Source organism: Sturnira hondurensis, unplaced genomic scaffold, assembly GCF_014824575.4.
Source record: "Sturnira hondurensis isolate 20B ecotype Veracruz unplaced genomic scaffold, ASM1482457v3 Scaffold0014854, whole genome shotgun sequence".
In the NCBI taxonomy this organism is placed as follows: domain Eukaryota; kingdom Metazoa; phylum Chordata; class Mammalia; order Chiroptera; family Phyllostomidae; genus Sturnira; species Sturnira hondurensis.
Genome location: NW_028087485.1, coordinates 38828 through 110916, shown reverse-complemented (window position 1 = coordinate 110916; position 72089 = coordinate 38828). Strand labels below are relative to the sequence as shown.

At 43.9% G+C, this 72089-nt stretch overlaps 1 protein-coding gene across 1 annotated transcript; it reads left to right on the top strand.

Moving 5' to 3' along the window:
• The first annotated feature begins 25701 nt into the window (after positions 1-25701).
• On the top strand, positions 25702-59740 carry PNLIPRP3 (pancreatic lipase related protein 3). The gene is made up of 12 exons (XM_037063818.1): positions 25702-25804; positions 37013-37167; positions 42803-42922; positions 43647-43778; positions 45305-45413; positions 48777-48896; positions 48985-49107; positions 52177-52295; positions 54248-54380; positions 56334-56445; positions 58529-58696; positions 58968-59740. Exons 1-12 carry the CDS (start codon positions 25702-25704, stop codon positions 59029-59031), a joined length of 1458 nt encoding a protein of 485 aa, XP_036919713.1. The 3' UTR covers positions 59032-59740.
• Positions 59741-72089: the final 12349 nt, after the last annotated feature.

Here is a 72089-nt window from a genome sequence, read left to right as displayed (position 1 = left end):
AGATGAAGAGCCCTGAAGGCCAGTTTATTCAGAGGGCTGGGTGTAATGAATGTGAGAGATGGTGAGGAGGCTAGTCGAAGGGTCATTTACCTGTGAGGATGAGGAATAAAGGCATGCTGTTCCTCTCAGTGTGGGAGAATTAAACCAAAGTCTGCCAACACTGGTAGCCGGCGGTGGCTCTGCAATCTTGGCCTGTACTTGGGCTCTGTAGCAACTGAAACAATGTTGTCTCTTAGTCAAGAAAGGTGAGTGAGTCAAAAAAATCCCTTGGAGGATGTCCTCAACGTAGTCTCATACCTGGAGAGAGGTGGATGTAGTGAGGGTCTTGTCAGCAAGGGTTGCGTGCAATGGCATAGCTGGGGGGGTGCCCTGTGTGTAGCCTGGAAAAGGCGTCGTATCCCTTTGGAAGTGAAGGCAAACCGCAGCTGAGAGGCTGCTGGAATGGGCACCATGCGGAACATGTGAGCCAGATCTCTAAGAACAAAATACTTACCGTCATTGATGGGGGAGTCAGTAGTTTCTGTACCACTGAATACCAGGTATGGGGTCGTGATGGATGGGACTAGAGCGTTTAGGTTGTAGTAGTCCGCATAGGGTGCCCTTTATTTTCTTTCCAGGCAGAATTTGAAAAGTAAGAAAAACTGGACTACTAAATGGAGAAGCAGTGGAGATGATCAACCCTTTATTAACTGGGCGTCATAGAGTATGTTTTTATCCTGGAAGGCTCTGCTTTGTTTTACATTGGGCCCATGTACTACTTAACTGGGAGTCCATGAGGTCTCATTTCTCAGCCTATAAGTCCCAAAAGTTTACTTCAATTTTAATTTATTATTCACTGAGTTAGTCCATCTGTACCAATATGGGACATTTTAGGGCAATGGTTGCTATGACTATGACAAATTTAGACAAGGATACAGTTAAGATGAGGCGTAGCTATTTCTTCTTTATATTTAGTTACTTTCTTAAGATAATAGGGGGCATGATATTTACATTTAGTGGGATCCCCAGGGGTAATTAAACTGCCCTGACCAGTGTGGTTTGGTTGGGCATTGTCCTGCAGAGTGGAAGGTCATGGGTTTGATTCCTGGTCAGGGAACATGCCTGGATTGCAGGATCAGTCCTCGGTAGGAGTGCATGCAAGAGGCAACTGATGGATATCTCTCTCTTACATTGATGTTTCTCTCCCTCTTTTTTTCCCTTCCCCTCTCTAAAAGTAAATAAATAAAACCTTAAAAAAATAAAAATAGCCCTAGCTAGTGTGGCTCAGTGGATTGAGTGCTGGCTTGTGAACCAAAGGGTTGCCAGTTTGATTCCCAGTCTCAGAGCACATGCCTGGGTTGTGGGCCAGGTCCCCAGTAGGGATTGCATGAGAAACCAAACACTGATGTTTCTCTCCCTCTCTCTCTCCCTTCCCCTCTCTCTAAAAATAAATAAAATCTTTAAAAATAAATAAATAAATAAAAACTTGAGCAAAACAATGTTAAGTCTATGAATCTTTGTCAATTATTGCATTTTAGCAAATGTTAAAGTTAATGTAGAACGTAGGTCAAAGAGGTACAAAAGCTGGTTGCTTCTCTCTTTATATTTCTGTTGTATAACTTCTTTAGGATTTTTAATTAAATAAAAAGAAAACTGTGCTGGAAATAAGCCTAAGACAGAACTACGCTTGAGTTAAGTAACAGAAATGAGATTTCGTGTGTAAAGTTGCAACATCAAAATTACCCAAGACAAGTTGAAAAGACCTGTTTGAATAGGTGTGTGATTTGATAACGCAGATAAGGCAGTGAAATCGGGTCACGGTGAGTAGGCGGTGCTCTTGTCACGCCTGCTGTTTGAACGGGCGCCGGTTACACAGATCGGTCGGTTATAAATGAAGAACAGGAATTGTTTCCTGGTGCTTATCAAGAACAGTGACATCATGATGGTTAGCTTATGGATTGATTCTAATAGCTTCATAGAGATATGATAAGTGAGTTCTGTAACGTTGCCTTGAATCTTTTCGTTCAGAACGTGAACAAAATATGTGCCTCTTTGAACCACACTGGACGAATCATCTTTTACAATGTAGCATGATTCCTTCCATGCGACAGTTTGAGAGCTGAAGGAGGAGCCTCCAGATGGGCGCCTTAGGAGACATCAGCGACCAGACAGCTGCCGGCTGCTGAGAGCAGGAACAGTTATCCTCTCCTTTGTTTTTAAGAAAGGTTAAGTTGTCTAAACTTAATTTTCTCCATTGCTTATGCTGTTTGTTCACTTGCATTGGAAACTTGTCTCATGTTTTCTGCCTGCTAACTTTGTATACATTTTAATAGATGTTCAGTAAGCACTGAATGAGTTGGGACACTTATTTGCAAAAGACCAGGTATCCAACTCAAATTAGCTTAAAACAAAAAAGGTCTGCGGCTTCTCACTTAACTAGAGAGTCCTAGAGTGTGTCTTGACCTTGGGCACAGCTGGATCCAAGGACTTCAACAAAGTCATTAGCCTTTCTCTCCATCTCATGTCCACGTGTCACTCTTCTAGCTTCATCTCCCAGCAAATGCCACACATGTGGTGTGGTGACAGAGATGGCTGCTGGTGGCTTCAGGCTTTTGGTGTGGGCTCGGCCATCCCCGAAAGGGGTCACCTCTCTCCAACTGTCCTAGCAAGTGTCTGAACCAGCTTTCAACAGCCTGACATGGAATTGCTGCCTCTGCATGAACCATTTCTGTTATTCTCAGTGGCCAGCCCAGGCCGAGGGGTGGGTCAGAAACAGGATCCTCTATGCAAACTTAGGCACCAAGAAAGGAAAAGCTTATTTCTCCAAAAGAAAATGGGAGGGATTTTACCAGAAGAAGGAAGAATGAATGGTATGCATCACCAGCAAAAGCACTTACTATATTCCAAGCACTGTGAGTGTGTACTTAACTCTTCAAGTTTGGGTTCATGTGTCACTTTTTTTCTATAAAGTCCTTCTGGGCCCTTCTCAATGTAGGCAAAACTAACCGGTCCCTTAATTCTCTTTTAACTTTTATATATACCTATGTCATAACATCATTTGGGCTCAATTATAATTCAATCTGCCTGCCTTTCTGTTTCCTCTAAGCTCGTTAAGGGCAGAGACTATTTTATTTTTGCTTGACTTCTGTTTATTTATTTAGTTAACAAATACCATCTTGACATTGTTAATATAATGGGAACAGTTTGAGTGACATGGATGTAACCTGGTGAACAAAACAAATGAGTGAAATAGAACCAGAGGCATGGAAACAAGGAACAGACTGACAGTGACCAGAGGGGAGGGGGCCAGGGTATAAGAGGGGAAAGAAGGAAGGGTCTGGTCAAGGAACTCACATAAAGGACCCATGGACATGGACAACAGGGTGGGGATTGACTGGGAGCGGGGGTGGGCAGGCAGGGGAGAGCAATGGGGGGAAATTGGGACAACTGTAATAGAACATTTACTTAAAAAATGCAGGCAGCAAAGAGAGTGGACAGGAATGCACTTGTGTGAACAGTGATGACATCACTGTATTAGTCAGTGGGGCGGTACATCTCACTGAGTGAGTGTGTGTACTGTGTGACCGCCACATTCAAAATGACTGAGTGAGTAGAGCAATGAATCCACATCACATTTTGCATTAAGCTTGAACACTCCTCCACGGAAACTATTCAGATGATTCAGAAGGATGCAGCTGTGGGCAACTGGTGATTGGAGCTTTATGACAATGCAACCACTCATGCACCACATCTCATGCAGAGTTTTTGGCAAAATGTCAAGTCACCCAGGTGACTCAGTCCCCCTATAGCCCAGATTTGGTGCCCTGCAACTTCTGGCCTTTCCCAAAACTAAAATCACTTTTGAAAGAGAAGAAATTCTAGACTGTCGATGAAATTCAGGAAAATATGACGGGACAGCTGATGGTGATTGGGAGAACCGTGCGCGGTCCCAAGGTGCCTACTTTGAAGGGAGCTGAGGCGTCATTGTCCTATGTACAGTGTTTCTTGTATCTTACATCTTCTTCAATACATGTCTCTATTTTTCATATTCCATAGCTGGATACTTTCTGGATAGATCTTGTATACCAGAAACAGTACTAATGCTTGAAAGGTGGTGGAATTCAGTGTACTTCATTGTCTAACAAAGTTTATTTTTAATGGGGAAGATAAATCAACAAAGAAGGAATTACAAAGTGTGTGTTGAATTTTATGGTACAGGTTTTCAGGATCCTGTGAGAACAGATACGAAGACAATGAGTTAGATGATGAAGACGGGAGTAGAGGTGAGAGGTGACAGTTCCGGGCGGCGGGAAGGGCCTGCTGGAAACCCCTGAGTACGAGGTGATACCATGAGTGTTCAAGGAACTGGGGGTCTCATGTGGTGTAGAGACGGCAGACATCGGCCAGATCTCGAATGCGCTAAAGTTGTTTCAGCTGTTTGGATTTTACCTGGAGGACAATGGACAAAGGGTTTCAATAAGGGGAAGACTATGACCGTGTTTACATTAAATCGCCCCTTCCTACTACAGGGTGGGAAGGGAATTGAAGAGGAGTAAGACTAGAGGCTAATGGAGGAGGAGGAGCCAAAAATTGGTAGTGGCTGATACCCAATTTTCTACTTCTCCCAGTGGCTGAACAACCTCAGTGACAGAAAATTGGTTTGGTTTAATTAATCTGGGCTGAAGGCCGGTGCCAGGGCACTTACCAGTAGAGCATACAGGGCTATGTAGAGTCTCACTTGATATGCCTGGTTTGCAAGTAGAGTTAGCTGTCAGATCTCACACTGTCTTTGGTTCCTCATGGGAACTCTACCACTTTTTTTAAAATCTACATTCACATGGAGCCTGTGATTCTTTTTTTAAAGTGTCCACCTTATCTAACAACACCTGCATAAACTCTTTGTACCATTGAGGCCTGCTGAATCAAGCCAAGCAAGATAGTCCGTGACAATATTTTCCTGTGGCATTATTTCTCATCCAGGGGACAGGAGACAGTGACTCAAAGGCTGACCGTCACCTGTTACACCTGTGTTCCAGTCTGGGGACTTCTTGTTCTCAAGGATGAGTCATAAGAATATAAATTGTTTTCTGATGCTTGTCATGAAAAATGGTGTCAGTGTTTTTGTGTGAGTTGGATTGGATTAATTACGACTCAATATCCTGTGGAAGATTTAAATTGAGCTGGTTTATTAGCAGAATGTGGGAGTAAGAAAGCAGGAGTTCGCTATGACTGGTATACAGGGGAGGGGTCTCACACAGTCTGAAATGTGTAGAAAATGAAGCATTTTATTTTCAAAATACCAGTTCTTTCCAAATAAGCCTATAGACTCAATGAAATCCCTATTAAAATACCAGGAGGATCTTGTGAGGATTCACAAACCCTATAAACAAGCTGATTCTAAAATTTACATTGAAATGCAAAGGATCCCAGCATAGGCAACTAATCTTGAGAAACAAATAGAGTTGGTAGAAGTACACTGCCTGATTTTAAGACTTAAGTCCTTAAAGCTTAAATCAGGACAGTGTGGTATCGGCACACAGACCAACATGTAGATCAATGGAACAGAATAAAAACACTCTTACATATATACGAGCGATTGATTTCTGACCAAGGTACCAAGGCACTCCAGCTGGGGAAAGAAAAGTCTTTTTAAACAAATATCCCTAGAGAATTGGTTGTCCATATAGAAAAAAAATACGCTTAAATCCCGATCTCACTGCATACAGAAAACTTAATCTAAGATGGATTATATACATAAATGTAAAACCTGGAGTCCAGAACCTTTTAGAAAGAAAACATAGGGGAATATCTTAGCAATTTTGGGACAGGGCAAAAAAGGTGCTAACGATTGAAGAAAAAGGCTGATAAGTTGGTTTTCATAAAAAGTTTCTGCTCATTGAAAGTTTCAGTGTTATTTTAGAAATGAAAGACTGGGAAAAATGTTCATTGCTCATAGTTCTGACATAGGACTTGAATCCAAAATATAGAAAGAATCCCTATAAATTAATATTTAAAAATGAAGCTAGACTTTATTGAAATGAAAAATTTCCTCTGTGTGAAAGACAATGTCAAATGAATGCAAAGATAAACCATAGACAGGGAGAGAATGTTTGCAAAAAAAATCTGTTAAAGGACTGTTGTATGAAATATACAGAGAACTCTTAAACAACCCAATTAGCAGACACCTCACCAAAGGAGAGAGTGCAGGTGGCAAACAAGCATATGGGAAGATGCTCGCATCATGGAGGAGTCGGTGTTTAATGGGCACAGAGTTTCGTTTGGGGGGTGTCAGCAGTTCTGGAGACGGGCGGTGCTGATGGCGGCACAGTCGCGGGAATGGACTCGGTGCCACTGCACTGTACACTTAAAATGATTAAAATGGTAAATTTCATGTTATCTTCGCTTTGCCACAATAAAAAAATACTCATTGAAATGAACACTGAAGATCTGTATGTTTTATTGGATGCGAAATATACCTCGATTTAAAACATTTTTAAAAAGAAGGAGAAAATGCTGACTAAACAAAACTAACAAGCAAACAAAAGTCGATGCCAAGGCTTTAAAGCTCCCTGGGTAATTCGGCTAAACTGAATATTCAGCTGAGGCTGAGAAATACTTTAATGGTTCTGGTATTGAGTTCCTTGGCGAAGATGTTTTCCACTTGGCCATTTCGGAGCCGTTGGCCCATCCGCACGCTCGACTGTGTGTGTCCAAGTTGGATTCCTCAGTCCCCAGAACAGAAAACAGCCCTAGTAACTTCACGGTTTTGTTTTGTTTTGTTTTTTTTCAAAGAATGAGTGACGGGGAGATACAAGCAGAGCAGCCTTTGGTGTTGTCTCGTGAATTCCTGGAGTTTGCTTGGAGACAGCTGAAGCCAGCCAGGTGGGGCGCTGTCCCCTTGTCTGAACTAGACAGACGTGGGTGTTTAGTATGGGACAGTTGAGCCTGGCACGACGGCAACCCCGTGGGTCTTTACGGCGGTCCTCTTGGACCTCACGGTCTTCGTTAGCTGCATCTGCCTTTCCTCCTCACCCTGTGCTGGAGGCAGCCGGGAGGGCCGTTCAGATCATCCCCTAGTGGATACACTGCCTGATACCAACCAAGACTAACTGGTGCATTCAAACCCAGACTCAGCTGCAGAAACTGTCCTGTGGAGCAGTCCCTCAGCTGCTAGTCAGTACAGTGCAACTATGATTATGTCATTAAGGTCTGGTTTGTTGGTGGTGGCTCAGAGCTAAAAATAATTATTTTTCACACCTTTGGACTGCACTCTTCCACAGGCTGTTGTGAAAATTGGAGAAGTATGTACTGATGTATCCCTATCAGCTGGTTGGGTTATTTTCATCTGGTAAATATTCAGTGGTTGGTTCTCTTGTCTCTTCCTAGTCTATTGGGAGAAAAAAATCACTATCCTGCCCACTAAGGGACATGTTCCTGAATCTGGACACTGTCTTCTAGACACCTCCTCTCTGTCAAGGCACTGGCACTGGCACTCGATGCCATGTGAAGAAGGCTGAGACTCTCCCTGTTCTTATCCGAAAGTTCAAGTCCTATTTATCCAAACACCCATTGTCTACTCCCCACAGGCTTCCCCATTCACACGGAGCCTGTTATTATGGCTTTTCTCTGTCCACGATTCCCAAACACATGCATCCTCCTTGTAGCCCAGAAAGCAGCTTGTAATCAATGTAAGTTACACAGCCATGACTGTAGACGTAATTCAAGACCTTCTGGACTTTAAGATAGGATCAAGGGCTCTCTTTGTTTCATTTTGGAGATGACATTGCCCTTTAAGAGGGAGCGTTTGCTCCCTCAGCACGATCTGACTCGTTCTGTGGTCTGTGTTTGTAATGCTTTGGCGCAAAGTCAAAACTCAGAACCTGCTTGATATTCCAGAAAGCATCTCTGTGCTGGTAAATTTAATATCATGCAACAACGTTATTCTAGTAGGCCAGGAAATAATTCAGCAGTAGTTCACATTTATTGAACAAAAATGTGGTAAAAACAGAGTAGCTCGTAAGCACTGAATGTGGGTGCTCAGATGGATTTTTGGTGGCCTCTCAAAGTGTTCCTGCAGCTTTAGGTTGGGGCCTTTTTGCTGGGACTTGGTGTAGCCACTGGGATTGCCCACTAGTCTGAGCCCCTCTTTTTACATGAACTGTGTTGATTTTCTGTTTTTTCCCCCTTAGAACAAGAGATAACAAGAGATACGCAAGTTAGTTTTCAACTACATTGGTGTAAAGTCTGAATCCAGATGGCCTGATACATGTTTCCTTTCACAAGCGCCTGGTTCTCCTAAATTATATTTTAGAAAATGCGTCTAGGACTTGCTAAGGCTGTATTATCCGTGCATTGAGCCTCATTCTTAATGGTGTGAATCCTTTCCTTCCCAGACACTTTTCTAAGCTGCCCCCCACCTCCCTTGCTGTTGCCTTTCTCGGCCCTGTTTCTAGCTACACCAGATGCAGTGCTTCTCAGCACAGCAGACCACGACTCCCAAGGACTGCAGTCGGCACGGGCAAGCCACGGGCAGTTCCGATGGCTAGTGCAGTGCATGTGTTTTGAGGCCTGTGCCCCAGGGGAGTTCCTCTGGGTAAGACTTCTTTAGAGTCAGGATCACAAGAACATTCACATCCAGCCATGAACTTTATTATAACATCGCTAAGTTGTCCTCCTAATGGCAGGTTCACTCAGCGTGGAGCTTCCTGAGAAAATACACATGCTGCGTCCTTAGATTTCGAAGCTTTAGATACAACACAGCCGTGGCTAGATTTCGCTGGTGTCCTCGTATTCTGACGCAGGCAGTCACTGCGTTCTGCTGACTCTGTGGACAGCAGCTTCCTGCCTGGGTACTGTGGACAGCGTCAGTATCAGGAAATGTTTCTTTAGTTACTGCAGTGCTTGGTTCCGTGGCCTCATTGGCTGGGGAGTTAAATCGGGATGAGTTCAGTCAGAAGGTACCTTGAGAGGATCTCATTGGTACCTCTGCATTAGATTCTGACCTGCGTTACCTAAGAAATGCAAAAAACTGACATGTTGAAATGGAGACCACAGGCTTAAACATAAGCAACAGAGTTCTTGGTTCCATTTATTTTTTTGAAGGGAACAAATTTGATCAGTTTAGTTAAGCAGGCTGGATCACATTTTTATACACATTGATCCCCACGAAAACTTCTGAAATCTTTAGTAAAAATGTGTTTAATTGTTTTAGGAATGTAGAAAGCTTATGTACCTTCTCTATTCACTCATTCATGTGGAGCTTGCAAGAAGCCATATGAAGTTGGCTCAATAAGTGATACTGTCTTCATTTTATGCGTGGAGGGCGGGGGGCGGAAATGAGCAATTGAGTGTGTTGCCTGAGACCAATGACCTACTGAGAATGCCACTCATAGAACTGGGAAGGTTCGCCCTGGCTGGTGTGGCTCAGTGGATTGAGTGCCAGCCTACCAACCAAAGGGTTGATGGTTTGATTTCCAATCGGGGCACATGTGTGGGTTGTGGGCCAGGCCCCCAGCAGGGTGCGTGAGAGGCAACCACACATTGATGTTTCTCTTTCCCTCTCTCCTTCCCTTCCCCTCTCTCTAAAAATAAATAAATAAAATCTTTTTAAAAAAAGAACTGGGAGGTTGGTCACGAGTGGATTCCTCTATTCATCTGGATACTTGGATTGGTTTCAACATGCTGTAAAGAGCTGAGCCAGGCACAAGAAGGGTCCGAGAACAAGCAGGAGCGGGGGCCTTCCTCGGATTCCTTAGACTTTCAATAATATTTCTCCTGAATTTCCAAAATGCTTGGTGTGACTATTTTTTTGTGAAAACTGAATTTTCCATCATCTTGATTTTCTTGAGCACCCAATTATCCATTCAATAAGCAGCGATAAACTGCTGGGTGCAAACGCAGCCACTTGCTGCTGGGGATGCTGACAACGAGGCTCACTCCTCACCCTCACAGAGGCTGTGGTCTGTTACAGGGTCAGCAGTTGGACCACCTACAACCCACTGGTGGAATGCAACTCACAACCAAGAACAATTTTAAGAGGTTGAAAAAGAATCAGAGGAAGAGTAATATTTCATGACATGTGAAAATGATGTGAAATCTGAATTTCAATGCCATAAATAGCTTTATTTGAACATGGCCACACTCATTTGTTCATGCATTGTTTATGGTTGATTTTGCACTAAAAGGCAGAGTTAAGTTGCAACAGAGCCCTTCTGAGCCAAAATGTCTAAAATAGTTTCTCTTTGGCCCTTTACAGAAAAGGTTTTCCAAATCTGGTACATAAAATTGATGTCAAATCAGAGATCATGCTTAAGTGTAATAGTTTACAATGGAGAAAATGCAGGATTATATGGACCAAAAGACTTGCCAACAACTCAGACATAATGGGTAATATTAGTTATTTATCCCAAATGGAGAGAGTATAAATACTCTTTGCTTGTCACAGAAAACTACCCTAATCTAGCCTAGGCCAAAAAAAAAAAAAAGAGAGAGAGAGAATACATTGGTTTATGCAACTAGGAAGACCAAGGAAAACTCTTTTCAGAGATTGCTGGATTTAGCAATTCCAATGACATAATGACCAACTTGTCTCTTTTAGTTTTCGACTCCAATTGATCTTCCTCCATGTTGGCATCTTTTGAGACAGACCTTTCCTGTGTGGTGACAAAAATGCCCACACATAATTCTAGACTTAAATGTACCTGCAGGTGGTGAGCTCCAAGAAAAGTGAGTCTCTCAGTTGTTTAAACAAAAACCTGGGGAGGAATCTGACTGGCCTGGCTGGGGGCACGTGCCCATCTGTACATCTCAGAGCTGCGCTGAGGCCACGTCACATGACATCCTCTCTGTGATGGTGGACACAGGGCCACGTGACTGACGTCCCTGCCAGTAGGGAAAACTTACCGGGATAACAAAAATAAGAAATTCACTCTCTACACTCACATCTATAACACTGTTGGCCATTGTGTGAGGGGTTGGGGGATTTCCAGAGTTTCAGTCATCCACCAGGTGGTGGATGTCATCTTAACAGAGCAAAATTCTACAAAAATATCTAAAGCTTTTGCACAGAGATTGCATACTGATTGCCAGTGAGGCTAATCCAGCTTCCTGGCCTGTTCTGTCTGGCGTGTTGGCCTGCGGTGTTTTTGTTATTTTAATTAAGCCAATCATTTTCAGCTTCTCTTTTTCAAAAATTATCAAATCGAATAACACTGGATCTGCGTTTCTGCATGAAATAATCAACCACCATTTTTATATGGAGCAACAGCAACTATGCCTTCAGATGGAGCATTTGCTCTTTCATTAGCCGCAAGCACTGCCGCTCCCTATTGTCTCTCCATCACTGAAGCTGATCTCAGTTGCCACTTGCACAAGTTTCTCCTCGAGTAGATAATTGCCTCTCTACACCCATATCTCCACTGACTGTGGGGAAGAGATGCTTGATTAGGACACAACGGAAGAGATCATCTTTCTCCGATGAAGTGAAAAATACNGCTGGGGGCACGTGCCCATCTGTACATCTCAGAGCTGCGCTGAGGCCACGTCACATGACATCCTCTCTGTGATGGTGGACACAGGGCCACGTGACTGACGTCCCTGCCAGTAGGGAAAACTTACCGGGATAACAAAAATAAGAAATTCACTCTCTACACTCACATCTATAACACTGTTGGCCAGTGTGTGAGGGGTTGGGGGATTTCCAGAGTTTCAGTCATCTACCAGGTGGTGGATGTCATCTTAACAGAGCAAAATTCTACAAAAATATCTAAAGCTTTTGCACAGAGATTGCATACTGATTGCCAGTGAGGCTAATCCAGCTTCCTGGCCTGTTCTGTCTGGCGTGTTGGCTTGCAGTGTTTTTGTTGTTTTAATTAAGCCAATCATTTTCAGCTTCTCTTTTTCAAAAATTATTAAATTGAATAACACTGGATCTGCGTTTCTGCATGAAATAATCAACCACCATTTTTATATGGAGCAACAGCAACTATGCCTTCAGATGAAGCATTTGCTCTTTCATTAGCTGCAAGCACTGCCGCTCCCTATTGTCTCTCCATCACTGAAGCTGATCTCAATTGCCACTTGCACGAGTTTCTCCTCGAGTAGATAATTGCCTCTCTACACCCATATCTCCACTGACTGTGGGGAAGAGATGCTTGATTAGGACACAACGGAAGAGATCATCTTTCTCTGATGAAGTGAAAAATACTCTTCCATATGTAATATGCAAATAAAAGATATATTGAAAGAACCACAACTTAAGAGATTGTAAAATATGAAATCATATGAAACCATTATGAAATCAACTCTAGTAAGATCTATGACTGGTATATGGAGAAGATGAGAAATTAAAAAGAACATAAAAATAGGACTTAACTGTCAACAAAAACTTGTTTTTGAATATGAATAAAATATCTGATACTACTGTAGAGGAGGTTATACAATAAGTGAAAAAAAACCTGGCAGCAAAAGCTTTTATAGACGGCAAGTTTATAAAAGAGCATCAGAGAATATAGCAGAAATTACGTGTTCGACCCAGAGACAGGCATTTGTAAATTTGTCTTACTAAAAGGACTGTTGACCAGCATTTCCAAGTCATGTCTTAGCCCTGGCAGGAAAGTTGTATAAAAAAGTTAAATAGGTTATAGCATTGTAGCAGATGATGAGAGCCCAGATATAAATATCACATACTTAGCTATATGGAATTGGTGACACAAGAATTTTTATGGGTGAGGAGATGAGAGGCTCTGATTGGAACTCAGAAAAAAATGACTTACCTTTGTCCGTAAGAGAATTACCAAATGTCATGCAGTTGATCAGAATGAGTCAGTGTGTTTCAGCTCCTGCAACGGGCAGTGTCAATGTGAAAACCTAAAGAAAGGAACATTTTCCAAGGGACACAATTGAGGCATTTTGATTACATCATTTCCCCAGGAATTGCTTTGTGCCAAAGAATTTAAAATGCAATCTACCATGATGCGCTGTATTAACACTGTGAACTCAATAAAATCCCATAGTGTGAAATCCTGAATCTCCTTCTTTTTATAAACTGTACGTGCACTGTGACAACCAGCTGTCATGCATGGATTTCTGTGCCTGAGCACAGGTTGATATTTTTGGACACGTTTATGTCATTCAAGAGAAAGTCCCCACTCGATCTCTCAACGGTTCATGGAGTGGCTCCCCACCTTGGCCTTTCTGGTGGGTGTTCGAGCCAGTCAACTTGGAGTCGTTCTCTGCAAAGGCCTTCGCGAACAGCTGCACAAGTGTATGATTCAGTTTGCTCACTCGAAGTGAAATTGTGTCTTTAAGAAGCTGATTTGGCCAGGAGTCATCTGGCTCGTTACCCTGCAAGGCCGTTTCCCTGAAGTGCAAGTCATGGCTTGAACTACTTTACTGAAGCTGTAGAGTTGAAAATAAAATTTCAAAAAGGTTCTCTGATTTTTAACTTTATGAATGTAAACTAACACCGAAAGCTTATTTTTATAATTCGCTATTGATGAAATGAAAAAAAAAAGAGCTACAAATTGAAGTTATTGAGGTGCAAAGCAAGTGACTGAAAATAAATACAGTGATGTTGGAAAGTAAGAACTGAATATGTTTCCAGATGATAACCATTTTGAGGACAGAGTCTATACGTGGTAAGTAGCACCAATGTTGGTAAAGTGAGTATGTGAAATTATTGCCCCCCTGTTGAAAGACTTACAGTTGAGATTGGCATGGCCTGGTGGTGATACCTTATGCTAGTTTCAATGACAAGTTTGGGAGTAAGAACTTAGGAAAGAAGCTTTGTAAGGAAATAGTTGTAGTTTTTAATCCTGCTTTTTATTTTAAAATTTCAAATATCTCTGAAAATATCATGCATGCCTATTTGTACTATATTCAGGAATAGAAAATGCACTTGGTTGTTTTCTGACACTTCATTTCTCTCATATCTCATCTGCCTTCCTTGTTTCTGTGACTAGCTGGCCCCTGTAGGTACGTGAAGGAGTAACCCAGCCTTGACCTCAGGCTGTATGTGCTGCTCAATCATCCTTTGATAAAAGGCTACCTTAAAGGGAACGACCTGTAGGGTGTCTACAAACAGAGATCCCAAAGAGCACGCATTTGTCTCCAGCACCGTCTAGGGAAAAATGTGCCCCACCAGTTGCCTCAAGGATATTGTTACTGTGGAGATGGATGGATAACGGGGACCACAAACATTATTCCACAAGCTATCCTTCATTAGATGCCGTGCTCACCAAGCAGCAGGAACATTATGGATGTGGCTTGGGGGAGCGACCATCATTGCCAGACAGCAGAGCATCTTTTCCCCATACACATTAATAAATTTGCTTTCCAGTTTACACAGCAGCCTCTGGTCAGTTTGGGCAGCTAAATCGGTTACCACAGCTGTATCGCCCTTGGCCATAAGTGTCTTGATCTATAAACAATGGACCAGATCCTGCTGCTTATTTATTTCTTACTTAGTGTTCAAAAAATGATTGAACCATATCCTTTACCGCTTACCTGAAGTTATGTGTCATTATTTGGGGACAATAGTGACATAGGCTCCCTTACAACAATAGCTGAGAAGTAAAATGACTCTTTGAAAGCCCCCATAAAAATACATAAAAATAGGTGAGCTCCGTCAGGCATTGTCAAAGACTTTGGAGAAATTTGGGGACTACTTAAAGTGCTAATCAAAGTTGCTAATGGGTACTTCCAGGAAAAGATGCTTCTACTAATGCTTTTTAAAAACATTTTCATCTAAGGCAGTGGCTTTACATTTGAAACTTTTACCCAGTGGGCTGGTTGAACATGAATGCACTGTTAACAGAAGTCACATTAAGGAGCCCAGAGCCGCCAACACTTACTATGGGAGGCAAAGGCAGAGTGCTTAATGGCCCTAATAGGCTTTTCCACAATAAATTAATTAATGTGGGTTTACATTCTGCTCATCGGTGAATTTACATTCTCTGACATGCACCCATTAATGTAAGTTATGAGACAAAGTATTTTAATTATATATCACGCCACACAAGACTTTATAACTTGTACCAAGTCTGTCAATATCAAAGTCAATAAAAGTTGAGTGACTGTGAAATAAGATTCTGAACAATTAATCTTAAAGCTAAAACAGTATGAAGAATGAATGGAAATTAGAGATATATGTAAGCTTGTTATGTTAGTCCTATTTTTCTGGTTTCTATTATGTAAAATAATTAAGTTTTTCTTTAAAAAATCCATCATAGTTATATTGGAAAAAAATCTTTGCATCTGCCTTTTAGAAATAGTTTTAAATATGCTCTGTTGGCTTTTTCTGACTGATTCAATTCTCAGACATGTTTTAAATAAATGAAGAATGTTTGTTCTAAGAACCAATGTTGGAAAATGATGGTATATAATAGAGATGGAGGGAGGACTGAAAATCAGACAGTCCCGTCTTTTATAAAAATCCTTATGAGAGCGGTAGTCTTGACAAAACCCCAAAGTACTTGTTGGAAAGGGTTTTGAAGGTCATGTAGTTTAACTTCCTACTGGATGTGTAAATCTCCATGTCACCCAAGCAGTTCCACAGCCTCTCCTTGAACATTGTCAGCTGACATTGGAGGTATTGCTTTTCTGTTCAGTTCATAAATTTAACCTTCTCTCTGGTTTTGGAGTTCTTTGTGCATACGTGCGTGACTTCTCCTAGGCTGTTATCTCCTTGAGGGCCGACTCAATGTTCAAATCCCCGATAACCAGTTTACAACGGTGTCATTAGGCTCTCAAATATATTGTTGAAATACTCAATGACTTCTAATTTGGAGGCATTCTACTCATTAGAAGATTCCTCCTTAAACTGATATCTTCATGTTCTGTCAAATGATCCTATTCCTTTCTTTAGGGGTCTCCCAGCCCAAGGCGGGGGCTTTAAGGTGGAGCTTAAAGGTGTTTAGCTCCTTGTTATTGCTTCCTTGTTACCCCTTCCACAAGGGGGAACAAAGCTGATCTCAGTTTCTGCTCTTAAGATAACAGTGCTGTTCATTTTTCTCATGATGCCGTGAACTCTCGGATTTGACCAGACCTAAATCATTCCCTTTACTTAAAGACGCACTGACTCCTTGGGGATCTATGGTTACAATCCAAGTCATTCTCTATTCTGAAAGTTACTTAATGATATCATGCCCGAGAGAGGGGCTCCTTTCTGCGTGGGGCCCAGAGTCACCACCTGATCGTGCTAAACACTGAGTCAGCATAGATGGCAGCAAAGAATCACACTTTAGATGGATTTATGCTTCTAGCACCAGCGTTACTGTGAGGGAGGAAGTCAAATTGGTCAAGTTTGGTTTTTTTTTTCTCAGAAGAAGAGCTTACTCAATTATCTATGAATGTAATCCTTAAAATTCAAGGCCTAGCCTGATTTTGGGCCACAAAAAGAACTTTATAGCATCACAAAGTTCACCTTCCTCATTTTTGTACACAAGGGGGTTGTAAAGACTGTATTGTCCTAGGTCACAGCTGGTTACTGGTAGTATTAGAAGAAGGGACCATGACCCTTTATTTCTATATCCAGAGAACATTTGCACACAACTCTCCCCAGATGTTCAACTGGGTTGTCTCTTCTATTGTCTCTTCTGTTTCGTGTACTGTCATGTAGAATTTAAACAGAATATCAGCCAGAGGGAAATAAGTGCTTTGGTTAAAATATGTTTTGTAAGGCACTTATGGGTATGTTTTCAGTAAACCTCAGATGCTACTCCGTCTTCATCAGCCCAGACACTGGCTCTCCTGTGAAAAGGGAAAACCCAGTTGTCCTCAGGTCACCCCCAAGTCGTCTTTTCTGCAGAAAATCTAAATCCATAGGATGACACCTAGACATTTTGGAAATACGGAGGCATACGTAAACAATATTGAACTAGGTAGTGAAATAACTCAATATTTAGCTTGGTTAGAAGTCTTGAATTCTTGACACTCTTTGTTGTGGGAATGGGAACCAGGCCTGAAGTTAAATTTTTTAAGTGCCTTCATGTACCAGAAAACATAAACAATGAAACAGATAAACTTGTGCAATTGCTTCTAGTTGAGGCTTATAATTATAAAAATTGGGACCACGGATAAGAATTTTAGTTTTTGATATGTTCAGCCAAATCAGGATGAGGCCATTTAGTACTTATTTTCCTTCCTTCCGTCCATCCCTCACTCCACCTGTGCAGGAAACACCGAGTGTCCACCCACCAAGTGACGGGCTCCTTACCTGGTACTGGGGAACACAAATATGACTGCCCCTGATTTCCCTAATCTCAAGTAAGTGGTCAGATGGGCCAGTGTAACATGTGACTAATTAAAATGAAGTAGCACCAGAGTTAGAGATGTGTCTAAAGTGTGAGGGAACTCAGAGGGAGTAATAATTTCCCGTTAGGGGTTGGGGACGATGTCACAGAGTAGGCAGTACCTGAGCTGGATCTGGATGTGGGGTTGGGGTTTTACCCAGTAGGAGACGGGTAGGGAATGGTGTTGCAGAAATTGCACAAATAAAAGCACAGAGGCACAGACACAGCGAGCCCGTCCGTGCACAGTGCTCTCAGTGGTTCTGCCTGATGGAGTGAGGGGTGGCGGGAAAGCTAACAGGGGCAGCCTGAGAAGGCTGTGCATTTGGGCTGCTGAGTTCAGGTCTCTCAGACAAAGCAGAGAGGTTAAATGATCAGAGTGTGTACCAAAAAACTGTACAAATCAGGTACCATAGCACGCATACAAATATATATTCTTGGCCTTCAGGTTATAATTTAGTAATGGAAATGAAAAAATACATAATATGAGATTTAAAAGTTATAAGAAAAAGAAAAATAATTATTTGCAATAGCCAAGATATAGAAACGACCTAAGTGTTAGTTAATTGATGAATGGATAAAGAAATTGTAGTGTGTATAGATACAATGGAATGTTATCCAGCTATGAAAAAAATGAAATCTTGCCATTTGTGACAACATGGATGGACCTCAAGGGCATTATGCTAAGTGAAATAAGTCAGAGAAAGACACTGTATGATCTCATTTAATTGTGGAATTTAAAAACCAACCAACCAACCAAGATTGTGGATACAGAGAGCAAATTGGTAGTTCCCAGAAGTGGGGGATGGGTGGTGGGGGGAAATAGTTGAAGGGGAATCAGAGGTAAAAAGAAAAAGAAAGCAGGAATTTAAAAAAAAGAAGGAAGAAAGCACAGTGGAAAGTGTACAATATTAAGAATGGAATAATTTTTAAAAGTTATAAGAAGGATAAAAATAATACAAGATGCAGTGTGTATTCAGAAACTAGAGACACCTTGTAAGACTGAAGGGAAGAAATCAGAGCAAATATTCATGAAAGGGATCATCACACTTGAACTGAGCCTTGAACTATGAGAAGGACTCAGCTTGCAGAGAAGGGTGGGGAAGGACCCTCCAGGGGGAAGACCAGCATGAGCAAAACCTCAGCAGGTAAGCAGAAGTAATGGGTGTGAAGGGGTGTGGACTTGCAGGCTGGGAAGCTATACTGAGGAGAGGACAAGAGGTCCTGTATCCAAGGTGAACAGTTTGAGCTGCATTCAGTAGACACTCAAGGAGAGTGAGATCAGAGGTGTGATTGAAGACAGCTGCTTTGTCAATAATGGCTAGCTAGCATGCATGATTGAAGAGACAGAAGCCTGGGTCAAGAACAGCAAGTCAGGCAAGGGATGGCATCCTGAGTGGGGATTGTGACAGAGTCTCACAGTAGCAAATGCATGAGGGAGACAGCCCAGAGAAAGACCCTGCAGGGCCTGGCAGGTCTCTCTGGGAGCCAGGGGCCTTGAGTGTCAAAGATGACCTGTCAGTTTCCAGCTCATAACTCAAAGGACAGCAATTCCTACAACAGAAACAAGGAAGGCATGCAAGGAGCTCTTCAGAGAGAAAAGAGTTTCTTAGAACTTGGATAGGATAACTTTATGATTCAGACAGAACACGCAGTTAGAAAGGCCCAGAAGGCAGTGGACAATGGTGGGTCAGGAGTTTTGGAAAGAGGATGGAGGGAAGTTTCTCACATGGAGGCAAAGATGAGTGGAGTCACGGGAGGAGATGATCTTGCCACAGGTGAGAGAATCAGGAATCTACAAAGCATGGAGAGAAGAATCTTGTGACATAATTGTATTTGAAGAATAAAAAAAAGAAAATAAAAAAAGCTGCTAGCAATAGAGCCATAGAAATATGTGGGAAAACAGGTTATTTCAGGGACCTGAAAGATAAGGAAGTGTGTTTCAAGAATCAGGAAAAGTAAATGCAGCAGAAAGGTCAGGAAGCACCAATAATTTGAGAGGCCATTGCAAGACAGTACAGGGTTTATGGTTTATAAGGGGTTCAGATCCTAGGTCAGTTTTCATAATGACCTTGGGGATTATTTTTTTAACCTCTACAACTTCACCTCCCTTATACGATAAAAAATTGGAATAAAATATCAATCTTGTAGGGTAATTGTGAGAACTAAGTGAAGTAATGTGTACCTGGTAAATAAAGGTGCTTAATAGGTTTTGGTTTCCTTTCCGTCCTTATTTTCCCTATTGACCTCCAGTGCAATCACATACATTTCATTTTTCAGATAAAAAGTGAGAAAGAATAAACAAATAAATAGGAAATACCTAATTAACTGGGCCACTCCCTTCTTACTGAATTTGTTGGTTTAATTGCCAACATTCCCTCTACACATTGATCAGTAATAAATATGTAATTTTCACTAATTTGATTTTGAACATTAGAATGTTGGCCTTTTCTCCCTTACTCAAGGTATAATTGACAAAATTGTGTATATTTAAAGTATACAACATGAACTAATATATGTAACTGTGAAATGATTACCAAAATCAAGTTAGTTATCACATCCATCACATAGTTAGTTACCTTGTGTGTGTGTGGCTTATGATCGACTCTTTTCATGAATTTCAAATATGTAATCCAGTATTATTATCTATACTCATTATGCTGTACATGAGATCCCTAAACTTATTCACCTGATAACAGAAGTTTATTACCACCAACTATTATTCATTTCTTTTCCCCTTAAGCTAACACTTGTTCCCTCAACCCTATACTTAGATCACAGATCATAGCTAGCAAAAATAGGAAGAATATTAAGGACCAACCACAGGGAACCGCTCATTTGGAGATGAAGAAGCTGAATATCTGAACAGAGTAGGTAATGTGTTCAAGGTCATAAGGCCAGGGCTAGGACCTAGGCTCTTCCCACTACTGTACATCCTCTCTGTTTAGTGTCAAATAGGATAGAAATTTTCATCCCTAGAACAATGCCAATGGCTTCTTCTTCTCTATCTAATATGCTTATGCTATTTCTCTGTGTTTCCACTGGCAAGTATTATTTTTATAGCATAAAGTAAGGACTGAGCTGTATATAAATCCAGATTCCTTTCAGATCCTAGGGTGTAGCTCTCATCTTCATGGTCCAAGATGACTTCTGGAGCTCCAGTTATTATATCCATGACCGATGCAGTAAAATGGAAGGAAATAAAAAAGAAGATTGGGCCCCCTCCCTATAAGAAGGCTTATAAGGATTCTCTTATAATATTTCTTCTGTCGCTCATAAGCCACCACTTAATTCCATGGCTACATGTAGCTGCAAGGGAGGCTGGAAAATGAGTATTTATTTCTAGAGGAAACATGCAAAATAAACATCAGGTTGATATTACTAACAGATGAGAAGAATTGGCATTGGAGGGTAATAAGCATCCTCTGCCACACTGCCTCGTGGGGCTAGGTGTGATGGTGAAAGAAGGTGATTTCCTTAAATCCTTTGGTCCAGGATTGACAGACAGAAAGTTTGGGATGTGTTAGCTATTACTATCCTAATATCGTCTGCCTTACTGCATATCACCACTACTGCTTTTGAATTCAGTGGTTTAATTCAGTGGTTCTGAGTGAACACATTTCAGTTCTATCAACTGCTCCTATCAAATGTACGCAGTGCACTGGTGTTTGGTTTCTCCCAGCATGACAAGAAATGAGGAAATGAGTACAATACTCTGGGAGCCCTTAGGGTTGGGAACCTCCCACCTTGCTTAAAAGCAGTGGAGAGAGTTGCTCCCGGGATGCTGACTCCTGCCAATTTTGCAATAAAAATCCAGGCAGTGAATCCATCAAAAGCATTAAAATTTCTTGACCTGGTAATTTCACTTCTGGGAATCAATCAGAAAGAAATAATTTCAATATATAAAGCAACTTTAGGTACAGAGATATCCTCTGCCTGGCTATTTACAACACTGCAAAAAAATTAGAAACATCCTAAGTACCCAACAATACGGAAACGGTTAGGCAAATGTTGATGGACTGTTATGTAACCACTGAAATGGTGTTTATGACAAACACGCTCTAATGTTCAGTGATAAAATGCAGCACTAAATTATAGTAGTATTAACCTATAATTTATATAGGTTAATATAAACTATATACAGTATTAACCCAATTGCGAAAACACATCTGGAGAATTACTTCAGAGAAAACATGTCACAGAGGATTTGGGATTGGGAACGATGACTAGGCCTATCCTTGGGACTATGGATTCTTCAAAAAAATTATGTAAACCTTCTTTTTGGTACATGTTTTTCATTTTTTGGAAGAGTAATACAGATCCTCTGAACGTGTGGAATTGAGTCAGCTCAAAATGCGCTTATTTTACCTGCATTTGACAGGCAGCTCTCTAAAAAAAGGGTTCTGCTTTGCAAAACGGGACGTACGTGCAGGTATTTACAGTCACACGGTTTTGTTTTTATAAACAAACATTTGATTTTAGAGTAATTTTAGTTTCATGGAAAAGTTGCAAACGAAGCACAGGAAGTTCCTAAAAGCTCCCATATGTACACACACCCAGTTTCTCCTGTTGTTAGCATCCTAAATGACTCTGGCGAACTGATGATAACTAGGGAACCAATATTGGTACCTAGTTATAAACTGACCTCCGTACCTCATTCAGGTTTAGCTAATTTCTCTAAAATCTTTCTCCTGTCCTACAGTGGCATCTAAGATGCCCCGTTACATTTGTTCCGTCTAGTGGTCATGTCTCCTTAGGCTTCTCTGCATGGTGGCAGTTTCTCAGACTTCCCTGGCTTTCTGACCTTGACAGTTAGAAAGAGGACTGAGATACTTTGTAGAAGGTTTTTCATTTTGCACCTGTGCGATGCTTTTCTCCCCAGTAGACTGACATTACGAGCGTTCTTTTAGGAGGAAGACCACCAGGTGAGGTACCATTCTTAACACAACAGGATGATGTACTAAACGTCTATTTCTGGTTCTTCATATTTTTTAAAGTATGTATAATGAACATGTGCCACATTGGCAGTGGGAACTAAAGTAAATTTTATTTAAAAGGAGAATGAGGAAGAGGAGAAAGATGGATTTAATGGCAAAGGAGTGGAAAACGATGAGGTCAGGGGCCAGCAGGATATTTTTTTCTGTTACTATATTTTTCCCTAGCCACACTCCCATCAGTATTACAAAATTAGGAGTTAGGTGAGCTGGGGTCTGAGGGGAATGTTCCTGGGCTATATTTGGATTATTGGCAGCTGAAACCTGTGCTTGCTGGACATTATCTTCGTCCAGTAGAGTGGTGTGGACCCCGGAAGTTTGAAAATCACTATTGATGAATGAAAGTGCTTGTTTTCTGAAAATGATCATGTTATCAATGATATCATCATATTATCATCAGTAAGATGAGCGTGTGGGAACTTCCACGGGCTTAGGGCTTTCTTTGAGATTATCCAACCTCAAATCTGAAAGTAATACTCAGATATGAGAGTGAATGGTACAATGGGGGGCACAAGGGGAGGAGGTTTCAGGAGCATCTGTAAAGGACTCATGGACAAAACCAAGGAGGGGTGGTCTCAGGGGTGGGAGACGGTGGTGGCTGGGGTTGGAGGGAATGGTGGGGGCAAAATCGAGACAACTATAGGTAAACAATTTAAAAACTAAATAAAAATTAAAAATAAAATAAGTCACAAAAATGATCATTTAAAAAGCTTGCAGATGACAAAAACATTACAAAATCTAGAAATGTGATATTTTTACTAATTGACTGACATACTTTCCTAATATTCTTTTTCCTTCATTATTGGTTACACACTCTTTGATGCCTCTTCATATAGCAACACTTTTATAATATCTTTTTAAAAAATATATGTAAAATGAACTCAGTCTTTCCCTTTCAAAGATGATTTTAGTTTTGGGAAAAGCCAGAAGTTACAGGGCACCAAATATGTGCTGTAGAGGGGCTGAGTCACCTGGTGATTTGATATTTCAGAAAAAAAACTCTTCATGAGACATAAAGCGTGAGCAGATGTGTTGTTGTGATGACGCTGCCAATCACCAGGTGCCCATAGCTTCAACCCTCTGAATCATCCGAGTAGTTTCTGCAGAGGAATGTTTGAACTTAATGCAAAATTTGGTGCAGAATCATTGCTCTACTGGCTCAGTCATTTCCAGTGCCATGGCCACAAAGTATACATGATCACTAAATGGTGTATGACACCTCTATGGACTAATACAGCGAGGTCATCATTGTTCATGCCTGCACATTCTAGGCTTCTCTCCTTGGCTGCCAGGTTGCATTGATGTTGCGTAAACCATTCTCATCATATTAACAACGGCTGGACTTTTCCCAAAAAGACCTTGTATATTTTTAAGAATAACAATTTTCGAGTGGCAAATTATAAATTAATTATAATAATTATTTACATTTAACTAAATGTAACTTTAATTTTTATATTTATTATTATGTTTTATTGATTATGCTATTACATTGCTCTGATTTTTCCCTCCTTGTCCCCCTCCACCCAGCACCCCCCACCCCCTCAGGCAATCCCCCCACCATTGTTCATGTCCATGGGTCATGCATATAAGTTCTTTGGCTACTTCATTTCCTACACTGTGCTTTACACTCCCAGGGCTACTCTGTAACTATCTATTTGTACCTAATCCCCTCGCCTCCTCACCCATTCCCCACAGCCCCTCCCATCTAGCAGCCATCAAAATGCTCTCTCTATTCATGATTCTCTGTTCTTCTTGTTTGCTTCCTTTGTTTTTTAGATTCAATTGTTGATAGATATAAATGTATTGCCATTTTATTGTTCATAGTTTTGATCTTCTATTAAATAAGTTCCTTTAATATTCATGTAATAATGATTTGGTGATGATGAACTTTAGTTTTCTCTTGTCTGGGAAGCTCCTTATCTGCTCTTTGACTCTAAATGATAGCTTTGCTGAGTAGAGCAATCTTGGCTGTAGGTCCCTGCTTTTCATGACTTTGAATATTTCTTGCCGATACCTTCTAGCCTGCAAAGTTTCTTTTGAGAAACAGCTGACAGTCTTATGGGAACTCCCCTGTAGGTAACTAACTTCTCTTGTTGCTTTCAAGATTCTCATTTTATCTGTAACTATTGGCATTTTAATTATGATATTTCTTAGAGTGGGCCTCTTTGCATCCATGTTATATGGAACTTTCTGTGCTCCCTATACTTGCATGTCTATTTCCTTCATCAAATGAGGGAAGTATTCTTTCACATTTTTTTCAAGTAGATTTCCAATTTCTTGCCCTTTCTCTTCTTCTTCTGGCTCCCCTATGACATGAATATGGGATCTCTTAAAGTTGTCCCAGAGGCTGCTTATACTATCCTCATTTGGGGGGTGGGGGGGTGTTCTTTTTTCTTCTTGTTCTGATTGGTTGGGTTTTTTTTTTTTTGCTTCCTTATATTCTAAATCATTGATTTGATTCATAGCTCCATTCAGTCTACTGTTGTTTCCCTGTAAATTGTTGTTTATTTCAATTAGTGTATCCTTTATTTCTGACTGGGTCTTTTTTATGCTGATGAGGTCCTCACTAAGTTTCTTGAACGTCCTTATAACCAGTGTTTTGACCTCTGCATCTGATAGCTTGCTTATCTCCATTTCATTTGGCTCTTTTTCTGGAGTTTTTATTCATTCTTTCATTTGGGCCATGTTTCTTTGTCTCCTCATTTTGGCAGCCTCTCTGTATTTGTTTCTGTGTATTAAGTAAAGCAGCTTTGACTGTGTCTTTCAGTAGTGTGGCCTAATGTAGTAGGTGTCCTGTAGGGTCCAATGGCATAGCCTTTCCAATCACCCAAGCTGGATACTTGAGGTGCACCCCTCCTGTGGACTGCGTACACCCTTCTCTTGCAGTTGAGTCTTGGTTGCTGTTGGCAAATCAATGGGAGGGATTTACCCAGGCCAGTCAGCTGTAAGGATCGGCTATGACCACTGACCACCAACCTCCACCCTCTGTGGAATATCAGCTGTGCAAGGGCAGGGTGGTGGTGCTCCAACATGGTTTGTAGCTGTCCACTGGGTATGCTGGCCATGGGGTTTCCTGGACAGTGCAGGACAAGGTCAGCCCCTACCTGTGTTTTGCCCTGGCCACCCTGCCTGAGCTATAAAGCAATCTGAAATGGCTGTTACTTGTGCTAGGTTTGAAGATTTTCAGGCAAAGCCAAGCTGTGAACCGAGAGCAGCCGCTGCTAGTGCCTAGCCTGAGGCTCACTGAGACCAGCTGTTGCTTGTTTGATAGGATTTAGGAAGTTAGGAAGTAAGAGCCAAGACCATCCATTCATATGGAAAAGCAGCTTGGGTGGGACTGTTAAATTGATGGAGTCTCAGATATGGCAGGAGCTTGCCAGTTCTTGTGTGTGTGTGTGGGGGGGGGGGGGGGCTGGGGGGGCAGGTCTAGAAAAGGGACGATGGCTTCTGTTCGCCTTGATAGCAGACACTTCAGTTTCTCCCTGTTTGCCACCAGTGCCTTTCGAGCTGCTGCCCTTTTCAAGGTGCTGGAGCTCAGAGGGAGTGAGTCTGAATGGGTGAGTCCATGTGTGGGTTCTTTAAGGGGAACTGCTTGAGACTCCAGAGGTTTCTTCCACCGACTCAGTCCTTGCTGGTGCTTGCAGCCAGAAGTTGTGGGGATTTATCTTTCTGCACTGGAGCCCTGGGCTAGGGGTTCTGGCGTGAGTCTGGGACTCCTCGCTCCTGAGGTATCCCTCCCAAATTTTTATCCACCACTTGTGGGTCTGGGACCAGCTCGTTTTGCATCTGCGCCCCTCCTACCAGTCTGTATGTGGTTTCTTTAATTCTATAATTGTCAGACTTCCATTCAACTTGATTTCTGATGGTTCTAAGTGATGTTTTTTCTATATTTTAGCTGTCATTTCGATGCGGTTGTGTGAAGAAGTGAGCCATGTCTGCCTATGCCACCTTGACTAAAAGTCCTTATTTTAATTCTGAATAAAAAATAACTATTAACAGCTCTAGAGTTCAGTCTATTTAGTTGCCACAGTTAAAAAAAAACACACACACACAAAAAACGTGTGCTAAGGTGTTCCTCCCCCATCATGTACAACTTTTGTAAAACTGCTACGTTGTGAGTAACTCTGAAATCTCCTACGGGATAGTCAGTGAAACAATAAAATGAATTCCTAGTGATTAAGCATCACTAGGAAATGATGCATAGTTATGCAAAACTCTGCTTACCTGAGAGGAAAGATCTGTCAAGTACATTAGTTCATCTTTTTAAAAAATCTAAGAATTTCCACCACTCAAACCCTCCCATACCCCGAAGCAGTGTACCTCCCTGACATCTTTAATGATACAACCCACGAAGGTTCATAGCATTCAGATTGAGTCACTTTTTATTTTGAGGACCCAGGGCAATAAATGCGAAGTGTTTACCTGCGCCCGAACAGTGTTGGTCACGAGACTGGAAGTGTAGACTCACCCACTGGGCCACACAGACAACAGGAGCACTCACCTGTGTGTCAGGGAGCTCACAGGTGTGTCTGTGTTTGCTTACCAGGGTCCTCTAATGCTCCAGGCCCGGGAATGGGGGTTCTCATGCCTGGACCCATGCATATTTCTGTTAAAAATCCAAACTGAATGTGGTTCGATCATCTTGAATCGACAGGAGGGTCCCCCACCCAAAATTTGTTTGGGATGTCAAGCTTAATGATCACACACACACACACACACACACACTGAGAGGACATGAAAAGGTTTTGTACTTACATTATGAGTCTTTCTGGGGAGAGCAGGGAAGACTCCCGTGCTGGTCTAAAGATGGCTGGAGAGAGGAGAGGAAGGATATTGGCTCGGGGTGTTCACTGTTGTTAGGATGTGGAACTGGAGCGAGGGTTCCCCCACACGTGGGCAGGGGTTCGCGTGGTGTGAACTTTCCTTCTCTGCCAAAGAAGGAACACCCAGTCTTTTCTCTCAGCTTGCCCAGATGAAGGGCAGAAAGGAGAGGTAAGGGTGAGGTGTAAATGCTGTCAGTAATTGGACCTCAGAAAATAGAGCGAGCCTCTTTATTACAAAACGTTTCCCTAAACCCCCCTCAGCTGGATTCCCCAGAAACACCCCCCACTGCCCTAGCACCGCCCACACAAGGGGAAGTGTGAGAGAAGACAGAGTGCGAAGAGACTTAAGAGCTGAAAGCAACTGCAGTCAAATATCTTAGCAAAGCAAAGCATTACTCGGGCCCCTCAGGGACCCTGAAAGTGCCTGTGCCAGTGAGGAGCCTTGAAACTCATGGCAAACCCTTCTATAGATGAGCATTTGAGCTGCATTACAATGTGTTTGGCAGATTTACACCAATCTACTCATGCTCTGGTTTCTTTTGAGATGAACATGTGACAGAACTTCCACCCAAAGGTCAGGAGTGCTGTTGGCCTCGGAACAGGAACCCCATAGGACCGAGTTCTATCAGCACTGAAACCAGCCCGCGGCCTCCCTCCACGCTCTCACCGGTAAGTCACCTTCGGCTCACCTGCACTGGAAGGTACTTTTCTTCCTCCCCGTCCCCAAATCCCCACCCAGCAATCATCCCTTTCCTCATCTGTATATAACGAGTTAGTCATGCTTCCTCATGCGCCGGTTCTCTCTCTCTCTCCCTGTTGTCACTGTCCTGGGCCCACCATTCCTTCCTAATTACACAGCTGTTCACAGCCAGACTTCCCTGCTGTGTTACTCTCCCGCCGAAGACCTGCCTGTTCACGACTCCAGCTTCCGCTTCTGCCTGTCTCCGGGCCGCGTTTGGGCAGGCAGCCCAGCCTCTCCCAGTGACATTCATTGAGCACCACTCCACACGCAACAGGAGACTGGGTTGGACCTAATAAAATGATAATTATTAGAGCTCCCATTTATTGAGTGTTTACTTTGTACCTCATGCTGGGCTAAGCTCTTCATGAGCATGGTCTCATTTCATAATAATACTCGCAGTACGTGACCTTGATATCACGCTTGAGGAAAGTGAGGCTCCACGACATTGAATAAGTGGCCGGACGTCACGCAGCTGAAGAGGTCCTGCCAGGCTCTGAACCCACATCCGGTTCTGAAATCCAGGCTCCAAGTCCCCCTACTCTGCTCCTGCGAGGTGTGAAATCAGGACTTTTCAAATTGGGTGGAAGTCCCACATGCGATTTGCCAAGTCTAGACGCAGGTAGAAATCCCCCTAACTCCCTCTGCTTTCCTTGCAGTTGCCTCTTGGATGGTGATGTGTTTCTCTATTATATCATTGAGGTTTCTTTGCTGCATGTGGAAGAATTTAAATTCATTTTTCAAAGTGTCATTTCAATATACCACATTCTAGTATAGTATATGACTATTCTGAAAAGTGTGGTACTTGGAAACTTCAAGTAGCCTTGAGTAACTTATAATTATAATGAATTGTGTTGAAGCTATGGGTGTTTTTATTGTGTATAATTTAACAAGTATGTGATGACTGTCTAATTATAGTCTGTAGTTCACAAAGTCGTACTTTACAACAATATTTTCCTGGTAGATATTTCCCCAGTCTCTGGGATCAGAAATGCGGGGGAAATGGTCATTCCAGGGCCGTAGAGATTTTTGTTGTTGACAGCGTGAAACTTAGCGTTGCATTTCCTCGCCAAGCTAATTGCCTCTTCGTTTCCTGATATCCCACCCTCGTTGGGGGATCCAACAACACTTCCAATGCATTCACTAAATACTACTAGGCTCAGGGGATGCCCTTGAACATGAAGATGACAGCACAGAACCCCATTCTCCTTTGTCACCCGGGGCCTGGACCCGTGGTTCTGCCTTTTTCCGTCTCCTAGAAACCCTTCCCCAGGTCCGCCTGTCTCTGAGCCTCTGTGAAGCGAGGACATAACCCCAGCTCTCTGAAGTGCAGCCTTCTTGGGATTCCCCCAGAGAGTGCAATCTCCACGCCCCCAGTCTGTTTTTAAAGGAAACCACCGGAATAATTTCTTCAGACCAATTTCAACCATTCCTCAGGCAGAGGAGTGAAAACAGCTGCTATTAGTGAGGGCTTCCTCTGGTCCATAAGGCTTTTATCTGCACTCAGTTCACACAAAAACACCAGGAGGTGGCATTGTCACCTCCGTGTACTCACAAGGAAAACAGCCAGAGAGAGCAGACAAAGCCACTAAGTAGGTTTGACCTGCATCATAAGAATTATTCATGAAACAAAAATCGGTTATTCAAGAATAAAACAGGAAAATACAGTGTAAATTTTTCTACCTCTGCAAGATGCCCCGAGGACTCCCCTATATCATTGCATTCATCAAGTGCTCAGTTAAAGAAGACATAATAACAAAGGAAACCCTGTCGGCTCTCTCTTCAGACCTCGTCCTGAGTCTCGCCACCTCCCCAGGTTCCCCCTTGGTCCAAGCCACCTCCGTCTCTCCCCTGGATCACTGCAATAGCCTCCTAACTGGTCTTCGTGAGTCCACCTTGCTCAACTTCAGTCTATTGGCAACAGAACAGCCAGAATGACTCTGTTACAGCCAAAGTCAAACAGGTTCCTTCCAATGGCTCTTTTCTCTCTGAAAGGAAAAGCTGGAGTTGTTACAATGACAATGACCCTCTGGCCCTCAAGTGCCTCTGTGACCTCATCCTCTACTCTTCTGCTTTCTCTCCCACCGGTCCCACCACACTCCTGACTTGGCCTGGGCTCACCTGTCCCTCTACCTGGACAGTCACATAGTTACTTTCCTTATCTCCTTTGAGTCTTTTTTCAGATGTCACCTATTCAGTGAGACCTTCCCAAATCACCCAAAGTAATAACAACCCTCCCTCCATTCAAATCCCCAATTCCCCAATCTCCTTTACTCTCTTTACTTTTCTGCCGTCACACTTAAGCCACCTTTTCACAGACTCAGTCTGTTTGTTCACTGTGTTTATTGGCTGCTTCCTCCTGTTGTAATATGCAAGAGAGTGGGGTTTTCATTATCTGTTTTGTGCATTGATGTATGATTCGACACTGGAATAGTGCCTGCCATGAAGTAGACACTCAGATACTTGGGAAATGAATAAATGGATGCTAAGATTGCACGAGTACTTCTCTTTGTGTTTCACTCTTTCTTTGCCTCCCCAGAATAGCCACGATGCCAGCCTTCTTGAAATCTGGGATTATTTAAAGAATTATGAATTAAGAAATAGCCTAAAAAGTGATTTTAAAAATTATAGCCATATTCTTCATGGTTCTGACATTCATATTGAAATATCATGGCACCTTGAAAGGTTCTATGCCTTCTAAAGCCTCACAATAATTTGTTACATCAGGGACAAAACTAACTGAATTATTCTCTACTGTTGAATCAAGAATTTAACTGATCTGTTCTTCCACATTTTGGTATTCTATCATATATAAGCACAGCTTTGATCTTTGTGATGAACTTTTAAAAGCTTTGTTAACTAGTCTATGTGACATATTCCAGGCAGAACAGGCATAATTTCAGCATCTATGGATTCACCAGTATCTGGTCCTCATTAAATATTTTTATTAAAGTCCAATGAGTCCTCATCTGTAGAGTAAGAATTTCCTTGAATGATGCGAGATCTAGGAAATCTAATACTATTTTCTTTCTTTCAACAAATATTGACCAAGTGTCTGCTATGACAGGCTTATCACTAGATACTGAGCTCTCAGCGATGAACAATAACTGATCCTTGTCCCAGAAGCATTTAGTCTAAGGGAGAAGACTAAAAGGTAAATACCTAGCAATTCTAAGATACACTAAATGCTATAGTAAATTCAACGAAAAGTGTTGTGAAAACATGGAAGAAAAAAGTGTTGTTGTTTTTTTTAATCCTGCTCTGGCCAGCATGGCTCAGTTGGTTGAAACATCACCCTGCAAACCAAAAGGTTGCGGGCTCAATTCCTGGTCAGGGCACATGCCTAGGTTGCAGGTTCAGTCCCCAGTCAAGGTGTGTAGGAGAGGCGACTGATTGATGTTTCTCTCCCTCTGTCTCTCTGTCCCTTCCCCTCTCTTTAAGATATATAAACATGACCTCGAGTGAAGATTTAAAAAATTTCTATATTATCATTGTAGATCTTGCTTTTTTATTTTTATTTTTTTAAATGTTTATTAAGCTCTTACAAAGTTCTAGGCATTGTGCTTGTCCCTTGGCATGTAGACATGAGTGAAATGCCATCTTCTCAGAGGTGCTACTAATGATTATGTTATTCATGCTGATCCTACACATGTGGCTGCTAACATTGATTCTTGGAATGCCACTTCTAAAAACGACCAGTTGTAACTGGCAGAGCGTTAAGAGCATGGCTTTTCCATGGGGTGGTTACTGGACACTTCACAGGCCAGGCTCAAGCCATCAATATGGAACAATCTAGTCTCTATTAGTCACCACATGTCAATGCCAGGTGGACTGGTGGCTGTAAGTTCCAGGAAATAGTCCAACCAAATAAAGCACCCAAGACTCGTACCTACTCTTGTTCATCATCTTTTCTTTGGTTCTTGAATAATGTATCAAGGTTCTCATAAAGAGGCCAACTGCCTCACGAACACTTAAAATGTTTAATGTTTTTATGGTGAGAGTGTAAAAGTGAGAAACGTCGAGAAATACCTTCAGCCATCTTTTGTGAATATTGAAATATTGAGAAATGGACTAAGGATATCTATGGATTGAATTGCTCACCATTTTAAGTTAATGTTGTAGCCAAAATGTAAGTTGGCTTTGCATCAAAGTGTATTATGAAATCTATGTGCAATAATATGAAGGTGTATTTAACATACATTTATGTTAACAGATCTGAACATAAATTTGGTCTTATAGCCTTTAGCATAGTTGAAAAATGACAATAATTAAATGAACAGAAAATATAGTACTTGCTATATACTGGCTACTATTCACAGAATAAGGAATTCAATCACCTACATGATTCTGTGACTCAAACGCAGACACCCCATTTTATAGGAGAGGAAGGGCTCAGCCAGGCTCACTGGCCCCAAGTTACTGCTATGAGTGGCAGAACCAGAATCTGGACCCCTGGGATCGGGCTCCAGAGTGTGTTCCGCTACCATGCAGATAAGACAGGCAGAGTAGCCATGTTCATCACTGAACTCAGATTTTAGCAGGGTCTGTTTGTATCAAGTGAATGTTTGTACTCAGGAATGAGTTAGAGGAAAAATGCTCAGCGTGTATGATCCTGGTTTGGAAAATTTTGACCTTTTAAATGTTTGTTATCTGGGATTCCCAAGCCTTAAAATGAATTTCTGTTGCTTGAGACATAAATAAATAAATCATAACTTTCAAGAGAGACTTGGTCATGCCTAACCAAAATATTACTAATGATGAAACAGAAAACAGTCATGCAATTAATTACCAGTATACAATGCAAGACACACCCCACTAATTATCTCTCTTAATGTGGGTGTCTGGCTATGATACATTCACTTTGCAAGGCATAGAATTCAAGGTGCTGTTAGCCCTGTGCTCTTCTGGACCTGCGGCTTCAATAGTGAGTGGTGTCATTTTGAAGAAAACTGCTGAATATTTTATAGCAAGGTGACTTCACGAGTACAAAGCTTCGGGAAGATTTTATGTGATTTTTAAAAATCAACTTAGATGTTCGGAATTTGGATTGCTACATTCCTACTCTTTGGCACATCAACAGGTAAGCCTCGTAACTTATAATAAATTCCTTAAAAATGAGTGTATTCATATCCAAAATGTGATTGGCATGGGCTTTGAACTATGGGTTCCGTTTATATATTGATTCATGTGTCATAAAGTTATCTGAGGAAAATGTGTCGATTTTGTAATACTGCATGAATCTGAAGAGATATTGTGAGGCTTCTGTTTCCAATCATATCGAAGCTTCCAGGTGGTCTTGTGCTTGGCTCCTTCATCTGCCACTTAGTGGCCTTGGTCAAGTAACTTACCCACTGAAGTCTTAATTTCTTCACTTCCAAGATCAACATGTGGCAGTAAATGAGAAAACGCACAATTTCTGATTTTAGTACCTGACTCACAGTAGATGCTCGATAAATGTTTGAATGAACGAATGAATGAATGGACAAACGAAGTGGTTAATGCTGATCGGAATTTTCACATTAATTTTTTTCCATTTGTGCCATGGCTTTTGAGAAGGAATATTGGTCTGTGGGCCTTTCTTACACGTGAACTCAGTATTCATTGGCTTGTGTTCTTTATGGTGTGGGCTGCTCAGGCATTGACTCTGTGCTAGTTATTGGTTTTGTTTGTTTTTACCACCCAAGTTCAGTATTGTACCTATCCTTTGTTATACTGGCCAGTAAGTTAGTGGTCCAATTTCAACTCGTTAATTTTACAGCAAACACGTTATTTTTTTCCTAAGGGGCTTTAGTACCTATGACGTTGGTCAGTCTCCGGCTTCACATCTAGTTTCTTCTAAAGTTATGCCCTCTTTATGGTATTTCCTCATGGGAAAAATCATGGTAACCAATAACCCTGGTAAATTACAAACATAGAAAACATACAACATTAATAACAGTCTTCGTTTCAAAATCCAAACTCTCTTCCATAGACCGGAGAGTGTAGTTGAGAACTTAGGGGTAAAGCCAGGGAATGAAAAAAATAAAGGCAGCTGGACTTTCTGGAAAAAACTGAAGGTTGTATTAGAAAGGCAGAATCCAAATGTGAAATCATTGCTCCAAATTGGAGCTGGATATATGAATGCTTCAAAAGACAAAGCAGAGTGGATTGCAGGCAGGAGGTGTATGGGTGAGAAGCTGCCCGAGGGATAGGTTGAAGGAGGCGCATTGATATTTCCAACAAGAGAAAAACAAAGGCAACCAGAGAAACCAGGAAAACAAAACTGGCACAAGAAAGCCATGATTCAAATATGAAGCAAACTAAAATGACACTGACCTTGAGCAATCCACATATGAGAAAAGATAATTCATGCGGATATCCTCCTTTGAGGATATTTGATTCCTCCTTTGAAGGGATTGGAATCTGAGCAACGGACGTGCGGAGAAGGAAATCTAATTATAGCATGATAGCTGGCCCCGGAAGGAAAAATATTTGTCTTGTCGTCATCATATAAATTCTATTTGTTTATTTGTGGAGTCAGCCTGTAGACAAAACATGGAAGACTTAATTATGATTACAGGACAAAGTCCGAGTGTTCTCAGTGTTGACAGTGTGAAAGCAGAGTGCAGCTGACACACCTGGGAAGGTGAAAGGGAGGACAGCAGGGAGAGGCAGCCACACTTTCAAGTTCACGTTGCAAAGGTAGGGAGTCAGCTTGCAGGAACGCAAGGTATGGACTACCTAAACCGAAGATTACTAGTCAAGTTTGCAGCGGAAGTCAATAAATGAGCTGAAAACAGTGTTCCTGATCGCGCAGGAGGAGTTGAGGCAGGGAAGTGGAGAGCAGGACAGGCCGGCTGTTGGTCGGGCTCTTGTCCCTCAGCTTCAGGCCAGCCGCTGCTTTGCCAGCGCTGGGGCAGGGCCATCGTTTCAGCTGTGGCCCCAGAGACACTGTCAGTAGGACCCTAGGGGGACACAGATGCTCCTGTGGGGAGAAGGGAGGTCTTCCTTCCTGTTTGCTCCTGGAAAAGCCATGTCTCCATCAATGGCTCTTCACCCCAGCACAGCCATTCCGGTAGCGGGCGTCATTCCACCACACGATTTCTCTGATACTCCCTGAACCAGACTCACAATGCCCATTCGATGATGCCGGCTGTAGCGAGCTAGCGCCCCACCTCCCCAAACCCCAGTTCTGGAGAACCAGCACCCCCTCCCCCACCTAGCAGCCCTGCCCTCAAGTTTCCACTTTTGAATAACTCAACCTCTTGCACGTCTTCACTCGCCTTGGCACTCGTGGCTGCCCCCTACAGTGACTCCCTCCTAGCTACTTACTTACAGGGGCCCCCCCGTTGTCTTCAGTTCGCCAAAGGGCCTGATGCAGAACCATCATAGACTCTCACAGTTAAAATAACTGGTGTGGATTCTGTCTCTTGTCCTGATTTTGGCTGAGTAGGTGGGTGAAACCCTCATTTATTACTGCAACAAATTAATAGATCATTGTGACTAAAGCTGATAAATTAATTGCAACTCAGTTGTGTCAGCACATTATACAGGTATGTGTGGGGACCACGGGAGCTGCCTGTGTTTACAGTGGCTGGCTCTGGGAAGAGGGCCAGGTGTGGGGACTGGGCAGGAACAGTGCCCATTTGTACAGTTGTTTGTAATGTACAAGCATTTATTTGATTAAAAAATAATTTTAATTTTCTATTCTTCCTCTTTACATTTATGTGGAATCTCATTCTTGAGTTAAGTTAAAAGTCGGTGGCTTGGAGAGTTAAAGGCTCATTTAGTATTTTTTTATTAAGCGATAAAAGAAAGTGCTCAAATTCAAGTCTTCAAACAGCTTTAACAAAAACTAAGAAATGATCATAAAGTAAATAGATTATCATCAATGTAATATATAATATTAAATTGAATAAATAATTCAATCACAAAGTGGGTAATTATAAATTATCANTGTGGATTCTGTCTCTTGTCCTGATTTTGGCTGAGTAGGTGGGTGAAACCCTCATTTATTACTGCAACAAATTAATAGATCATTGTGACTAAAGCTGATAAATTAATTGCAACTCAGTTGTGTCAGCACATTATACAGGTATGTGTGGGGACCACGGGAGCTGCCTGTGTTTACAGTGGCTGGCTCTGGGAAGAGGGCCAGGTGTGGGGACTGGGCAGGAACAGTGCCCATTTGTACAGTTGTTTGTAATGTACAAGCATTTATTTGATTAAAAAATAATTTTAATTTTCTATTCTTCCTCTTTACATTTATGTGGAATCTCATTCTTGAGTTAAGTTAAAAGTCGGTGGCTTGGAGAGTTAAAGGCTTATTTAGTATTTTTTATTAAGTGATAAAAGAAAGTCCTCAAATTCAAGTCTTCAAACAGCTTTAACAAAAACTAAGAAATGATCATAAAGTAAAATAGATTATCATCAATGTAATAAATAATATTAAATTGAATAAATAGTTCAATCACAAAGTGGGTAAGTAATTATAAATTATCATCATAATTGAATAAATTGATCTATCCCTCCATAAAACACCCTGAAATGAAGTTATTTGTTTTTGAGTATTAAATGAATAAAGACAAAAGGTCAGAGTGGCGGAACAAATTAGAGTCAGTGAATGACGGAAGTGACGAAGACTGAGTTTCCTTGAGGCCTCTCATTTGAGGGATGAGTAAAGTGAGCTCCAGAAAGAAGGAATTCGGCTAAAGCTGCATGAGATTTTGCTCTCATTTATGCTCTCAAGAACGGTGCATCAGACGTCTAGGCTCTGGGGACAGGGGCCCCTCTGATTGCGCACTTTCAGTCCAACAAGAAAAGGCAGGAGCTCTGCGCCTCACTTCTCGTTTCAAGCCCAATCACAAGGGCTCTCTGTGTTGTAGGTCACTCGGCGCTCGTGACAAGGCCATAAGGTAAGCGGTATGATCCTCATTTGGCAGAGGAGAAAAATGAGAGTAAAAAAAAAAGATTAAATAATCGCCCAAAGCCAGGAGTGTCTGATTCCAAAGCCCGAGCTCTCTCATCTGCCGCATTGTGATCTCCAAGGTCAAGGTCATACATGGGGAGGAGGGAGTATATTTTGAAGGGACGCTCCCTGAGAGACTCGTCTGACTTAAAGACTGATTTCAGTTAACCTTCAGACTGGGAAACACAGCCCCTCTGTGGGCCTGGTTCCCACTCCATTGACACCCCATGTTCTTGTTGCAGGGAGAGAAGTTTGCTATGAAAGGGTGGGGTGCTTTAAAGATGGGTTACCGTGGACCGGGACTCTGTCAAGGCAGTTCGCGGGCTTGCCCTGGCCTCCGGAGGAGGTGAACACCCGCTTCCTGCTCTACACGAGACGCAACCCCAGCGCTTCTCAGGTAACCCACCCCGCGGCCTCCACGGTACATTATTCCAAAACAGAAGCTGTGGCCACAGATACAGACAACAGATGTGGTAACCTGCTCTGGTGTAAACTGTTGATTTCAAGACAAGTACAAGTTTTCTTTTTACAGTTGTGAGCCAGGTGTTCTTCTTGTATTATTTATTCTAGTATTTAAATATGCAGATGTCTCTGAATATGTTTCATATGTGGTCAGTCTGGTATTTTGCTCGGTTAATACACTGAGAGCCTTCCACGGGTGAGCCTGGGGTCCAGCCACAGTACCTGTTCTGTACTGGGTCTGGATTGAGTAAGCAAGACGCTGACTGAAGTGCATGGTATTAAGGGAACAGGGAATATAAACAAGTACCTTTACTGCCACGGGAGTTACTGCAACAGGGTCTAAGCTCTGGGAACACAGGGAGGAGGGGCTTGCCTTTCCCTGGGGGGTGGAGATGGGGACTGGGAAAGGCTTTGAAGGGGACATGCATTGGAGGTGTGTCCTGACGATGGGCAGGGTCCTTATATGGAGACACAGACAGGGAAATGACAAAGAAAGTGACGTGGACAAATGCTGGGTTTGACTGGGGATAGAAAGGAGGTCCTCAAAGGTGAGTTGGTTAGCAAAGCAGACAGAAATGAATCACGTAACTGCTCCCCGTGGAGTTTGGATTTCACCCCCGGAGCCACGAGGCCCCACTGAGAGTTTTCGAAGAGGCTGTAGGACAGTTACCCTGGCTGAGTGGAGTGTACCCTCCGAAAGCCTGGAGGTGACAGCAAGACCCCTCCATATGGTGTTGTCCAACCCAGTAGCCACTGGCTGCGTGCGGTTATTAAAATTGAATTAAATTCAAAACTCAGTCCACCGGCGACACCAGCGATTGTCAGGCGGTATGCCACAAGAATTTTTAAAACACGCAGCACCTGACTGTTTAGTCAGGGGCACTGACCCTTTCCCTGAGATTTCGAGGTGAAAAAAATGATAATAGCCACACGGCAACTCGCCATCCAGTGGGGACGAGTCAAGGTTATACCCGTTTCTGGTCACATCAGCAACAAACACGTTTTTTGGCGGCCACAGGATTTTAGCACCTGGCGTAGGTGTGGTTGAAAACGGCCGAGTGACAGCACCACATTGTCCACCTTTGATAGCCACGTGTGGCCGGTGGTGGCCGCGTCGGTCGGTGCACACACACAGTGTCTCCGTGATCACGGAGTGGCATTCCGTGAGTGGAGTGCTGTAGTGCGGTGGATCAGGCCCAGGGCACAAGCCTGACCCGGAGTCCACTGTGGGTGTGACGCCAGACAACTGACACAATCGACATCATCGACTGCCCAGGGACTTCACACATGAGTGACTGGAAGACTACCAACCCTCTCGTCCGAATATCGGGGGGTGAAAGAGAATGAGTTACGTTGTGGACAGGTCAGGTTGGGGCAGGCTTTTAGAGATTTTGGTCTTACAGCCGAGGGGCCAGTGCAGAGCTGGAGAAGGGGATTCAGAGCCTTTTACCCAGAGGTGAAAGTTGAAACCCAAAGAACACTTGCAGTCTCAGGGCAGAGAAGAAGCAGGAGACTGGGCCCCACGGGGCATCCGTATTTAGGGAGCAGGTGGGAAAGGGGTCGGAGAAGGGGCACTCCGCACAGCGAGATGGTTTCCAGTGCCTGCTGCGTCCATGACCCTGAGGCTGGCTTCCCATCGGGGCCATCACGTGCAGGGCTGGCCTCGCCAGCCGGACAGCCTTCTGCTCTGCCTGCACTTCATACAACACAATCCACTTTGTAGCCGTCTGCTTACCAGACACACGCGTGCCCCCCGCACTGAAATGCGCCACCTGCTCTGTAGGTGACAACTCTATTGACACCAAAGAAGCAGAGTCCTCATTGTGAGAACAGAGAAACTTATAAAGAAAATGTTGTCAAAAGTTTGATTTTTTTATATTACTCAGTTGTGAAAAGAAATGAAGTTCTGATAGCGGCTGTACCATGGATACCCCTTGTAAACATTTTGCTAAATTAAATAAACCAGACACAAAGGGACAAATGCTGTATGACCCCAGTTGGACAGGGTTTCTTGAATGACCGAATTCACAGAGACAGAAAGCAGGAGGGTAATCCCCAGGGGTGAGGGGCAGGGCACCATGGGGTTAGTGTTTAACGACACAGAATTTCACTGTGGGATGATGGGCAGGTTCTGGAGAGGGATGGAGGTCATGGCCACGCAACATCAAGACTGATTTACGCTACTGAGCTGCACATGTCAAAATGGTTTACATGGTAACTTTTCAGGAATGGAAAAATACATTTTTTTTAATTTATATGTATTTTACCATGATTTCTAAAAGACAGAAAACCTATGTTGAATACAAACGTTTGGAGTGCCTTTGTCGGTTTAGGAGTTTCTGGGTATGTGTCCATTCAGGACCAACTGTATCTCCTGCTCTTGACCCTGAGTCCTCATAGGACTCACTGGTCCTTCATGCTTCTGCACAGTGGTCATGCACTTGAACCTTGTAGAGCACAGGCACTAATACAGAAGACGAAGACTAGTCTTAAGGCAAGGCTGGGCCCTCAAGGCAATGAAGAGAACATCTGAAACCAACACGTTCCTAATAAAGCGACCATACGAGCAGCATTTCTCTGGTCTCCTCCACACCTTTCCGTTGGAGAGAACCACGTGTGACAAACTAGATTTGACCTGAGTCTTGCAGCGGATAGAAGCCCGAGGGTGTGTTGCTACAGTGGGGTTTTGTTGTTTTTTTTTTGAAAAATGACAAAATAACTTCATTCAATAATTCAAACATTCTTAACATATGTAAAATAATGTAATTACACCATCACTTGGAGCATTATTAAACAGATTTGTATTATCTTTAGATGACTGGGCCCAAAAAAGGGTCATTCTGCTGGCTCCTGACCAAACTTGAGAGATGAAATCGCAAGAAGTTGAATCTTACCAGAGTTAATACACTTTAACTTTTATCATGTAAAAGTTGCCCATTGAGCACTGAGAGCCTACAGGTGTTACTTTGTCACGGTGTCTTTAACAACAGCTAGGACACAGGATGGACTCAAGGCGTTACACCAAAAAACAAAAAGGATGGCCCTAGGCTTGGCCCGAATGCTGTACCGTGTGACTTTGCCTGCCTTTGTTTATGAGAAAGTAGGTGTGAACGTGCAAAGGTTTAACATCCTCTTTTCCCAGAGGGAGGAACTGTGGGGGAAGTGGGGGGCGGGGTACGTGGTGCAATGGACGAGGTCATCTGAGAGTCCGAGGTCTTCCCAGTCACCTTTTTGCAAGGAGAACAGGACCCACTTCCCCCTCGAATCCATGACTCTTTACCTGAGTGGCTGGTGCAGACACCAGGGGCGATGCGCCTCTTGCATAATTACGGTAGTTTCTGTGCCTATAGCCACTGTCGAGGCTGGAACATAGCTAAATGGTGACTGTTTTTGACATACTGGAACTGAGATCACCGGGGAGGTAGTCAGCGGTTGTGGAATGGTTTGATCTCGTGCCAACTAGGCTCCGGGAAGCCTCCAAGATAAGAGCATTCGGAGGAAAGGCATGAGACCCTGCTAACTGCCAAAGCGTTAAGTCGCCCTTTCTCTGGATAGCATGGCCTGTTCTGACACCTTTTTTAATTTCTCTCCTTGTGGCAGCAGAATCCCAGTTGCCTTGTTTCAACCCCACGATGTGTGACGTTTCCCACTGTCTAGGTCAGCGTGCCATCTTACGGGGGTGTCGCAGACAGAATGAAAAGTGAACAACACATTTTTCTGCCCCCCCCCTTTCTTAAATTTCTCAGTGGCTCTTGGGACAGTGGAGGGTGCTCCGATCCCACAATATTTGTCTGATTGCCACTTGCTTAGGATTCCCTTTCTCCCAACTGTTCTCTTGACAGGGAAAGACTAAACAAATTTTTCTAAATTCCTCCCTGAAATGGGTGTTTTGGTTGTGGAAACAGGAATATAGTAGGTGTTTAGGGGGCTGCAGCTGGAGCTGAAATGGACTTCTGGGTTCTTTTAGACGCATAGATGGACAAATGTTTTGCCCTTGCATCATCCCATTACTTAGTAGAGACACGTTTCCGACAGAACCTGCACACTGCTGATTTTGTTACCTGCCTCGGCAGATCCCGCATCTGGTCTGGGCCCCATCAGTAGGGAACACTGTCATCCCGTCACAGCTTGAGAGCCCGGCGGTTGGGCACATGTCTGAACCCCGCTCAGCCCTCGTTAGCTACAGTGCTTTTGCACGAGTGCCTTGACATCTGTCGTTGCACCCCGCTCCTGGTTTGTTAAATTGGTACCTACCTCACTGCATTGCGAAGGGTAAATGGGCTCCCCTATAAAGTTCTTTGAACAATTCCTGACACACAAACTGATAAGAGTGTCAGCTCAATTATAATTACCATGTAAACCAACTTCTGATTCGTACAATGTGTTTACAGTCTTGGAGACACTTTAACCAGCAAGTTGTATGATTAATGACGTAACATCGTTAAGACAGGCAGCTAGTGACAGGCTCTTGTTTACATTCCGTAGGTGCTTACATGTGCGGCTTCTCAGTGATAGGGTTCATCATTGCTGGACTTGCTGTTTGCTAATCATTCTTTTTTGTCTTAGAGAATTGCTTGTCCTTGTGCTTGTTAATCTCCCTCTTAATAACAAAATCGTAGTATTTCAAAGTCTTTTGAGAGTTTGGTTATAAAACCAAGGCCACAAAATAGAAGAAATACAAAAGAGTGTTTAGTGTAACCAGATACAATTGCCTTTAATATGCTGCTGTCTTTCATGTGGTAAGATTCTAACCTGTATTTTCCACACTCATAAAGTGGGGTATACGGTCCACTTCACCACCCCAGTAACATGCTTCTAAGTCTCGAAGCAGACAGTTCCCGTGAATTACACTGGCAAGTGAGGAGTACTACACAAATTAGGGCTTACTGAAGTCCCGACGGAAACTGGCCCAACTTTGAAACATCGCCTCAAAACCCAACTTGCTATTTCCTTTCCTCATGATTAAATTTGTAGTGCATTTTATAATGTATTAATATAATGTATTAACTTTATAATGTATTTNAATAGAAGAAATACAAAAGAGTGTTTAGTGTAACCAGATACAATTGCCTTTAATATGCTGCTGTCTTTCATGTGGTAAGATTCTAACCTGTATTTTCCACACTCATAAAGTGGGGTGTACGGTCCACTTCACCACCCCAGTAACATGCTTCTAAGTCTCGAAGCAGACAGTTCCTGTGAATTACACTGGCAAGTGAGGAGTACTACACAAATTAGGGCTTACTGAAGTCCCGACGGAAACTGGCCCAACTTTGAAACATCTCCTCAAAACCCAACTTGCTATTTCCTTTCCTCATGATTAAATTTGTAGTGCATTTTATAATGTATTAATATAATGTATTAACTTTATAATGTATTTTATAATGTGTTAATAACTTTTCTGCACTTTTGCAATATGCACTAGTGACTATTTCTTTGGTAAAAATGTATGCAAGGAGGTTGTTAGAAATTAAGTTTAGTGAAATATTTTTAGCAGATTTAGAATAATTCTACTAAATGTTACGTAATTGAATTGTTACTTCACCTTAATCCCTTTTCACTCGAAACAGGAGATCAGCGCAGTGAACTACCTCACTATCCAAGACTCACACTTCAGCACAGACAGGACGACTCACATCAACATACCGGGGTGGAAATCAGATGGCAGATGGCAGCGGGACATGTGCAAGGTACGCTGGGGACAACGCCTCCCTCGGTTGGAAAGTTTGTGGTTCATGCGCATGCTCCGTGCAGGGTATCGGTGCATGACCGGGCAGCCTCCATTCGGTTATTCACACTGTCCGTGTTCCAAAGCCTGAAGTGAATGACCCATTTCCCACTTATTTTCACTTATTATGAATTGCACAAGCTATGATGGGAGCATATTTCTAAATTACTATTTGATCATTCTCCCCTTTCACCAAAAAGTTGAATGGCTTTGAAGGGGAAGAAAGGGGACATGCATGTCCCCTTCAAAGCCTTTCTTGTTTAATTTAAGTAATTTAATTTCCCACCAAACAATTTCTTGTTTAATTTAAGGGAAAAAAATTTCTAAGTTCACTTCAAGAAATTAAGTTTCCTCTCTTACATTCGGGATTAAATACAGGTTGTCATAACAAGCAATTACTTATGAGGCCTCCTAGTGTGGTAGAGTCGGGTTGTCTGAATTCATACCATGGATCTACTTACTGGCTCTGTGATCACGGGCAAGTTAATTAACCTGGCTGTGCCTCAGTTTCCTTATCTGTAACTGAGGATCGAATAAATTCACGTCTATAAAAGGGTTAGCACAGGGCCCAGTGTGCGGGAGGCCCTGCCGCCTGTGTTATTTCTTCCTCTCGAGTCAATTATTCAGGCACTTTGGTCTCCTTTCATCCTCGTTTCTTTACCACTTGTACTAACCCCTTGTACCAGGTGCTGCTGAAAGTGGGAGACGTGAACTGCATTAACGTGGACTGGATAAACGGCTCCCTGGAGTACATCCACGCTGTAAACAACCTCCGCGTGGCCGGAGCCGAGGTGGCCTATTTTATTGATGTTCTCGTGGTAAGAAGAGTTATTATTTTTAAATTATGTTTAACTGGTTCTGCATCATAACACCAAGAATTTGGGGAGAGTTTATGTTCTTTTTGCTAGCTTACACAAGTATTAAACACGTGAAATAGTAAGCACTGGTGTATGGGAACCAGAAAAGGGAAGTAACTTTTTGTGCAAGTGCCTGCAGTTATACAAAGCGCCACATGGTGGCAGTGTTCCTTCACGGGCTCCTCACCAAAGGCTTCCCCAGGCCTTCTCCCCATTCAAGGTCATTACCTTAATCTGCCTGTGGGACCATCGCTGTCAGTTTTCATCACATTGTAAACCTATCCTTAATGATGATTAACTATTTCCAGCTTATAAATACTTCTTGTTAAGAACGTGAAGTGCATTTTATTACAGAAATTGTGTTCCATGGCAGTGAATGAGGTCTGTACACACGTCCAGGCACAAACTCTTTAACCTATACACTTTACATACACATGTAAATGAATAGAATAGATTTTGCAATTTATAAGGAATATACCCAGAGACACTTACAAATTTCCAAATGCTCTACCCTTTTAGAAAGTAATTTCCTACCATAAAATGCAGCCAAGTAAAATCTAAAGATTTATGAAAGAGGGTTCACTCATTTATCCAACAAGTATTTTACCCTGTGATTTCTGAGCCGGGCACTATTCTGGACACTGAAGGTACAGGGTGAATGGGACAGCGTGTCTGCTCTGACAGGGTGTAGGCACCATGCTACGGGCAAATCCAAGGCAATGGGACGAGAGTGGCCTGATTGGCCGCTTAGATGGGAGGCCAGGGACAGTGATGCTGGGACACGGAGCGCAGTCCGGAAACAGCCTGGAGGAGAATCAGGGAGCCCAGTGCTCCCCTCTGCCCCGACTCATCTCCCCCTGCCCCCACCTGTCAGGAGAAAGTAGACCCCAAGGAGGCAGTTAGAGGGTCTTTGTACACAAAGAATGCAATCGGATTAATCTCCTCTTCAGAGAAAAAGCAGCCATAAGTTCTTGTGAGCTTGTACGTTGACCGTGAGGTCTTCATTAATCCGTGGGCCCCTCCAGGCCCCTTGTCGTCCCAGACGTTTTCGAGAGCATCCTTAAATTGAAGGAGGCAGCCCCGGGCGAGGTGGCTAACAGCACGGGCATGAGTGGCCTTTGACCTGGGCTGGGCCATGCCGGAAGGATCAGGTCTCTGGAAGCACGGGCGTGGGCTGGAAGCCACAGGTGCTGTCCCTGGGACAGCAATAATAATGTTTTGTCCTGCACCCAAGGACCATGAGGCCCCTTCGCACAGGGGAGGGCCTCTGACAGAAGGCATCATTTCTCCAGGCCTCCCTGGCACGCTGTCCTTCCACCAGACAAGGCTATGGGCGGACATGGGGGTCGCTTTGTCACTTTGCCAGTCCCTACCCTGTATGTGAGAGGAACATGCCAGCTCCTTTCTTATTTTACGCATATTTAAGCCATTCTGCCTGCTCTTTCAAAAATATTTGTTCTGTTTTTCTTTTTTGAAAAACCCGTCAGAAGCAGTTCGGATATTCCCCTTCTAAAGTGCACTTGATCGGCCACAGCTTGGGGGCTCACCTGGCGGGCGAAGCTGGGTCAAGGACACCAGGCCTTGGGAGAATAACCGGTGAGTCGGGCCTTGGATTTGTGTACCTGCTTTTTTACACACAAAATTAAGTATCTGAACACCAAATGAAGCACCAGAAGCAAGTATAAAATATGAGGGCATGGGACTCACCTAAACTGAAAGATGGACATGCTTTCAGAGCTTGAGTGTGCAGATCCACGTTCAAGGGCGTTCGTTCACTGCAGCATTGTCTGTGGTGGCAAAGTGATGGAAAGCAGGTGATGGGCCACCTGTAGGGGATGATTGACAGAACTCTGACACACCCCATGCTTTGCAGTCCCATTCCTGCAGATACAAAGAAAGAGTTAGAACCCCACCGACGGTGCCAGAGGCATGTCTGTGACGCAGCTGGGTCATAGCTCAGTCGGGGTGCACCGGCAGGACGGACCTGGTGTGTTTAAGGCCGGCGCCATGCTGTTCCTGCTGCCACAAGGTCTACCATTACCCCTGGGTATACTGTTAAGTCTGAAAAGAAGTTGCAAAGTAAGACCTATACTATGAATTAGTCTTTGGGGAATGAGAATTAATCCTACCCCTTCCCTGCATTCTGACTTCCAAGACAATTAATTGAGTCAGATGGATAGAGATCAAAGTGTCAGCTACACCATGGACCAGCTGGGCTGGCCCCTCCCTCCTCTGCATCCCCCACCGACAGTCAGCCCACAAGCCCCATGTCTCCTTCATCCACCTATGCCTCTCCAGGCCCTGGCCACTGTCCTGGGCCTTCTCTATCTCTTGCCTGGACTTTGGCTGGCGCCCCGGCCCAGTCTTCCCAAGAACTGCCAGGGCCCTCATCTCTCTAAGCACAGGCAGGGTCCCTCCACTGCCTGAGACTTCCCATTGCCTAAAGCTTCTTGGCTTGTCCTATAACATTTCATGTTTCCTCATGGTTGTTTTCCTATTTCTGTGCCCTCTCCATGCTCTACACCCTGCGCACCCACTGTTTGTCCTCCAGGATTCAACTCAAACGTGTCCTCCGCAGGCACGGCTCATTCTCTGAGCTTCCCAGACTCTTTGCAATGTGCCTCTAGTATACTTGAAAACACAAATATTGAATCACGTGGTCTTATCATTTTCATGTGCCTGTTATTTTCAATAGAATTGAATTACTTAGAAAGCTTCTCTTACTCCACCCCCACTCCAGACCTGGCACACAGTAGGTGCACACATATATGCTGCAAATTCAAATTTCAATTAAAAATATTTTTATAGAAAGAGTGAAGCATTTCAAGTTGGATTCAAAATAGTTTGCCTCTGCAATCTCTTGATATAACAGGTTCCCTGCTGAAGGCTTCCTCGTTTCCCAGCTCTCTGACCTCGACTTCCACCCCAGCCCATCCCCGTCATTCCTATTTAGGATAATGAAATGGTGTTTTTATTCTGAAGTCACTGGGTGGCAGAAGTCCCCCTTTTCTCTAAGTTTTCAACTCCAGGGGGAAGAAGAACATACAGTTTCTGAAGGTAGACCCTCATGGGGCCTACGCAGCCGGTAGGGCATTTAAACCATAAATGAAGGGGAAGAACGTTGCCCTACATGCATTTAAAATTCACACCGGGTTACAATAAATTCATGAAGATTTGTCTCTCTCTTAATTCTTATTTCAAAAATCAGATATACTTCCAGTTTTTCCTGCCAAGTGAATTATGCTGTTGAGTAAATAGAAAACAATAAAATTTTAAAGTCTCCCTGGAGGCCCAAAGAATTTACATAATTTGGATGTTGCAATCTATATTCTTTTTAAGCGCTTAGATTTTGAAAGAATCATGCTCCTTGAGTAACAAAAGAACTGAGACCTCAAGAAAGATCTTAACTTTGTAATAAAACTGGTTTAGAACAACACTGACTTGAGGGACTTTAGGACATGGGTAAGTTTCTATGTGGTAATTATCCATACAGGACAGGCAGTTGGCACGGATGACTATAAATGACACAGCTTGGGGGCTGCTCAGCTGATCCAAGTTTCTTTTTTAATCTGTAAAGAGCATCCATGTTTTTCCTAGTTGAGGGGAGATTAATCTCCCTCTGCTGACCCCCCCCCATGCACTCAAATCCACGCACACTAATACACTCAGGCCCCAAATGGTTACGCTCTAGCCCCTGACACACAGGGAGTCCTTCAGAAATAATTGCTGAATGTGTCCATGAGTGCACATGTGAACAGGCATCTTACCTGCATTTTACTAGACATTTGAATAGGAGACAATGGGCTGAGCATCTGGACTCCTGGTCCGTTCTGCCTCTAACACTTGGTGACCTTGCTGAGTCCCCTCACTTTTCTAGGCTGCGGGCTAATGAGGCGGAAGTAAGTGAGCCGGAGCTGAGGACCAAGATTAGATGCTTAACTGTCATTTTAACTACATCGCTTTGTAGATTCATCTCTACGTTCTGAACAGCTGCTGTGCTTTGTTTTTGTTTGTTTATTTATTTTGCATACAGATGCTGCTCTCAAGGTCATCTTCAACCCTCCCCTTAATTGTGTGCATGTTATTCCATGCGCAGACCTAGAAAAGCCACTTTGATTTTTGTGACTTTGTTAGCTGTTTGGCATCGTCTCAACCCACATTCTTACCTGTGTGTGGGATCCGCCATTGCGATATACACAGACGCTGCATTTACACGCGGTCTCTCCAGAAGGCATCCAGCCATCCACACAGTTCTCCCAGTCGCCATCAGCTGCCCCATTGTGTTTTCCTGAATCTCATCTAATATCTGAAATCTCTTCCCTTTCAAAGGTGATTTTGGTTTGGGGAAAAGCCAGAAGTCGCAGGGTGCCAAATCTGGGCTGTAGAGCGGCTGAGTCACCTGGGTGATGTGATGTTTTGCCAAAAAACTCTGCATGAGACATGATGCATGAGTGGGCAAGTTATTGTGAGGAAGCTGCCAATCACCAGGTGCCCAGAGCTGTGGCGCCTTCTGAATCATCAGAATAATGTCTGCTTAATGCAGAAATGTTCGAGCTTCATGCAAAATTTGATGCAGATTTGTTGCTCTACTCAGTCGTTTTGAATGCAACAACCACACAGTCCACATGCTCACTCAACAGCGACTACCACCCCCACTGACTAGGACAGTGCAGTCATCAGTGTTCACACATGCGCAGTCCAGTCCATTCTCCTTGGTTGTCAGTTTATAATGATGTCTCTCAAACCATTCTCATTATATTACCAATAGCTGGACTTCTTCCAGACAGACCTCGTGTACTCAGTTTATGTAGGTGTCCTTGGTCACGGGTGGTGTCTGACCTACGTAAGCATGCAGAACGAACACCTTGCCTTCACCATCTCCCTTCCATAACAGCAGCCCCGTCACTGTACTCTGGAGTAGGACATGACTCGATTCAACAGGCATGTGCTTTTTCCTAGGGCTGGACCCGGCCGGGCCGTGTTTCCACAACACTCCCAACGAGGTCAGACTGGACCCCTCGGATGCCAGCCTCGTCGACGTTATTCACACCAATGCGGTTCGCTTCCTCTTTGAGTTTGGTAGGTTGTTCATCAACACAGGCAGAAACTGCCCCGGTGCGAAGAGGAGAATTTCGGAGGCATTCGTCCTGCTCGTCCTGTGTTTCAGGTGCCGGCACCATCAACGCTTGTGGACACCTTGACTTCTACCCCAACGGAGGAAAACACATGCCAGGATGTGACGACTTAGTTACACCTTTACTTACGTTTAACCTCAATGCTTACAAGGAAGGTAAATATTCCTAACATGTGAAGGCTGCTGTGACACGTTCACTCGGCTCCCTCCTTGGACAGGATCGGCACCCTTTTGTGTGGAATATAGTGCAATATGATATAAAAATATAATTTAGCCCCAAATAGAGTCCCGTTCTCGGAGCGCCCCCTAGTTGTGAGATCTGCAAGGTCAGTGTTCCTGTCTGGGCCTAACAGCATGTCTAGCGTATAGTCCTCACTCAGTACAAACAAGGAGGGTCCTTCATTCAGCAACTGTGTGTTGAGTGCTTGCTAGGTGCCAGGCGATATTCTAGGAAGAGCAGGTGTAGGAATGAAAAGAAAAAACAAAAATCTTTTTCTAGTGAAGCTAATGTTCTAGTTAGCCAGAAAAACAGTAACAGAATAAGTGCGAAGGAAACAAAATAAAGCCTGGAATGGGGCTGTGATGTGTTGCTGAGAGTGGGGCGAGGTGGGGAAAGGAGACTTTTGATAGGGTGGCCAGAAAGCCCTTACTGGGAAGGTTACCTAAAGGAGTTAGCCTAGTGGATACCTGGGGGGAAAGCATTCCAGGCTGAGGGGTGGCCATGGCAAGTGCAAAGGGCCTGGGGCAGGAGCCTGCCTGGGAGGGTCATGGCTGTGAGGAGCCTGCTCATGGCCGGAGTGAAGGGAGAAGGAGGAGGGTGGTAGGGCACGAGGTCAGAAAAGGAGCAGTGACAGAGGCAGACAGCACAGGGTCTTTGGGACTCCGGAGAAGACCTCAGCTCGTACTCCAGGGGCTGGGAGGCCTGGGGGTTTGAGCAGAAGAGGGGAGTGGTTCGACTTACTTCTGAACAACCACACTGGATCACAAATTAAATTAGTTGTAAATGAAACAAATAATACTCGACCTTTTATAATAATTCCCAATAATAATAATATCCCTACAGGTCACTTAGTTAAAAGGCACCAAAAAGTTATTATTTGGGAATTCCATTCCTCCCCATCTCTCTACATCATCATCATCGTGTAAATAATAAAACGTATTACATATAACATATAATGACATGTAATGTATGATGATGTGATAACAAACATCTGGGTGATTCTTAATATCTCACCACATAATCCCGTGTGGTCAGAACATCCAGATGACGTCATTATTTGATCTTCTATTTGGCTGATGTAGAGGAAAAGTACACAAACCCTGCCATTGAGAGGAGCTCAGATTTCTTCTTCACTGGAGATGAATTGCAAAAGTTCTAATATCTGTTCTCAGAGAGGAAATGTGATTAAAAGTACCTGTTTGCAGTGACTACTTAAAAAAATCAGAATGTGTGGATACTCAAAGTCAGAATTAAAGCCAGCCCCACTGATACTGATAAGCAATATTTATTCAAAACAGGCCTATATAAAACTTGCTTCTCTTATTTTCCATATTATGATTTGAAATCCTTCCTGTTAGAATAAAATAGATCATAAGACTCCTTTATGTAACTATAGTAAGTAAGTATATAACTATAGTAAGTATACACAGAGCATTTGAAATTCTGTGAAGAATTAGTTTCAAGTAAAATGTGCATTTGTCATAAGCTATCATTTTGAGACATTAGATTTTCTGTAACTCTATTGGGTTAAAACACATTTATAAATCATGTTTGATCTTTAAGTGAGTTTTAAGATTTCAAGATATTCCATTTTACAAGATATTTATTACTAAAAGGTCATTACTTTTAAAATTCAGAGTTCCCTATATTCTAATGAACCATCTTGTCTGAATCACAATTAATTATGAATATAAATCTGTATATAAAGAGACCTTATGTAGAATTCCCCATTTTTAAAAAAAAGGATAACCAATTACTGCGTTTGTGAAATTTTGCTGTCTTGGTTACCAAGAGAATAACAAACCATAGTGTCTAAAACAGCAGCAGTTTTGTGCCCAGGATTCCGAGGCTCAGGGTTCAGGCAGAGCTCTGCAGAGACTGCTTGGCCACGTGTCCTCTGGGGTTACTCATGGGAGGGGGCCTACTGGGGGCTAGGCTGGGCGGGAAGGCCCAAGGTGGCCTTCCACGTCTGGGGGTCTTGGTACCTGTTCTCCTCCTTAAGTTATCCTTCGGGGCCTCCCTCCCCAGCCAGTTACCCTGGATTCTTAACCTGGAGGCTGGGTTCCAAAAGAGCAAGAATGGACGCTGGAAAGTCTCTTAAGACCAAGGCTCTAGAACAGGCGCAGTGTCAGTTCTTCCTCTTCCTATTGGTCAAATCAAGTCACGAGACTCGCCTGCAACCCAGGAGGGTGAAAATATCGGCTCCATCCCCCGAACAGGGGAATGGCGGCACGTATTGCGGAAGGACGAGGACCTGGGAAGGAGTGCTTCCCTGGAGGCTGCTGCCAGAGAGCAACGACGCACCACCAGCTACACTGAAACCAAGCCTAGTTTCTCAAAGATCAGCCGAGCGGTGCAGGCCATCGGACCAATGGTTCATGCCGTACAGTGACAGTGTTATGTGACGTGAAGAGAGCACATCTTCAGCGTGCACACATGTATTTAGATCTACCTTCTGAACTCTTGCGATAATCCTGAATACCGGTGGCAACAATGTTATGCCGGACAATGACAAAACTAATTGTTCTGTAGCATCCTTGATAACACCTCCCACCTGTCGCGCCAGGAAGCTTAGTGGAAGGCGTGCCCAGGTTAACATTCTGGCTGCGAGTGTTTCAGTAGGAGGGAGTCTGGTCCTTCCTGCAGAGACAGGGAGACCAGAGTAATGGGTCTAAGGAGACGCTCTGTGCGCAGGGATGCTCCACGCTCTGAGTGCCACGCCAGAGATCCGGGAAGTTTGGAGGGGATTCGTGTCACAGCACCGAGTCATCTGCACTTGCGTTTGTTTCTTTGCCCTGCTTGAATGTCCCTTGAGATTCACACAAAGAATCCTTTGGTACGGGGGAAATGCTATGTAATATCATTGGTACATGTGCAATATCCAAGTGTCTAGACACAGGTCCAGACACTGTCATTGAAAGTCACTTATTTGAAGAAGTGGTTCATACTCTCAGTTGCCAGTTAACCCATTTTTGCTACCAGTTAATTGCACGTTGTTTTCACAGAAATGGCTTCCTTCTTCGACTGCAACCACGCCCGGAGTCATCGCTTTTATATGGAAAGCGTTCTCAACCCCGATGCATTTATTGCTTATCCTTGCAGATCTTATGAATCTTTTAAAGCTGTAAGTAAAGCATTTTGCAGTGGAATTTAATTAGCAAGTCATTTTTTGAGGCATGATCAGCCAACTAAAAATTAGGGCTTTGAGTTGGTGGTTTATAAAGAAAGGGCACCCACCACTTTGGGAAATAGCAAATTGTGTACTGAGTCCTGAGCAGCGACGAGGGCGCTGAAAGGCTTAAGTAAGTAAACCAACGATTTGTATTCTGGTTGTTTCAGCTCTTTTGAACATTGTATCCAATTTTTCTCTTTCGGCCATTTGTTATGCAGTTATTAGATGCTATTGTGTGACTGAAATAAGTCCAGGGCAAACATTTTTCTCTGTATATATTTTAAATGCCGTCTTCAAAAATGCCCCAAGAAAGCTGAACCAACCAATAGCTGCAACCAAACATGTTGCTATTCCCTTGGAACATTAAAATTATTTTATTAAAGTTTAATTATTTATACGGAGCAGAACCGGGGCACAGACAGCTCCCAGGAGTTCCACACGGATAGATCAATACGACAAAATACCAAATCTGATTTTACTGGAGTCACGAAGCCTGCAGTGCCAGATCTGAGCCGAGCACGTTTTTCATTTGGTTACCACTCTGAAAATGAGAAGGAAAATCTATTTTGGAGTGGGAAGTGCAAAAATTTCCCCCCCTGTGTTCAGAGATTACTCTTCAGTCAGGGGAGAAAAACATGGAAGGGTTCCATCTGAAGTTTATAGTCAGGAATAGTGCTCTGTGCATAGGTGTGGGTTGGGACGGGAGTTAGCATTTCTCTCCTGTCCCAGGGTGAGGTGAGTGGGTGCCCTCAGCCTGTTTTCTCCGTTTTCCTGACCCAGTTGTCCTTACGCTGAAGGTGCCCTGGTGAACTTCTATTCTCAGAAAGCTTGACAGCCAAACACTGACAGTCCCCCCATAGTGTCCTCTCCCCCTACTTCCCCCTTCTACCACCTGGATGCTGCTCTGCGTAGCTAAACGTATCTTTCTGGGTTTGCTTTCTGTTGTTAAATTTTATACATTTGAAATCTCTATTGATGTATATAGCTCTATATACTTATTTTGTAGGCATCGGCCACAATTTATTTATTCATTCATCCACTAATGTGCATTTTGATGGTTTTCAGTTGTTTGTCATTAGAAGCAGTTTGTCAGTAACCGCCTCGGCATGTCCCCCGTGTACCTGGGTGAAAGTACCTGGGTGATGTACACCGGTGATAGAAGTGCAATGGTCAAATGTATGTGCGACTCCATCTTTATTAGACAGCACCGAGGGGCTGTCTGCAATCTCCGTGAATTGATATTCTCATCAGAAGCAAATGAGGATCCCCCACTCAGTGTCTTCACCAGCACTTGCACTTGCCAGCTGTTTGAATTTTTGCAAATCTGCTGAGTAGGAAATTGCATGTTGTTTTAATTAGCACATCCCTGACAGCAAGCAAGATTGAACATCTTTTCACAGAGTACTGACTCTCTGAGTTTCCTTTTCTGTGTGGGTTGTCTAGTCTCGTTGTTTACCCATTTCTCTAAAAGGCCATTTTTCCTTTTTTTTTTTTTTTAAGATTCTATTTACTTATTTTAGAGAGATGGGGAAGGGAGGGAGAAAAAGAGGGAGTGAAACATCAATGTGTGGTTGCCTCTAGCACGCCCCCTACTGGGAACTGACCTGCAACCCAGGCATGTGCCCTGACTGGGAATCAAACTGGAGACCCTTTGGTTTGCAAGCCTGCGCTCAGTCCACTGAGCCACACCAGCCAGGGCAAGGCCATTTGTCTTTGTCAGTCTTTGTCTTACTTTGTTTTGTTTTTAAAACAAGCAGGATAGCCTGTTGGGCAACTCTGTCATTTTTCAATGTGTATACTTTATTTAAATTCCAAAGATTTATTGCTGTTTAACACTGTATCATAAGTGTATCGAAAGACATTTCTAATTATATTTCTGATTACACCTTGTTTTCCATTACCAGGGAAATTGCTTCCATTGTCCCAAAGATGGCTGCCCAACGATGGGTCATTTTGCTGATAGATTTCGCCTCACAAATAGGAAACCTAATAGATCCTATTATTTTTTAAACACTGGGCCTCTTTCCCCATTTGCCCGTAAGTACTATAACTAAGTTTTATTGTAATGCTTTAAGGTAGTTACCTTTTCAATTTTGACAGTTTTTACTGAGGGCCTACTAAGGAAGTGGTCAGTGGGCCGACTTTGAGGATACAGAGAGAAACAACTGGGTAAGTGTAGGCTCATGGAGAAGAGGGAGCCAAGAAAAAAAAGGCTCAGCCTCAGCAAACCTTATGGTAGGAAATGAAGGGGGAACTCCCACAACCAGACTAAGGGGTGCCTCTGGAGAGAAGTTGATCTCTAAACTGCCTCCTGAAAGACTAGGGGCAGGAGGAGGAAATGGGGAGTGGGGTTGGCGGAAGGAATTGCGTGGAGATCAGAGAGAGCTGAGACCAGGAGGAAAGTAATATGAGATGCAGCCGAAGAGATAAATGGGTCAAATAGTGAGACTGTGATCCATGAGCCTGGGCTTCCTCTGGGCTTGTGGAGAACCACTGAAGGGTACCGATATTATCAGGTTGTTTTTTTTCCAGAAGAACAGCACTAGCTAGTTGCTGCATGGATTAGACAGGGACAGGGTGAGGCGGAGCGGCCGTTAGAACAGTGTTCCCCCCAACCCCCCCCACCCCTCCACCCCCCCACATCCCCACCCCCGCTGTGTGTTGGCTAACTTCATTGTGGTCGCCATCTCACCGTATCTGTGGTATACCAAATCCCCATGCCGTACACTGTAAAATTCCCCAGTGTTACACGTAAATTTTATCTCAACAAGACAGTCTCCCACATTTCGGCAGTAACCAGGGCTGTGAAAGTCAATTGAATGATCACCCAAGAAAAGTGTCTCCAACCGAGAAGAAAGAGAGCAGAGAGAGAGCCCCCCCCCCCCCCCCCCNGGGCTATGAAAGTCAATTGAATGATCACCCAAGAAAAGTGTCTCCAACCGAGAAGAAAGAGAGCAGAGAGAGAGCCCCCTCCCCCCCGCCCCCGCAAAAGAGACAGAGGAACGGGCAGAGAGGGAGAAGCGGGATCGGGGTGGGGCAGCAGTGAAGGAGCCAAGAAAAGAAAGACGCGGAGGAAGGGGGTGCCATTCCTGCACCCAGTGTGCTGAAAGGTCAAAGGAGACGGGCCCCGAAGGGGTTCATGGGATGAAGCACGCATTTCGCCACTGGTGTGCTTGGGGACAGTGGTGTCCTTGGAGAAGGGACAGAGGGAGCCTCAGTGCTGTGGGCTGGGCGGAGGAAGGAACTAGGGCTCTTGGGCAATGAGTGACTCACGAACTGGAAGTTCTCTCTAGTAGGATTTTTCCCTTCCCGATGCTTTGCAAACAACTTGAAGAATTCCCTTTTTCCCCCAATGTGCTATGAAGCATGCCACAATTACAGAATTCAGAATGAAAAATCTGTTTAGCTTTACAACTTTTAAAATGTTACGCTTGACCATTTGCAAGGGGTTAATCCTGCTGGCAGGTCTGTGCCGACCCAGACCTGTACCAGCCGGGCACTCCTAGCACGCCCCCTGCAGGCGAGGACGCTACAGTTCGCTTCGCCTCTAAAGTGATTGCACAGCACAGAGCTTCCTGCCCAGTGGCTTTTCTAGATTTTCTCTGGGTCCGTGGTGGGACTCTGGCCTATAAAAAACCTGCCTGTGGATGGGGACACATGCCGCAGAGTACAAAGGAAATGGACAGAAGAAGACACGCAGCTTCCATTTTAAAAAGTCCTCAAATGCCTGGAAAATTGTAGAATTTTCTTTGTAAAATATCATGAAACCATTGATTGACTTGTGGAAAAAGGGAATGTGAACTCTTATGTGTATTTTTAAACATGGTTTTTCACCAAATTCACTCCAACTATCAAAAGTTGAATTTGTTTTTCCATGAACATCAACAGCCTTGCTCCCCTTGAACACTGCTGAAAGTTACAAAGTTGCCTTTACGTTAAATGCTCAGGCTGCCGTGCTTTTCGCACATTTTTAACCCTCTTTCTTTCAAGGCTGGAGGCACAAATTGTCTGTCAGACTCAGCGGAAACAACGCCACCCGAGGGAGCATATTTCTCCGTGTGAGAGGAACGGCTGGGAGGACGGAGGAGTTCGAGGTGGCCAGGTGGGTGACGGCTCGGGCAGCGGCGGCGCTTCATCTTTTCCTGTAAAACCACGATCTGTCGTGTTACCTCTGACTTGCCCTTTTGCTTCGTGATTTCCAGATATAAAATAGAAATCACAGTACATATTTTCTCCACAGTTCCAGCTACACACAGAAAATGTTAGGAAATGATACCATGAAAATACAGCTCTAGACAATAAAGCAAGTAGGGAAAAGCTGACAGGTGAGGAAATCAGATGTGTAGTTATCTTGTTGTTCTGCCCTTTTAATATGATAAAATGTGGCATATATTTTTATTTGTGTGGGTTTCAAGTGACTTATACAATAAGACATTTATATCAATTTCCAAACTTCTAATAAGCTACCTTGGTGCTACCCACAGATACAGGACCTATGTTGGGACAGTCACAGGTACAAATCTCTCAGTAGAGACAGTCACCTGTGTGTCTAGGGCTACAGTCCCCCTTTATCTTGAGTTTCCCTTAATCTTTTCTTTGATCAGCCTTTAGAACTTGTATTACATATTGCCCTTTCCTTATATGATTCTGTAATTCATTTTGGAATTAACATTACACACTAATTAGATGTTACCCTTTTGCAAACTGATGAATGGGTTCAATGTTTTGCCTCTTTGATTTTCATCACCTTCAAATATTGGGCAGAGGTTTGGTGGTTATTTTCTCGCGTGAAGGATGCATCGGATTAATCATTCTGGCAGAGTCTGCACCTTATCCTGCTACCTTGGGGGTAGAAGTTTGGGGCAATTGCCTGCAAACGTGGGCTCACCAGTGCCATCTGTATCCCGGTGAACGCCCAGGCCCAGCGCACCTGCCTGGCCACCACTGCTGTGCGTGGCTGTATTCTCCTTCAGCTCACCCAGGTTTCCCTGACCGCACCTCCCAGCGTTGAAGAGATCCCCGTGATTTCTTCCCTGCTTGTCTTCACCTTTGCTGTGCCTTTGTTCCAAATACCCTTCCCTGGCTTAGCATCTCATTTCTACCTGTTTTTCGTGTCTCTATAAGCTCCCAACACAATCGTATGCCTGTGACTCTGAGACCCAGGACACACTGCCCAAGGCTGTGTGGTTGGTGGCCTGCACGAAGGCACCTGGTCTGGGCCAGGTGGGGACGAATATGCAGTTCCTGCCCCTCTTAGGGCTTGTGAGAGTACTTTGGCATTTCTGTACTTCCGACGTGTGAAGAAGCTGTTTGTGATGTTGCTGTGTAGTCACCCAATCCTGTTTTAAGAATCATCAAGCGTCTTGGGTTCACACTAGATGTTTCATCTTAGAATGAAGTCAGCTAAATGACCTGGTAAGCTAGCCTGTGCCTAGTCTTCAGTCAAGCTTCAAGTCTGGATTTGAAGCACTTAAATGCCTGCCGTGTGCCAGGCATTGTTCTAATTGCTGGGGATATAGACACAGCCCTACTCTCATGGTGCTTATGCTCCATTTAGAGGAGATGGGCAAGCAGTTACCAAAGGAACAGGGAAACAGCCGGGATAGGAAAGCTCTAACGTCAGCTTGGATAAAATACGCCACGCCCCGCCGGTAATCCACTTCTCTCTGCTCTGGCGCCACGCCCACCAAAACATCTCTTGATTCTCAATTCTTTCGATAAAGTTAAAGAAGGTGCCAGGGAAGGACTAGGAGAACATTCTGGTTAATAAAAGGAAGTCTTTGTCCATTACAAACTAATAAACAGTGTTGTAGTTCTGAATCAATTTTGGGTGAATTTATCCACTATTGACAGGGTCATCATTTCCTGGTGTCAATTAAATATGGTTTCTGATACTACAAAGCTAAGGCCTGATTGATCATTATGGAGAACTCCTGGAGACAGTGCGTCTCTAGGCCTCCCCCCAAAATCAACTAGTGCAGCTTCCCACTTGCCTCACTCTTCCCCCAAGCTTCGGAACCAAGCTGTTCTGAGAACACTGACCTATAGGAATAGAAGGAATAAACCTCCCATGAGAAAATGCCAGCAAACGCAACTTTCTCTTCCAAGGTACACACGTGGATGCCTTTCACTTCAGCATGGCGGTGACCCAGGACAAGGTTATGAGTCTTGCTTTCTGTTCACAGCGGAACACTTCAGCCAGGCATGACTTACACGAAATTAATTGACGCGGATGTCAATGTTGGCAACGTTACAAGCATTGAGTTCATTTGGAAGGAACATTCATCTGGAGGTTCTCAGAATAAGTTGGGAGCAGAAACGGTGGTAGATGTATCTGGAAAATATGGATATGAGTAAGTATTATTTTCCTCTTTGCATTTTCAAACATAGTTTAAGTTTTGGAAGTGGTATTTGAAACCCATATATAATTTGAAATGTGCAACTAGCATAAAACTGTACATCGTGAAATTTTGCAATTAGAGAAGAGAAACATCATCTAATCAATACTGTATTTGCAAAAGTGTTTACAAGATACTAATTACCTCTTACTTAAAAGATCTACCAATGTCTCTCCCCACTCCCTGGGACCATATTAATATCTTCTTTCCCCTTCATATTTTTCAGATCTACCTTCTGTGGCCAGGACATCAAGGGACCTACAATTGCTCAGACCCTGAAACCGTGCTAATCCCAGATGCAGCCTCAATGGAGTTATTTAACAGGAACATGAAAAACAACCCCATTTTAGTTAGTCATCGGACTCGACTTGGCCTTTGTAAATGAGATAGAATGGTATAGTTGTCTTTTTCTGTATAGAATATTTTTCTTGGTGATAAACATTTATATGTGTCTTAAAAATAGCCTGGACTGTAGGACAAAGAATAGGGCTGTGGCCCCTGGGGATCTGGAAATCAGGGACAAAACGGAGAGGCACCAGAAGTTCCCGGAAAGAGAGGGGGTGATGTGCAGTGCTGTGAACCCCCTGGGCAAAAGGGGGGGCTCCCTGGCTGAGTGAAGCAGGCTTTGAGTGTTTGGGGGTAGCATAATCATTATTCTGAAGTGATTTAGAGAATATTTATTATGTTTTAAAACCGTGCATAACAAATTATGACTAGAGTTCATGATAGATATATTATAACCCTGTGGGTTGATAATGTTTACCTATTAATAGTGAAAACTAGTGGGAGCACATTAGTATTTCCAAGGTTTTCTTTGGTCTTCAGGGTATATGTGGGACAATACAGGTCTTGGAGTTTATCGTCAGTGCCCATATCAGTCGGTAATGGGCCTGAGGCTCATCGGCCCCTTCTAGAAGCCTCCAGAGACAGACGTGCTCAACTCCCTGGGCCTCGGGGACCATTGTTTAGCCTGAAGGTAGCATTCATTTGTAAAGCCCTTGCCTAACCCTGTGTGTTTGCAATAATAATATTGTTACATTTACATGTGTTGGCTGCATTTTTTCTTTTCTTTTGCTTCAGTTTCTTCTAATTCAATTGTCCTTATCCAACAAAATAGAACCACAGGCATGGGAACAGGGGACAGACTGAAAGTGACCAGAGAGGAAGAGGGAGGGGACAATGGTGGAAGGAGGGGGAAGGGACTGGTCAGAGAACATGTGTGCATGACCCACGGACACGGACAACACTGTGGGAATGGGCTGTGGGGCAGGGGGTGGGATGGGTGGAGAAGGGCAAAGGGGGAAAACTGGGGCAACTGTAACAGAATAACAATAAAAATGATTTAACTTAAACAAGGAAAAGCAAGGTGACTATTTTATCAGTCCCCTGGACTCAGCGCTCAGCTCACAGCGCTGTGCTGTAAGGATTGTGGAAAAGAAGTGTTGGCAGGCACTCTGCAGAGGGTTTCTTGATTCTCCTTGGTGCCTCACTGCCAACCGAACCCTACGAAGAGACCCACGGGTAGACATCAGCTTGAGCTATGGCAGAAAGCAGAGAACCAAGTGGATGGCTCTTTACCACTGGCAAGAAGGAGACAGAAGACTCTTTGGTGAAAGGAGGAAACGAGATGGGACTCATTTGGCATGACCTGAGTGTCTCTCCCCATTGGGCACATCAGCCCAAAGCCTAGGCCAGCTGGGACCAAGTGGCCATGAGCACCCCCACTGGGAGGGTCTGAGCCCTGCTCGGTGGCAGCCCTGCACCCTACCAAGCTGGAGCTGATTCCAATGGGGACGAACCTTTCCGTGAGAGCAGCTGACTTGGGCCTGCACTGCTCTTTGCAGGCTCAGTCCTCCTTTGGGGGGGCGGCTCACCACCAGGAGGACAGGGCATTAGGCTCTGTGAGTCCTGCCAGCCTCCTTGCCCAGGAGGCCTCCTGGCCAACTCTCTCTAAGCTTTAAAAGATAACTGAGAGTCCATAAAATGTGGACTTTCTGACCCATAGTTCTTAATATCCCTCCCCTTCTTTGCATTATACAAATGTTGTGCAGATGACAGACAGTGCATGGGCTATCTAGGCAAAGGGACTCTGAAAGCTCCAGGGGGAGGACACTATTATCTGTGTGCACCAGGGCCTTGGACAGCTCTAAAGACCATGCATCACTGCCTGTCTGAGTTCCCTGTGCTGTTGTAGCTTGACATCTGGCGCCTGCGAATGTCTGGGACGGTCTGACAGGAAGTCCTACTGCTTCTTGAATAATTGCCATTAATGCTGAAAAGTGACTTCCAATCCACTTAGCCATTTATAATGCTCCCTCCACTCCCCATCACCATTGATTCTCACTCATACCTTGTCATTGTATGACCCACGAACGCCCACCTCCAAACTTGCTAGTTGAACGGCCCCCTCTCCGACCAGAACAGCTGCCCTTTAGGCTCATGAGGTGACATTCTCAGACCTCTTTGCGACTTCTGGTCACTTACACCATTTCTATGTTCTTGAAATCCATTGACCCATTTTCTTCTATACCCGCATAGGTTGCGTGATTACTTAGTCCACTAACAATGCCTGCCAATGCCCTAAAAACCCTAGCTTTTTTTCCCCGTCCAGTCAGGCAAAACCTCCAACTGAATGCACAGAGTTTTTCTTTCTCTCTGACTCAGTGCCCAAAGAGTTGAGTGCTATGGGGACAATCACATCACAGGGAGGACATGCACGACTGTAAATCAATCAACAACACTGTCCCAAAACTTTGCCTGTTTTTTTGGCTTTTGAATTTTGGTTTTTATACACTTCCTATCCCGAATCTCCTCCTACTTTGTACAGAAGACAGAGGTCATCGAGAGAGCAAATGTCTCCTCTTTTTGACCCAAACATACCGAGAACCTACGTCTGCATTTACACTTACCGTTTTCCCGTCTGCTAGGACAGCTTCCCGTTGTCCTCTCCAAGGCCAGTGTCTGCCTGTCCGTTCTCACCCTTTCCTCCTTTCTTGGGACCCTTACCCTATTGGCTACATTTTCTTTCATTTGTATATTCAAGCTCTCATTGCATCCAGTTTTAAAAAGTCTAAGTCCCTTCCTTTGGGAGAAGAGTCATTGTCAGCCCTGAAGTCCCCTCTACTTTGGTCTGACCTCAGAACCACTCTCACCGAGATTTCCTGTAAATGCCAATCACTGAGCTGAATGGGAGATTTTTACCCCTCATTCCGTCCCTCCGCAGAATTCAATGCTGCCAACTTCCTCCTGCCTGCTTTCTTTTCAAAATTAAGATATTTTTTCTTTTTACTTTTTACTGTAGAAATTTTTAAATATTCTCAGCAGCAGGGAATACCTGTCAGAGTTTAACAAATGTTCGAATTAGCCAATTCTATTTGATGAGTGCATATGAAAACACACACATGTCTGTTTTGTTCATTTGTTTTTGCTGGAGTATTTCAAAGCAAATCCTAGACATAATACTATTTCTCTGGTTTACATACCTCAGTAAGGAATGCTAAATCACAACTTGGTTTAACATAACAAAATATCCATTTATAAAAATTAACAATAATCATGTTCAAATGAATTCAAAGTTAACTTAAAAAATTAACGACAGGGTCTTAATATCATCTTCTATTTGGATTGTATTTAAACTTCCCAGATCATCTGACAAATGCCCTTTGGCCATTGAGTCTGTGTAACTTGGGACCCGAGCAAGACCCGCATGTTGCCTCTGATGGCCTGGTCCCTAAGTCTCTTTTCATTTGTAACAGTCCCCCCTCCCTTTTCCACACCACATGATTGGATAAACCAGGTCATCTGTCCTGTCACATTTCTGACACTGAACCCGAGGGCCCCCTCTCAGCACTCAGCATTCTTCTCTACCCCGTATGTTTCTTGTGAACTAGCACATAGGTGGGGGGGGGAGGGGGGGCCTGAGGAGCGCCAGGGTCCCCAATCCCCCCATCTACCTGCTGGCCTGCGGGATGGGCAGTTTCCGCACCCGCCTTACAGCTCTCAAGCTAACTGCTCACCTTCGTCTTTTTAATGTCGAGGATCATGTAGGTAGTACCACTTTACAAATCTGACAGGGCTGCACCAGTGAGAGCTGCAGGTAAAACAGAATATTGGATAGTCTGGCATCTAGTTGTAAAACGGCAGGGGGAGAGGAGCAAGGTGCCCGCGTGAAGGTTTCCGAGGGTTTATGCTCCTCAGGGACTGGAGGAGGGGCACGTGATCGCTGAAGATCTGATAATGGCAGAGGTACCGCGCTCAGCCCTAGGCCTAGAGCTGGAGGAGGCAGGGAGTCAGTGCTCCGGGTGAGGCTCAGGCAAACGCAGACGCCTGGCTGGCCTGTGTGACTGCTTCCCCAGGCTCCTCAGCTCAGAGTGGACAGTGGAAGTGGCCCTGGTTAGCAGACCGCTCGGGCTCCGGTGACTCTGCCCTCCCCGGAACAAGCCTCAGGATCAGCATCAGAATTTCTGCCAAGTTGTGGTTTCCCAGCCTCTTAAAACCTGCACTCATGTCAGATAAACATAAAAGTCTCCTGTCCCTCCCGTCCCACTTGGGGGAAATCCATCTTTTCAAAGTACTCTCTGGCCAGAAAGATTTTGTAAATATTTACTTTCTGTATGTAAACTGTTCTAATAAAAATGATAGGTGTGTTTTGTTATTTTCCCCTCAAACACATACTGATATTGTAATAGCAGATGGGTTTAAAAAAACTTTGCGCATGCTTCTCTAGGAGTTGTGCTCTAAGTGATTTAAGTCTTCGAAGGATGGCGTCTCCTGGTCAGCCTTTATTCCAATACGAGAGATAAATGTTTTATGTTTTACATGGTCTATTTTCTATGTTTGAGTTTTGCAAATATTTAGCATGTACATAGTCATATATTTTTCTTTTATTTTTTTAGGCTTTTCATTCAACAATTATTTACTGAGTTTTCCTTCTGTGTCAGGCATTGTGCTAAGTCACGAGGTTATACAAAAGCCACCGTATTGAGAGGTGGTCCCTGGTCTTGAGTTGTGCAGGCCACTGAGGTGGACACAGGAAAAGAAGTCGCTGATCACAGTACATCGTGGCAAGAAACACGACAGAAGCAGACGCAAGGACAGGAGCAGCAGAGAAAAGAACCAGTCGACTCGATTACCACTCTTACATCCTTCGTCCTCTGCTCACCGATCTCCTGCGGAAGCAATAGTGACAGAGAGAGAGACCAGCAGGTTTCCACTTCTGAATTCTGTGGTTACCCCGTCCAGGGCTACAAGTGACCGCACTTTGGAGTTCAGCATTCTTTATTTTCTGGTAGCTATGGCCCTGGAGGAATAGAGGTGACGCTGACCTGACCCATACACACGAGCATTTGCCCCTCAAGGATCTTCTGACCTCAGCTGTGGCCAGAGGACAAAAATTTCCTTGAGGGTCCCAGGAAGAGGGGGAAAGGCCATGCCCAGTAGATTGAGGATGATGCCAAGCAGAGCCAGCCTCATCCACTCCTCTCGGGCTGTTTCTGACACCGTCCAGCAGTCCTAACTATGTCAACAGCAGGACAATGCCCGTCGATCAAGGAGACACATGTAGTTACCAAACTTGAACCCATCATTCAGGCGTAACCCCCGCAAATGTAACGCTCACAGCAACTTAGGCTGGGGAAGCGGGATCGCGTGGAGGAGGACGAGGAGGCCAGTTAAAAGGGAAGGATGCACCACTATTTCCCGACTCGGCTTAAAGAACATGTGAAGGCAGGTGAAGCTTCTGGACGCCATTCAGTTCTGAGAGACAACACTCTCGAGTTCTTTGTTTCAATAAGAACTCTATCCAAATCATAACACCACACGCAAGTGTAAGAAAACGGAAGTGTTAGCAATTTCCTCTGTCTTAAAAATGAAAAGGTATGCATATATATGGCGTCTGGAGAGCCGAAAAGACTTCCAATTTTATTCCCACGAGAAAATGTTTTCAAGTCAGCCCATGAGACTTAGATCTTTTGTTTAGGGTGGGAGGCACCTCCACCGGCTCTAAAATCACTAATGCCAGGTGTTTGGCAAACAGCACCTCACTGTGCACCAGGCCATTTGGGTTTTCCCTGAAGCTGCAGGGGAAAGGGAAGATTTTCTCCGACTTATTTGCAAAGGTTTCTTTTACCAGCACATACAAAGGCTCATGGACTTTCTTTTTTTCTGGTTATTTTTTTTATCATTTTAGGGATTTTTTTGTTTTTATGGAATTTATTAGGATAACATTGGTTAATAAAATTATGTAGGTTTCAGATACACAATTCTATAACACATCATCTGTGTATTGTATTGTGTTCACCCCCCCAAAGTCTCCTCCCGTCATCATTTACCTCTTCTGCTGCCCCACCCTCCTTTCCCCCTGGCAGTCACCATCCTGTCGTCTGTGTCTCTGAGGGTTTTTTTTCCCTTATTCCCTTCACCTTTGTTCACCTGGCTCCCCAACCCCACGCCCCTCTGCTAGCCATCAGTCTATTCTCTGTTTCTACGAGTCTGCTTCTATTTTATTTGTTCATTTATGCTGCTCATTAGATTCCACATATAAGTGAGATCATATGGTATTTATCTTTGTCTCACTGGATCACTTCACACAGCATAACGCTCTACAGGGATTCCCAAGGCCGGAAGCTGGTTCCATTGGTTATGGGAGAGCAAGAGGCGGGCCTCGGGAGTCTAAACACATGACTTGGAAAAAGAAAAAAGCAGAAGACAAATGGAAAACGAGGCACATACTGTTTTGTACCAGCAATGCAGAGACATTTTCTGAAACCTCAGAGACAGAAGCTTCTTTTGCAATTTCTACAATATTTTAAACGTAATGTCGTGAGAGAGCAGAGAACTGTGAATCGGAGGATCGGAAGTCTAGTCGGAATTCCAGAATGAACTGATGAAATGAACTCGGGCAAATGACTTCTCCCCTTTGCGCTTCAGTGTGTCCACCTCTAAAACAGATGCATTTATGATGTCTGGGATTGCTTTCCCATTCGTAAATCCTTTGGCTAATTAGATGAGGGTACGAATACTTGAATGAATGGATAGATGTGTGAATCAATCAATAAAAAAATAAGATTTGAATTTTCTTGTGTGTTCATAATTCTCCCCAACTGTATAAAGCTCTAATTCGGTATTTATAAGTTTTAATGATGCACACTGATTGTACCTAACCAATTTATGTTTCCTAAAGTTTGATTTGNCAGAGAACTGTGAATTGGAGGATCGGAAGTCTAGTCGGAATTCCAGAATGAACTGATGAAATGAACTCGGGCAAATGACTTCTCCCCTTTGCGCTTCAGTGTGTCCACCTCTAAAACAGATGCATTTATGATGTCTGGGATTGCTTTCCCATTCGTAAATCCTTTGGCTAACTAGATGAGGGTATGAATACTTGAATGAATGGATAGATGTGTGAATCAATCAATAAAAAAATAAGATTTGAATTTTCTTGTGTGTTCATAATTCTCCCCAACTGTATAAAGCTCTGATTAGGTATTTATAAGTTTTAATGATGTACACTGATTGTACCTAACCAATTTATGTTTCCTAAAGTTTGATTTGTCTTTGTTGAAAGTCTGCTTACTTGAGTTTAAAATACAGGGTGAGGCAAAAGTATGTTTATAGTCATGTGTATACAAAACACACAGTTTATTATATTATTAACTAATTACTGTGTTATTTTCTGTACGCACTTTTGCCCCGTGCTGTATTTAGATGCCCTCTAGTGGAAGAATGAGCACATTGTGTTGTTCTTGGACAGATCAATCAACAAACCACTGTACAACAGGATACTCATTTTTAACGAGTCACACCTCTGTGCTCTGTGAAATGAAAATCTTATTCTCAAGATCTCAATATCTCATCCTGGCTAACATTCTCCCTAAAAACCAATCTTGAAATAGTCACAACATGTGTAAAGGTGGGCTATCATTTTTTGAAAACCTCTCCTGAATGTCGATTGTTGCTCTCAGAGCGGAGTGCACACCGGGCTAAGTAAAACGCAAATGGCCTTGCACTGTGTTGGCCAAGTGCCTGCATTCCCATCAGTTAGAAAGGGGGCCCTGGGGGTCCTGGGCTACTTGCTGGTTCACCGCGTATGTCCCCATGCCCCCACCTGCTCCAGGGGACAAGCGACTGAACCCGTGAAACAGGCAGGTGAGCACCAACTCTCCGGAACACACTGGCTTCACAGAATACCGAGGGCAGGGGGCAGAAGACTCATGTCTGGAAGCTCCCCGGGTGCCTGTCATCGGGTTGTGTGAGAACTCACAGGTCTTTTCGATGTAACCACGACTGTCATTGTAATCAAGGAAGATATCTCCATCCGGAGGCGGAACTTTCCACTTGTCTGAACAGCAACCAAGAGCATGTGAGGAAATGTTCAAGCTACATCCACGAACCAACTGAATACAATGAACGGGTCAGTTTCGTTTCTAAAAAGTGACAAAAGCATTTGGGTCAAGCAACAAAGTTGTTTTTCCTAAACAGAATCGCACCAGTTATTGATTTTAATTCTAATACACCCATTCATCCAAAATATCACATCGGTTGTACAGAGAGCGTTATGAGTGAACAGAAAGCTGGAAAGAGATACAGGATGTCATGGAGTTAAATAATTCCCTTGACTCACATTTTACAGAGCAGCATTTGATGTGAGTTCCTGTAACAACTCTTCCTATTAAATTTAGATCACTCCTCCCAGCAAGAGGACAATAGATAGTCCTCTGGCAGCCGATTTAAAGTCAGATGCATTTCCCTTCTTACACAACTGTGGGAATTGCATGACTAATGAATCTTTGAGTGCTGATGCTTCTTGCACAGCCTGGGGCAAAGCCCTGGGATGTCCTTCGGGTCCCTGTCACTGGAGGAACTGTTTGCAGAGGTTTCTGCGTCTTTAATCCTGACACTTCGTGTCCTCACCCTGTGTTCCCACCATGGACAACGGTCTGGGCTCCCACACGCCGGGCCTGCTACAGGGAGGATAACCGGGCCAGTGGGTGGCTCACCGGGTGGGAAAGAGGGTGACAGATGTCATCTCACATGGAGTAGCCTGGGCTGCCATGTTGCCAGGCAACCCCTAAGAAGCCACAGTTTGCTGTCATTTAGCTTCTTTTTATTGAAGGATGATACACCTACAAGAAAGGGCACAGACCGCAAGTGGGCAGCTCAATGTATTTTTTCACAGTCAACATGTCCATGTAAATTTCTTTAAAAAGAATATTCATGGCACCCATGAATCTCCTCTATGGTTTCTCAATCTTTCCTCACACAAAGGTCACCGCTAACTGATTTCTTTCACCCTAAGTTAGTTTTGCTGGTTTATTGGAAACTTGACATACTAGTTATTCATGCTTAGTTTGCCCAACATTATGTCCCTACGATTGTTGCAAAGAGCAACAGTTTGAACATTTTCAGTGCTGTGTCCAATTCTCCTGCACGGCAACTTCTGGGTTTATTCTGCGGTGGATGGGCACTTGGCTTGTTTCCAGTTCTTTTTACAGAAACATTCCGGCTAACGCAGGAAAAGGGAATGATGCAGTTAGAATACCATTCTGTTCATGCCCTCACAAATTAAGGCATCTAGCCAATGTTATCAACCGCTGCTGAAATAAAGAAACGAGGGGCTACCGGGCACCTGGGAGCCAGTCTAGAGCCAGCACTAGCTGGCAGTGGGGCATAGGACCCCTGAGCATCAGCTTTGGCCAGGAGCGTCTAGGCATCTGGTGGGGAGGATTCCACTTTCTCCCTAGTAGATTTTGTCTCTGTTTCCCAAACGTGTGTGTAAATCGAGCCATCCGAGGATGTGTTTCTAAAGATCAAACCATAAATATTGTCCCCAGGCAGAGGACCCAAAATGTCTCCGTTGAAGACTTGATTTTATCAAGTTCCCCAGGTGTTCAGTCAGGTACGGGAACCACCGATTTTTGTCGGTTATTGTCCCCAAAGCCTCGGGTGGTCTCCTGCATGGAGCGGGCTGTAAGCAGATGAAGCACTGAGATTCGTGGAGACTCCATCTAAAGGTTAAGCATTCCTCTACCACATGCTAGCACCTTCAATTCCACCAGCAGTGATTAAAGTGTCTAGCTTTTCACTGGCAGCACAACTAACCAAAGATGGAAATGGAAAATGCATGGCCAACGGGATGCCACCTTCACTCCCAACCTGTGCACTTGACTAGGAATTGATCACCGTCCTCTTCCCCACTGAAATCAGATGTGGCCTCAGAATCCTTCACATTCCGCTACCACAGGAAGTTGCTACCTGCTCATTATTGTTGACACACAAATCAAAAACCATTTGTCACCTTTGCCTCAGGGTGTGACTATTACCTTCCGTGCACTGTGAACAGGCAGAAAAGGGCCATTCCTTTGCTCCTACTGAACAGGCATGGGGGGTGAGAGCAGAAGGTGGTACAGCGGGAGAAATCACCAGTGAGTCGCACGTCTGCGGCTGGTAAAGGCTGTGTGCTCCTGGCTTCAACAGGAAGCTACGGAACTGACCAGGCCCAGCTCCCAGGCCTGGTGGCAGCCACCCAGAGGAAGAAGTCGAGACGCGGTCCTAGCCCCACCGAGGTCCCTGTTCCACATTCTCAGAGGCGCATCCATCTTGGGCTGAGTATGAGGTTTGGCAGTTCCAGGGGAACCGAGGGCTGAAGCAATTTTGTTCACATGTGTCGGACAAATGTGAAATGTAACGTCTGCTGTGATTTCCACTGAACTCAGCTTTCCCCCTTGAGCTCCGTAGCGTGTTCAGGGAGGGTGGAACGAGGTCTTTGGTCGCAGCAAGGATCTGGCCCCACAGGAGCATTTCTTCTCAGATTCTCACATCACTTGTGGGTTTATTCTTTAATTGCCTGCGCTGATTCGCATCATTTCTTGTTACTCCTGTGTTTGTTGTGGGCTCGATTTCACTAAAAATGCTCAGTGCCTCAACAGGGGTTCACTGAGATGGAAGATCAAGGGGACAATAGCAGCAAACCTCACGGCACAGAACAGCACAACAAACCTAAAACCAGCGCGGGGTCAAGTGTATCTGGATGGATGAGAAGAACAAATTGGACAGCACCACCATCTCCATTTCCTCTTGGGTCCCTAGTACATAAACAATTCTCTCCAAATTTGGCATGAAGTTCTTGATGGTCTCACGACATATTTTAAACAGAATAGAGTGGACTCTTTGCTAAGCACATTGAGTATTTTTTTTAAATAAGCCCAAAATAACACTTTCATGTACGAGGTTGATTGATAGGGAGTGAGCTCAAGAACACAAAGGTGCCATTCGGTGTTGGGTTCCTTGTGGCAAAAACCAGTGCACGTCACAGGGTCACAGAGGAGCCCCTGAAACCAGTTTCAAAGTCAGTGACAAGTATTTCGGAGAGAACGCAAGCCGTTGGTGAAATCCCTTTTATCAGATAAAATGGTTGGATGTTGCATGATATTGTAAGGGAGGAAAAATATACCTTTTTCTCTAGGCTTTATGTTCTCAACTAGGACCCCGGTCACAAAAGAGTAATGAGAGGAAAGTATACACATTTATTTTTTTAAAAAAGTCTTTGTGACTCTGGAGAGCCTTAAGGAAGACGAAGACCAAAAGAAACAGGTAAACATGAATGGTTTTCCGCTAGGTTTGATGAGGCGTGAAGAGTCATGGGAAGACACCGCCTTCAGAGTACCAGCGCAGTGCAGGAAACCGGAGAGGAACAATGTGTCATATGGCCCAGTGCCAAATTAGGGGACAGCATGTCCCGCACCCCATCAGTATCAACAGCGCACCCCTGGAATTACTACCTCACATGCACACCACGGGCCTGTGCCTGTGCGCCACCCTCCATACTAACGCCGTGTTGGGGGCGTTTGCCGACTCCCCGCTTTATCACCGAAAGCCCACCCTTCAGGGGGAAAGGTTTCCATCCAGCTAAATGATGGGTTGGCGTGTGGACCATATGATGACCTGGGCAGGTGTACTGGGTTTGCAGCGAAGTGACCGCATCGACATAACAGGAAAGTGCACGTGTGGCCGAGTCCACCGAGCACAGCTGGTCGGCCGCACGGCCTCTGATGCCGGCGCCATGTTCAAAGGGTGGTGAGGTTGTGACCGCACTGGTGTGCGGCCCAGGGAGATGTTTTTAGCACACTTGGTGGAGAGGTGAGCTGGGATTCTGGGAGAGGTGCGTTCAGGTGAAGGAGGCAAGGCAGTTTCTAACAGCTGCTCCCACTGCCCCCCCGCCCCCGTATCTACTCCAGCACTTCGGGTGAGGTGCCCCAGCCATACGTTCTTTCCTTGAATAGCCTGAAATGCTCACTCTTGGAGTAAAACACAATTTTTAATGCTGATGATAAACTTTCAGAATTTCTAAGAAGAGCAGACTGTGGTGGTGAACTACCTGGTCTCTAAGGGTTTAGTCCTTCCTGTCACTTGATAATTGTCCCCGTCACCTGCTCTACCCCATCTCCTGCACCAAATAGGCACATTTATTTTATTTTTAAAATTTTATTTACTTATTTTTAGAGAGGGGAAGGGAAGGAAAAAGAGAAGGAAAAAACATCAATGTGTGGTTGCCTCTTGCACGCAACCTACTGGGGACCTGGCTCGCAACCCAGGCCTGTGCTCTGACTGAGAATAAAACAGGCAATCCTTTGCATGCTGGCACTCAATCCACTGAGCCACACTAGCCGGACCCAAACAGGCACGTTTTTAAGAGTAAAGAAAAACCCTCCTTAGCATCATCAGCTTAACATGTTTAGAATCACTGGATTCTCAAATGTTCTTTCTTCTTGCTGTTCAAACATACCGACTGATGTCTACACGCAGTGACTCGATACATCCTCCTGAGTGGCCTTAAAGATGTTTGCTGACTGCACTTGTTCAAGCAGGTGTACCATTATCACTGTACCATTATCATTAAAAATGATTACACCATATCATTCTGATCGGTTATGGGAAAGGACACACCAGAATCTATTGGGGAACTTTAAAAACCCTAATATCCAGGCCTCCCTCCAGCCCAATGACCTCATTTGCCCAGAAAGTGGGCCCCAGGCGGCAGCATTCTCTTTAAATATCTCCAGGGGATTCCAGTGCCCAGCCAGGGCTAAGCTACAAAGGTCGATCACACAGCGATCTCGGGGAATGAAGGACTTTGGCACACATTATTAGCTTAGCTTTCTTTTCTTTCTTTTTTATTCGATCCCAGCTTACAACAAGCTACCTGCCCTGGTTCTGAGGAACCGGCCTCTCTTTCAGTGGCATCGGGAAGTCTCGTGGTTACACACTTTGGGGAACTGGGGCGTGGCCCGGCTTTAGGTCACTGCGGCTGGGTTGTGAATACTGTGAAGGAAGGCTCCTTCTCTCGGCCTGT

Bases quoted from the DNA above. Each gene is read 5' to 3' on its own strand.
- PNLIPRP3 (XM_037063818.1), top strand. From the start codon at position 25,702: ATGGCTTCTGTTCGCCTTGATAGCAGACACTTCAGTTTCTCCCTGTTT. The intron at 45,414-48,776 runs GTGAGTCGGGCC...GCTTTTTCCTAG, and splicing joins AGGCCTTGGGAGAATAACCG to GGCTGGACCCGGCCGGGCCG. The intron at 54,381-56,333 runs GTAAGTACTATA...CTTTCTTTCAAG, and splicing joins GCCTCTTTCCCCATTTGCCC to GCTGGAGGCACAAATTGTCT.